Consider the following 72,089-nt stretch of genomic DNA (forward strand, 5'->3'; position numbering starts at 1 on the left):
TTAATCCTTTCGTGTCAGAAAGTAGAAACAATAGGTCTAAAATCAATATAACACATTAAAATAGAGTTTTGAGATTTACAGTACCCCAAAGAAATGACATGTGGCACGCAATTTAAAAACTCCTACATGGGGATTTTAGTCACATGATTACTTCATTTGCAATGGCTGAAATGGTACAATGGGAAGTTTGAAAACAAGTACCAGCAACAGTTGCATCTTTATTTTCTATCACCCTTATCGGTTTGAGTTATCGAGATCATTTTCAAGTGGTTATGACCGTATCGTCGTCGACGTTAGAGTCATAATTGAAGATGGCCTGGGTAACTGAAACCGTCAGTGGTATTAGAACATAAAATTGCAACTATTGTTGCTATTTGTTTCCTCGTAATTACTACAGATACCGACCCTGAACCATCATCGCTGGCCGGAGTGGCCGAGCGTTTCTAGGCGCTAAAGTCTGGAACCTCGCGACCGCTGCGGTCGCGGGTCCGAATCCTGCCTCGGGCGCCGGCAGCGGTGACCAAGCGGTTCTAGGCGCTTCAGTCCGCAACCGCGCGACTGCTACGGTCGCAGGTTCGAATCCTGTCTCGGGCATGGATGTGTGTTATGTCCGTAGGTTAGTTAGGTTTCAGTAGTTCTAAGTTCTAGGGGACTGATGACCACAGCAGTTAAGTCCCATAGTGCTCAGAGCCATTTGAATTATTTGAACCATCATCTTCAACAAGCTGCACAAAAAAACAATGAGATGTACCTACTGGGAAGCACTTCACAGAGGTTTGCAGACATGGATGTGGATGTACAGGTAGATGTCTGGTGGCTGGGCAGATGAGTTTGAAATTTTTATGTCGTTACTTATCGATTATCTGTCTACCACAAAAATGCAGCAAACTTCTACTTTTGTTTGGACCTATTGGAAGAGTTGTTGCTGAACTGAACGAAATAAGATTTTCACACTTCACGATTTCTCTTGTGTGAGACTAGGAGGAGAAAACAAGGCACATAAACGTAATGCTCAGTGGTTGACTGTAAGTAGTTTTAAACAGTAAATTGTAGTAGTTTACATAAACATAAAATCTGTTTTAAAAGCCTCCTCGTAAATGAGAATCACCGGTAAATCTGCTCACAAAGCAATCGCTCTCTTTCTGATAGCGGCGCGTAATTTCAGCGAGATTTTATTTGCTTCACCGTACCAAGAAATCCTGCTGACGGCAACGCTCTGTTGATACTGTGATAGTTGTTTGGTTTACAGCCGGACGAACTTTCTGCCGCTGCGCAGCGCAGATATTTTTTCAGAGTGAAAGCCTTTTTGCCCACGGTGTGTGCTCGGTTTGGGTCACGGTAATATTCCAGTGTTTGTCGCGGAATCCGGAGCGCGGTCCGCCAATGGCGGTCGGCGACGGCGGCCGAGGGCGTGGCCAGGTCACCGGTTGCGTCACTCCGCTGGGAAAACACGCGCCCTTCCCCCTCCCCCTACCCCTCCCGCCCCCACCACGTGCCCCGGTCACCGCGCGGGTCACGCCGCCGCCTCCTGCCGCCGGCGATGACGTCACCGCGGCTCTGCGAAATCCGCCCGCGAACGTAGCGGGCTGTCTGTCCGCCCAGAGGCCGGCTGCCGCTAAGTCGGCTCGGCAGAGCGACAGTCACGTAATTACGGTAGAGTGAGTGACAAATGCTCACAGTAAAACCTGGCTCATTACGGCAACTACGTGGAAATAAGCGGAAACTGCGCCTGTGACCTGCCAGCTAGTTTTTACAGATACATACCTCAGCTGGTAAAAAAGGAACCCTTACAGAATCACTTTGTTGTCCGCCTGTCTGTCTATATGACTATCCTACGGTCAAGACCAATTTTTTTTTCACGAAAGGGTAGAGGGTAGCATTTATGTCACATACTGAGGTCAATTGTCCCTTCGCTGTTAAACACATTTAAGCTCCTAAGTCAGTGCGCTCCAAAGATATGACAATTTTTTCACACTCGCAAACTCACTCATCAAAACCTATAGAGTTCTTCCCGTAGACGTAGAATGATGAAATTTGGCAAGAAACAACGTTTCACAGAACACTGAAGAAAAACATCCGAAAATTGGTAATTTGTAACTACATGACATAAGAAATACTTCTCACGATTACAAACACAAATGCACTCGTATTCCGTCAAAAATTGCAGGAACCAGTGTAGGGATTGTAATCTGGTTTTCAGTAATAGATAGAAGGATTCTCTAGAAAGGTTTGTGCATCTGATTTACAAATACTTCGTGCTAATTGGCTGAGCTACAGTAAAGTGAAGAACCCTGCCACTGTGAAAACGATTCCTTTGTCATCTAGCGGTGACAGGCCTAAGATAGCCCAACTACATTGCCACACCAGTGCTACCATCGCAAGTCCTTTACGAAATGTTCCTCCTACATACGAACACTACCTGGCAATCTAGCCCATAACACGTACAGAATTTGTATTGTTTCAGAGCACCATAATACAGATAACTGATATAGCTCTTCCATTGCTTGGGTAGAGGTTTCGATATCCCATTAAATACCCGTTGAAACATTCCACAGAAAAATTCGACATTTGCTTAACGACTCTAACGCTATGGCCAGCTGTACCTTTCTCTTCTCTAGAGATTTCAGTTAAACCTTACCTGTAATCGGAATATGGACGAGACTAGACGACGTCAATGCACCTGCAACTGCCAATTAGCGTAGCATGTTAATATAACTCCAAAATTAATAAATAATTACAATAGTGGATGCGAAACTACACAAAAAATTTAGATCTAAAACTTAAAGTTAAAACATTTTCAAAAGCCTTCGAATTCCCAGGACCGACTGTTGCCAGCATCGACATCGATATCAGACAAAAATCATCGAGACTCTATTCGCGTAATGTATGGACTATCTGTACACACAATTAAATTTGTACGAAACCCAGGGAGCGCGAGTCCTGTTCGCAGTGGTTCGTTTTTTTTCTGATTTATCAAGGATCGTTTAATGATTCTTCAGCAAAACAGTGACCTCTATGACTTCGCAGATAATAATTACATGATGCTGCTTTTGCACAATTTGTTCTGAGCTGCCAACATTTAAACTACAAGCAAACGGTTCTAAAGTTTAGAGTACACATCGTTGCAATCAGCAAAAATATATGTTATTAACAGAAGCACTGTGGATGTTTTTAATTAATTGGAACATTCGGACAGGGGTAGACCATGCTAGTCCCTGAATGATTGACGTGACGGCTCGTTGTCATAGACAGACTGGAGACTCCACGGTACCCATGCCATAAAGTTATTTCCTGCGGACTGAATACATCCGGTGGATAAAAGGTGGCTCTTACTTTTTTGAGAATATCCTGTCCCAGTAAACCAGTCATTCCCGATTCTTTAAAGATTCTAGCCATATATTGCGAAAGGGTGTAATTGTGCTGGTACATTCAGTGGTATATGTGGACAGTCTGCAAAATGTGTGTCGAATAGACTTAGTAGTAAAGAAGTAATAACTCAAAACGTTATACCAAATGCTGAAGTATTATGCTTGAACAGCGAAAAACTAGTAAAAGAGATACATTCTTCTTCATCTGCCATTTCCGGGTTAGGTCTGGGGCCGGTTTTGGTCTCATTAAGTCATCCTCGCTCCTGCCGTAGTTTTCTTGCCCCATGGTTTATAATCATTTGCAAGTTTAGCAAGTCTTAGTGGTGACATACAAACTACATGTTCTCTCCATTTTTCTTTGTAGTGGATTGTCCTATGGTTATTGGTTGCATCCCTAATTCATTTCTAGTTACTTCGCTTCTGATTTTGTCTTCCCTAGCGCAGCCTTTCACAGATCTTAGAAATTTCATTTTCCGATGTTTCTTGCTGCCGTAAATCTTTATTTCTCAGCCTCCAACTCTCCGTCCCACATGGTAATAAAGGGAGAACTGCCAGAACTTTACAAAATTTGACTTGTGTCCCTTTCCTTGTTTTATCCTTAAGTGTTCTACGTATTGTACCACATATACGATCGTGAGTATTGATATTCTTCTGTATATCTATATCTTGATTATATGATATGTCACATCCTGAATACTTGACGTGGGCTACCTATTCTATCCGTTTATTATTGAGAAATATGTTTGTCCGTACTGGGCGAATTTCTAACAAAGTCATAGTTTTAGTTTTATTTATAGATATAATCAGATTATAGGTGGCACTTACCTCATTTACTTTATGCAGTGCAATTGGTAATTGATCTTCGCCGTCTTGTATGATAACTTGATCATCCACGAATAACGTTGTGTTAATATGGTTATTCCTCCCAATACTTATGCCTGATGGTGTCCTGCCTGTTTTCCATTCTCTGATCATGCCATCTGTAAAGATTCTGAATATAGCTGGTAACAAGTTACGCCCTTGTTTTACTTCTTGATTTGTTTGTATTTCAGGTGTTATCTCTCTAGTTGTGTTAGTTGTAATTCTTGTGCTCATGTATAGGTCTTTTTGCGACCTGAATCATATGGTTAGGAATTCCTCTTTCTTCCATTATTGCCCAAGCTTATCTCTATGAATTCGGTCAGTTGCTTTTTAATAATTCACAAATGATAGGTGAGTTTCCGGATTAAATTCTCTTCTGAATTATCTGTTTCAATCCGATACATCGTCTGTGCAAGATCTTTCCTTTCAGAAACCTTCATGTTCCTCCATTAAAATTTCATCGATATACTTTTTTCCTTTAATTATGTTGTGTGAGGCGAGAAGGGGAAGGGGGAGGCAATGCGTTCAGCAGTTACGAAAAGGTTTGAAATCATAAGTAAAGTTTGTCTGAAGTCGCTAAATGTTCTCAGTCTCAAATACTGGAGAAATACAGGACGGGTAATTTCCACTCCAGGATTATGCTCCCTCGAAACGACAGGCGTGAATGGAGGGACGAATGGAGACGTGTCGTCTTCAGCGATGAGAGTCGCTTCTGCCTTGGTGCCAATGATGGTCGTATGCGTGTTTGGCGCCGTGCAGGTGAGCGCCACAATCAGGACTGCATACGACCGAGGCACACAGGGCCAACACCCGGCATCATGGTGTGGGGAGCGATCTCCTACACTGGCCGTACACCACTGGTGATCGTCGAGGGGACACTGAATAGTGCACGGTACATCCAAACCGTCATCGAACCCATCGTTCTACCATTCCTAGACCGGCAAGGGAACTTGCTGTTCCAACAGGACAATGCACGTCCGTATGTATCCCGTGCCACCCAACGTGCTCTAGAAGGTGTAAGTCAACTACCCTGGCCAGCAAGATCTCCGGATCTCTCCCCCATTGAGCATGTTTGGGACTGGATGAAGCGTCGTCTCACGCGGTCTTCACGTCCAGCACGAACGCTGGTCCAACTGAGGCGCCAGGTGGAAATGGCATGGCAAGCCGTTCCACAGGACTACATCCAGCATCTCTACGATCGTCTCCATGGGAGAATAGCAGCCTGCATTGCTGTGAAAGGTGGATATGCACTGTACTAGTGCCGACATTGTGCATGCTCTGTTGCCTGTGTCTATGTGCCTGTGGTTCTGTCAGTGTGATCATGTGATGTATCTGACCCCAGGAATGTGTCAATAAAGTTTCCCCTTCCTGGGACAATGAATTCACGGTGTTCTTATTTCAATTTCCAGGATTGTATAATCTAACATAATATTTGACTTATTTTTTAAAGTTTAAACGCAAAATTATATCTTTAATGAGCAAATTATGACAGCATTTAATTTTTTAATTTTAGCCAATAATTACAGGAAGTACTCAAAATCAAGGCTTTGCCTCCCCTCTAAGCCACGTGGTAGGCAATCTGCAACTGAAACGAGATGACCGTATTAGTCTTTTAGTAAAGTGGGTTATGACTAACACTTTGATGAAATGTAGTGTCAATCATAGTGCTGTAAAATGCCTCTTCATTTATAGGTTGCCAAGGGAAGTGGTCAAAATTCATAAATGCCCAGGCATTTATGCATTTTGAAGGTTAATTGATAAGCAATGCTGATAAAAAAATTGCAAGCTGATATTTTGTGTTGGGAAAGGTGTTTTGAAACATTGCTTCCTTAGTGGTTGAATTATCAAGTTGAAAAACCTACTTGAGAGACATTAAGGGAAATACATTGGACTGTAAATATAACTTTTTCATTTTTAATGAGGTCAATTTTATTTTCACAGCAGTGTAGTCATACAAAGTAGATAAATAAAAGAGCAGAATAAAAACCCATAGTCTGACTCAAATGCCGCTACATCTGACACTAAAAAAAAAAATAACTTATCTTCAAGACACACACGGCAGCTTTTCAATATATTCAGTAATAATTTTGCTATCAGTAATAATTTTTTAATGACAATCAGAGATTTGACACGGATTATAAAGTTTGTTACATTAAAAAGCGATGACCTCAGGATTTTTTTAATATACTGTTCAACACAACTCAATGAATATACAAATCGAGCTGCGGCCACGCCTTCCCAGACAACCCGTATTAATGAACTGCACGCACGAATTGACGTTTGCAGCGCCATGTATGGTGTCCACTCTGAGTACTGTAATGTGACTTAAAACTTGGCGACATGCTCTATCCACCGATATGTTTCTGTTTTCTGTAGGAGGACTATTTTTTTTCAATCTCCTTAGCGAAATTAAAACCGCAGAGAAAATCTGGTGAAGCTTTGCGCAGATCTGTTGCACAGTGTCTGTAGTATGCCCATTTATCGCATCACGTAGCACTTCTCAGTTTTGGGGGCACAGTGAGCACGTAAAGATATCTACAGTATAATATAGTGTCTCCCGCCAAGTGTGAAGTCCGGCTGAGGGGTTTTGTCTGATTTCATGCAGCCCACATAACGTAACTATGACTCATTTCCCTCTTCGTAACTTTTCTCGGCTGCGCACTGAATTGGCAACGAAAATGCTCCTGCAGCGTTTTCGAAGGGTTTGATCACCCACCATACAGCCTGCGCTTGGTTCCCACTGATTTTCTCTCTTCGCTGGCTATGAGGACAGCATTTTACAACAGATAACAAGCTGCAGGCGTTTATAGGGAATTGGCGGAAACCACAGACGGATGCCTCCTATGACGAAGGTATTTGAAAGTTGCTACCGTGCTTCGACAAATGTCTAAGTCGGTCCGGCGATGATGTAGGGAAGTTACTGGAAAATGTAGTTAAATATTGCAAACAAAACATTTTCGATTTTCACAGTTGTTTCCATTCCGTGTGGAGTTTGCTGGTCTCACATCGGGCGCCTCCCCAGGTGGTGGATAGAGCAAAGTTCATCAGATGTGACGGGCACCGAGGAAATGAAATACTTCTGCCTTATAATAGGTAGAGGAATCTACAAAGGCTAAGGGAGGAACACCCCTACAGAAAAAGACCTCGTCCTCCAGGTTGGGGGTTGTACGCAGGGCCAATAACGCTGCTACGGAAAACTCTAATATTACGAATATCTCACATGTGCTTCGGATGAAAATTGACCCCAAAATATGACGACCTTGCAATGGAAATCAAACATGAGAGTTGGAACATGGAATGTACGGAGTATGTTTAAAACATGATCCTTCCGAAGACTCAGCAAACAGCTAGATGTTAACAATTTAGCAGTACAGGAGACACGATTATGTGGTCGGAATATACAATATATGGATAAGTACACAATATTCAACAGTGGTAAAGAAAATGATTATCACGAATTTGGAACGGCCTTCTGTGTACTTCTTACAGTAAAAAAGTTTGAATCCATTGATGAAGATTATGCTATCTTAGAATCAGGTCCAATGGTTCAACTTTTCACTAACAAACTGTCATGCACCAACTAATGACAAAGACGATGTAATAAGGGATAACTTCTATAAAATCTTATCAGACCTGTGGAACAAACTAACAAAACATGATATCAAGATAGTAATACTCGATTTTACTGCAAAAAAGGAAAAGAGGATATTTTCGGACCAACTATTGAAAAAGAAAGTCTGCATGAGGAAAGTAACGACAGTGTTATTTGCCTGATAAATTTCGCTGAATCAACAAATATGATCATTGGCAGAACTACCTTCCCTCATAAAAGAATACTTAAATAAACATGGTACTCAGGTGATAACAAAACAGCAAAGCAGATTGATCATGTTCTCATAGATAGAAAACACAGGAAACAATTAGTGACGTACGATCCTTTCGAGGAGCTGAAATGGGGTCAGATCTTAATCTAATAATATGCGCAATGAAAATCAAGCCGAAGGCAGCACCAAAAGTGAAATCTAGACCGGAAAACATGAACAGATTTGATTTGCAAAAAGTAATAGGGACAGAAGGAATAATTAAGTACAAATTCGAAGTGTCAAACCGGCTTGACGCTTTAAGTAATATGGAAGAAAGCCTTGGAATTACCAGTGATGACTACTGGAACAACGTAAAAGAAGCCATATTCAAAGCTGCAAATAATAACCTGCAGAGAGCTAAAGAAAGGCAGGAAGAAATGTTTCGATTAAGAGTTTGAAGAAGCTGAAGACAAGGTTATGGAACTACATAAAAAATGTTTGCAAACTAATTTATTTATTTAATAGTGTCGGAGCTACGTCTGTAATTAATTAATAGGCTATATATATATATATATATATATATATATATATTAGGTTACAAATGCAACTCAATGATAGTTGTACATTCACATATACTTTCATGATCTTCACATATCGTTAGTCGTCATTATTGTCTAAAGCAAGGCTTATATCTCTCCAGTGTTCGGCACACTTCACTGCAGCGTCGTTGCCCAACCACACGTCTTGGAAAGTTCATGGCGATGGCCGAACGAAACACGAAGTGCAAAGATAGAAGACATTCTCTATACGCACGTCAGCCAGCGGTGGCAAGACTTATATCTAGGAAAGACATCATAAAAGTTGAACGTCCACTGAACGAAAGTCAATCTACAATTAGAGAATCAGTGTGGAAACAGAAATTGGATAAAGGCAGTCTGAAAAGTTGGAACATTAAAGAAAAACTTCCTGCTGGATCACAATTGGATTGGAGAGTCTGGAAGAGCCTAAATAGACTTAGGCGTCAAATGGGAAAATCAAAGGATAACCTGTTCAAGTGGGGATACGCTGAAGAAGAGCCCTGCCAATGTGGAGAATGTGAGTACATGGGATGTCCTCTATCATCACACTGCAAAAAAATAAGAATCCTGAAATAGAACTTGCTTATCGGTAGGCTCAAACGCAGGCAGACATAATTAACCAGAGGAAAAAGAAACAATTCCTAAAACAACAGATTTAATCTATTCATGAATATCATCAAAATAACAACATCCAGAAAATTTATGGTACAATCAACAAAATTAGAAAAAGTTTTAATTACAAAACCAAGGTGATGAAAGATTTAAATGACAATATGATGATTGAACCAAGAAAAATTTTAGCGACAAGCATGGAATATTTTGACAACCTTCTGAATTGTGCTGATCCAGAAGCGCCAGTTACTAGTTCCAGAAACAGTCACAACTGTGAGGAAATTCTAGAACTCACATATGAGAAAGTGGTAAAGTGTATCAAACGTCTAAAAAATGGTAAAGCAACTGGCAGTGACAGCATCCCAGCTGAGATACTAAAATATGGAGGAGAAGCATTGCACAGACGTTTATATCATCTTATACAGATAATCTGAAAAATAGAGAACATTCCAACAGAGTGGAGAGAATCATTAATAGTCCCTACACATAAAAAAGGAGTCAGGGAAGATCTCAGAAGCTGTAGAGGAATATCATTAGTTAATACAGGTTGTAAGATCTTATCTTGTTTATTGCTATACCGTTTAAAACCATATGGAGAAAACATAGCTTGAGGAATGTAATGACTGAATTTGGTTTCCCAATTAAATCGATAAATCTCTGCAAAGTATGCACGGATTAAAATTCAAACAGGTTTTTACTAAATAGATTAAAGTCTGACCATTTTAAAAATAAACCTGGGTTAAGACAAAGAGATGCCTTGTCCCTCCTTCTCTTCAATATAGCTTTAGAAACAGTTGTGAGGAAACTCAAATTGGTACCTGCTGGGATCCTTCAAGAAAGCAAAATTAACGTGTTAGCATACGCATATGACATAGTGGTCATTGGAAACAGTGGAATAGAGATTAGGCAATTATTTGTGGAGCTTACAACAGAAGCATCAGGACTTCGCCTGAAAGTAAATGACGAGAAAACGAAATACATGATAGTTCAAGGATGTACAGATCAGTGGGAAAACCAATAACATCTAATAGTTACAAATTCGAGCGTGTTGAAGAGTTCAAATATCTGGAATCAGTGACAGATGAACAAAATCAGAGACAGGTAGAAATAAAAGCGACACTACAAAATGCTAACCCACCCTATTATGCAATAAAAAATCTCTTAGGGTCCAAACTGATGATTAGGAAAACTAAAATTAAGTTACATAATACAATCATCAGACCAGTTCTAATCTATGGATCAAAACAAGGAGCCTAACGAAAACAGAACACCACCATTTACAAGTGTTTGAGAATAAAGTTTATAGAAAAACCTTTGGTCCACATTATGACAATGAATCACAATGCTGAAACAGAAGACACAACATAGAAATCCACGAGCTATCACAACAACCAACGACAGTAAACATAATAAATGCTAGAAGATTGCAATGGGCTGGACATCTGATGAGAATGAAAGAAGACCAAATTGTTTTAAGAACATTCAGGGAGAAACCATATGGCAAAAGACCAAGGGGGAGACACAGGAGTACTTGGCGCAATGAAATTGATTGCATATGCGAAAGATTGGGAATAAATAACTGGCAAAAGGCAGCACAAGACAGGAGCATCTGGAAGAATCATGTGAGATCGGCACGGGAGCTTCAAGTCCCTTAGAAACCTACTACTACTGTTGTTTCCATTTCCGACCGATCAGAGTTTGAAAAAATAATAGCCCTCTACTTCTGAATAAGCCTATATGACTCACCTCCCCCCATGTTCGAAAACAAAACAGTGGAATATATTTTTTCATACTGTATATTCTGATTGTGACATTAATTCAAATAATAATACAATAATGTCGTTCACTCCGATGAGTAAATTAGTAGTGAAAGGGTTCAAGTATAACACTTGTGTATAAGGAAATGTTGAGTCTAAATTGATGCATTCCTCACTCTGGACCATGTGACAACTAGAAGTATAAGTGTCTTGTCTATCAGGGTGATGCTACACGTCACGTGATACGACACATCACTTGTAATGTCTTCCACTGGAATGTAATGACCATCTCTGTAAACCTGCCGCATTTACTAAACGAATAAATGACGTAACGATCACCTCTTCGGCATTTACTCCCTATCCCCTATGAACCTTACCTGGGAAACATCTCAGATCGAACGGTAGTACTTAAGAAAAAGTCTGATGAGAGTTTTTTAAGTATTTTCTTTCCTTAATTGTTTACATTTCTTTACGGTGTATCTAATTTCGTTCAGTTGCAACTGTACAAAATACACCAACCACTAGCCCTTAATGTAGAAGAATACATATACACTGCAAATCGTAAAACGGTAGCGTTTGTTTCACCTAAAAGGCCAGTGTGTGATAACTGGAGTCATTCATGTCATAAGTACCTATGACTCATTATGTACAAAGTTATGACAGCAGAAAAATATCAGAAGTATACTTGTAAGTAAAGAGAATGGCCTGCTTGGATTTATTGTTAGGATACAGCGACCAGCAGCTTGTCTAAGAAACAAACTGGTTTCAAAACAATTTTGTGGTTCATAACAGAATGCTTGTCAAGTTTGCGGACCCCAAATCATGTCAGACATACAAAGAACGCTGGTGTGATGGTCACAGGCTTGATCGACTGGCGAGACTGTGTAACAAAAGTACTGAAAAATCACAAGTGACATGTTCTTGGAGAAAGACGCGTACCATCTTGCCAAAACATAAATCGATAATTCCAAGAATTACCTCCCAGGATAAAAGTCACGAATATTCTTCATCCCATTAGTCAGAAAGACAGACTTATATTAATAAAAAGGATTTTTTCATCTTAACGGACGTTTGTGGGTCCACGTCTGAAATAATTGAAGAAGTCTATGAGTAATTCCTCCACAACCACTGCTAGGACCTTTTCAACTCGCAGTTTAGAGATGTTCAGCCTCATCATAGAACGCTACATGGAACAGTTTGTCAGATGGTGGAAAAGCAGTGCAGCTTTTTCATTATCGGTACATCAAAACTGCAGGAAGAGCGCAAGTGAAACACAAACTGTTCTGAACTAAATCCAGCCTACTATGGCAAAAAGATTTTATGCACTTTCCCATACTCCCTAAATTTTGGGCATCGTTAATGGCTCAGTCAAAGAAGCTGGTCCTCTCAGGACGAACCACATGGGCTCGACAATTATCGATATGTCCTGCGCAGACGTATCATAGAAGGTTGGCATAGGGAATCAGAGGAAATAACAAGACACAAAGGCAAGAAGTGCGCAATAACGCACCCATCGGCCACCTATTCAACGGTATCTCACACAAATTCGATGCATAGACACCTCACCTCGTTAATAGCCAGACTGAAATTTAACCACTGATGATCCATTAAATTTCGAGCTTGCGGCCTCGTAAATTCCGCTTCCTCTAAAAATTCGACCGTATAACGTTCAGCCATCTTCAGACAGCTGAACCACTGACGCCACAGCACACGTTCCTTGCTTCTAACTGGGGGACCGCCCCACTGTGAATGCGGCCACAGATACCCAAGCAGAACAGATGTTGGTTGGCGGCAACGAAGTACAAGTATGAAACTTCCTGGCAGATTAAAACTGTGTGCACCGACCGAGACTCGAACTCGGGACCTTTGCCTTTCGCGGGCAAGTGCTCTATTATCTGAGCTACCGAAGCACGACTCACGCCTGGCCCTCACAGCTTTACTTCTGCCAGTATCTCGTCTCCTACCTTCCAAACTTTACAGAAGCTCTCCTGCAGAGTGAAAATCTCATTCTGTAAACATCCCTCAGGCTGTGGCTAAGCCATGTCTCCGCAGTATTCTTTCTTTCAGGAGTGCTAGTTCTGCAAGTTCGCACGAGAGCTTCTGTAAAGTTTGGAAGGTAGGAGACGAGATACTGGCAGAAGTAAAGCTGTGAGGGCCGGCCGTGAGTCGTGCTTCGGTAGCTCAGATGGTAGAGCACTTGCCCGCAAAAGGCAAAGGTCCCGAGTTCTAGTCTCGGTCGGTGCACACAGTTTTAATCTGCCAGGAAGTTTCATATCAGCGCACACTCCGCTGCAGAGTGAAAATCTCATTCCGGAAACATCCCCCAGGCTGTGGCTAAGCCATGTCTCCGCAGTATCCTTTCTTTCAGGAGTGCTAGTTCTGCAAGTTCGCACGAGAGCTTCTGTAAAGTTTGGAAGGTAGGAGACGAGATACTGGCAGAAGTAAAGCTGTGAGGGCCGGGCGTGAGTCTTGCTTCGGTAGCTCAGATGGTAGAGCACTTGCCCGCAAAAGGCAAGGATCCGAGTTCGAGTCTCGGTCGGTGCACACAGTTTTAGTCTGCCAGGAAGTTTCATATCACCGCACACTCCGCTGCAGACTGAAAATCTCATTCTGAAGTACAAGTATGCTTGAATTAGATCCGACGTTACGATGTCGATCCATGTGGGAAGTCGATATATCATTGTAATCACTGTGATCACCATTGTGGCGACGTCTTCGGAAGTTTATGAGCAAGGATGTTATAGAAAGCGCCGGATTTCATGGCTTGTCCATCCGATTGTGAAGTGCTGTCTGTTATTCGGTTCTTAAATGCAAAACAAATTCGTCCTGCTAAAATTCACCGACAGCTTGTTGAAGTTTATGGTAAAGGTGTAATGAATGATGGAAATGTGCGTAAATGGTTTAGGCTATTTAATGAAGTAAAGGCAAAAGTTTATGAAGAAAAACGATCTGGACGGCCTACTGTCATGACTGAAGACTTAACACAAAATTTGATGAGGCAATTCGCCAAAACAGGCGCTTAACTACTGACGAATCAGGAATTTCAATAAGTTAATGGCTCATTGTTTGTCATTTTTAGAGCGCTATGACAAGGATGGTGAAGAGTTCGTCAGTCACACTGTGACCGATGAAGAAACGTGGATTCCGCAATACGCTCCATAGAATAAACGTCAATTCAGTAAGTGGCACCATTCAAACTCCCTGAAGAAATCACGAAAAGTCAGACAAGAATCTTCATCGTGGAAAATCATGGTCACGACTTTTTGGGAGCGGAAAGGCAGTCTTCTGTTAGACTTTTTTCCAAGAGGAATGACAACAAATGCTGAGAGGTACCATGAAATATTATTAAAGCTTAGGCGCGATAATCAAAATCGCCGGTGGGGACTGCTCTCTGGTGGCGCCTTTCTGCCCCACGACAAAGCTGGACCTACGTTGGGGCAACAACAAAGACGCAACTGGCAAGTTTCATTGGGAATTACTGGATCATCCACAATACTGCCCCGACTTAGCACCATCAGGCTTTCATCTTTTCCCAAAACTGAAGGGATTTCTTAGGGGAAAGCTCCTGGATAATAATGACATATTGAAAGAAACTGTTACTAACTGGGTTAACAGTCAGTCGGCAGAGTTTTTTGATGCTGGGTGCTGGTGACACAACTTGACAACTGTTCGTGGAGACTATGTTGAAAAGTGAAAAAATTTGCATACTGTAGCCTGTGATACAATTTACGCCCATATATAAAGTTTCTCTTACTCCATTACAAATCGGTTCTTACTTTAAAAATTAACCCCGTAGATAGTCGTTTTTACCTTGCTCTGTTTGAGAGTAGAACAGGAAAGGAAATGACTAATACTGTTACAGGGTACCCTCCGCTTTGCATCGTACGGTGGCTTGTGGGGTATGTATGGAGATGCCAATGTAGATGAAGTTGTTGAATAATATGGCAATAAATAACGGCTTCACAAAACAAATGAGACACCCAGAAGATACTGTGGAATGGCAATCTAAATTCGCACACTTAGACACCATCGGTTAAAATATACACTGAAGATCCAAAGAAACTGGTACACCTGCCTAATATCGTGTAGGGTCTCCGCGAGCACGAAGAAGTGCCGCAACACCACGTGGCATGGACTCCACTAATGTCTGAAGTAGTGCTGGAGGGAACTGACACCATGAATCCTCCAGGGCTGTCCATAAACCCGTAAGAGTTCGAAGGGGTGGAGATCTCTTCTAAACAGCACGTTGCAAGGCATCCTAGATACTCTCAATAATGTTCATGTCTGGGGGAGTTTGGTGGCTATGGGAAGTATTTCAACCAGAAGAGTGTTTCTGAAGCCACTCTGTAACAATTCTGCCCGTGTAGGGTGTCGCATTGTCCTCCTGGAATTGCACAAGTTCTTCAGACTGCACACTGGACATGAATGGTTGCAAGTGATCTGGCAGGATGCTTACGTACATGTCACCTGTCAGAGTCGTATGTGGATGTATCAGGGGCCACATTATCACTCCAACGGCACACGTCCCACAACATTATAGAGCCTCCATCAGCTTGAACAGTCCCCTACTGACATGCAGGGTCCATGGATTCATGAGATTGTCTCATACCCGTACACGTCCATCCCCTCGATACAACAAGAAACGAGATTCGTCCGACCAGGGAACATGTTTCCAGTCATCAACAGTCCATTGTCGGTATTGACGGGCCCAGGCGAGGCCTTAAGCTTTCTGCCATGCAGTCAAGGGTAGACGAGTATGCCCTCGGCTCCGAAAACCCATATCGATGATGTTTCGTTGAATGGTTCGCATGCTAACAATTGCTGATGGCCCAGTGTTGAAATATGCAGAAATTTGCGGAAGGGTCACACTTCCGTCAAGTTGAACGATTCCCTTCAGTCGTCGATGGTCCCGTTCTTGCAGGATATTTTTCCGGCCACAGTGATGTCGGAGATTTGGTGTTTTACTGTATTCCTGATATTCACGGTACACCTCGGAGATGCTGTGTCCCATTGCTCGAGCGCCGACTATAACACCATGTTCAAACTCACTTAAATCTTGATATCCTATTATTGCAGCAGCTAACCGATCTAACAACCGCGCCAAAGACTTGTTTTCTGACAAAGACGTTGCCGACCGCCGCGCCGTAGTCTGCCTGTTTACATATCTCTGTATTTGAGTAGGCATGCCTACACCATTTTCTTTGGCGCTTCAGTGTAAATAGTTATATGCACTATTCTCTGTGACAGGAGGCTCTCCCAGTATATTGAACTTTATGCGAACATTACGGCAGTCACACGCGTCGTCACATTCTTGGTCGGCCACGTCTGCCCAACACGCGGACGGAACGCCGTACAGTTAATAAATTGCGGTAATATGTCTGCTACGTTTCACCTACTTTTCGGTATAGTCCGGAACACTTTTTATGCTATTCACATTATGTGATTTATTGGGTCAGTCAGGGTGTGATAAGAGTACCGTAATGTTTGTGAAATCTGGAACCTACGCATGCAGCAATTGTCATGCGTGCAGCCGTTGTCATATTGGAAAATATAAGTGTACATAGCTCACTCATAATGAATATGTAGAATAAAGGTCAACACTTGATTACAATTCATGATTTTGGTAATAGGCGAGTCTGAGTCAAGGTAAGGAAAACACCCTTTAAACGTACAAAAACCACTGTAGTCTGAATTACACACTGAACACACTAAAGGGTAAATGTCTCACGTGGCTGTCTGTGCACTCGGTGCCTTGTGTTGTGTGAAAAAAAAGACAAAATGCAGCTCTTGGGTAACCACACTACACGCCTCCCGTAAACTTCTGGCCCATAGAAGACGTCCAAAAATGTCTGCCTCTCTGATCAATGGCCTTTTACAAGATACCAGACACCTAAATTCGGTTGCATGCGCCTTTGCATAATTCACTTGACAGTGACAGTAACGATTAGTGTCGGGTTTGAAAACGATTCTCATAAACAAGGCATGGCATTAGTCTCAAGTCGCTGTTGGTTAGAATCTTGTTTACAGATTAGCTTTTCTTACCCAGTTGGTAGATGACAGTCGTGACGAATGGTAGGACACTCCCAAGCACTCTTACAGCAGTCCCAGCAGTTTGCAGAAAGCTGCGTGTTGTTTTGGATACATTACAGAGCTGCTCATAATTTTTGGACAGTGTCTGTTTATTATTGTTGTTAAATATATCACTCTTTTTAGTTTTCATTCGCTTTTTGCATTCTGTGATTTAAAACTTACATTTAGTGAATATCTATGGGATGTATCCGTTCTAGCGTTAACATCTACCCACAATCTAGTCGTTACATGTTGTCTGAACACACAACAGTGCTTTTCATAATTTCCTGTTAATTTCTATTTAAGGTTGTTGTTAAAATATCGTGAAACGTCCTGGCAGATTAAAACTGTGGCCGGCCGGTGTGGCCGAGCTGTTCTAGGCGCTTCAGTCTGGAACCGCGCGACCGCTACGGTCGCAGGTTCGAATCCTGCCTCGGGCATGGATGTGTGTGATGTCCTTCGGTTAGCTAGGTTTAAGTAGTTCTAAGTTCTAGGGGACTGATGAACTCAGATGTTAAGTCCCATAGTGCTCAGAGCCATTTTTTTTTTTTTAGCTGTGTGCCTGATCGAGACTCGAACTCGGGATCTTTGTTTTGGGCGGGCAAGTACTCTACCGACGGAGCCACCCAAATACGACGCACGATCACTCCTCATAGCTTTACTTCCACGAATATGTCGTGCCCTACCTTTCAAATTTCACAGAAGCTCTCCTGCGAAACTTACAAGACTAGCACTCCTGGAACCAAGGATATTGCAGAGACAAGGCTTAGTCACAGCCTGGGGGAGGTTTACAAAATGAAATTTTCACTGTACAACGGAGTGTGCGTAGGAATGCTTGTGTGAAGTTTAGAAGGTAGGAGACGAGGCGCTGGTGAAAGTAAGTCTGCGAGGTAGTGCTTGAGCGACTCGGTGGGTGGTGCACCTGCCCACAGAAAGCAATTGTACGCAATTCGAGCCTAGGTGTGGCACATAGTTTTGATGTGAAAGGAAGTTTCATATCAGCACACACTCCGCTGCAGAGTGAAAATTTCATTCTGGAAAACATAACGTGCTTTTTGCTTTTGATTCGTTTCCTGTCTTGTGCTACCTAATACTTAGGATTACCGAATATCTGTGTCATATTCATATCCTCGTATTTTACATTTGCCTTCCACCTATAAGTTAGCTGCACAAGTCATGGAAAGATAAGTTTTCGTTAATTCTTGCTTTATTGTGCTGTATGTCTGTACTGTTGCCTTTTAGTTTGCTGTAAAAGTAGCGTCATGTGTGACTGATATGGATAACGCCGTAGATTGAGTAGTATGGGAGAAACCTGTCAGGACTGTGAGCTGATGTTTACTTGGGTTGACTATAGTGGGGAAGCTGGCAAAGTGTCAGATGAGACTGTTCCATGGTACTGTAAATTATGTAGTCGAGACAAGAGAATCGTGGAATGGGAAGGAAGATCTGTGCCCTTCAGGGAGAATTAGAAATGGCGCATTTTGAACTAGATAGGTTGACTGGGGTAAGAGAAAACTGGAGCTGAGCAAATGTGACAGTTAATATACAAAGGGCCAAACCTCAGAAGTCACACATCAAATTCCAGTTCGCAATCAGTTTGACTTTTTACCTGAAATATGTGAAGAGCCTCAACCAGTTTTCGAACAAAGCAAAGTTCAATAGACTCACAGGTTAGGTCGCTAGAAAGGTCAAATAGCAAGAAACGAATACAGTTAGTAGATAGTAGTCACAGGAAGGATTTAGGTCAAATACTATAGGTAAGCCGTTGCAGAACACGAGGTGTAGAATACGATGCCACAAGCATGATCAAATCTAATGCCAATGTTAGCCGGATAATGCAGAATACAGAGATTTTGTACAGAGATTTTGGTGTACAGGATCAGATACTTATATCAAACAGAGTGGGGTACAGCATGGCTAGCAAATTAGAGTATAATACTAGGATGGTGTATAAATTTGTAGCGTTTCTCCACAAGCTTAATAAACACAAAAGGTAGACGTAATAGAGATGTAGTCAACAATAATATAAAACTTCCTGGCAGATTAAAACTGTGTGCCGGACCGTGACTCGAACTCGGGATCTTTTCCTTTCGCGGGCAAGTGCTCTACCAACTGAGTTACGCAAGCACGACTCACGCCCCGTCCTCGAGTCTCGGTCCGGCACACAGTTTTAATCTGCCAGGAAGTTTCGTATCAGCGCACACTCCGTTGCAGAGTGAAAATCTCATTCAACAATAATATATTTTCCTTCACTACTTACACAGTCTCCTAACACTGGGGTAACTTTTCTATTTCGTGACTGTACAAATCAGGTAGTTTTGAAGTGAAAAACACGTCGAGCCATGTTCGGAGAGTATTTTCACCCAGAAAGGAAGTTCCCTGTAGATTCTTCGACAGAGAGCGGGAAAGGTGATAATCTGAGGGCGCGACATCAGTTGAATAAGGTGACTGCGGGATGACTTGCCAACCCAGCTCCTGTATCGTGTTTTTTCTAACTGTTGCAGGATGCGGGCGGGCGTTATCGTGGTCTAGCATCACTTCACGCAGTATTCCTGGTCGTTGCTCTTGGACTGCGTCTGCAAGATGTCTGAGTTGTTGGCAATAAATAACAGTGATTATTACACCTCAGGGAAGCAATTCGCAGTACACCACTCCGTCGCTGTTCCACTAAATACATAATATATCTTTTGTGGGCGCGTGCAGGTTTTTCTAAGGGTATTGCTGCTTCGTTTGGGCTCAAACATTCCTTTATTTTCCTTATGTTAATATACATCTACATCTACATTTATACTCCGCAAGGCACCCAACGGTGTGTGGCGGAGGGCACTTTACGTGCCACTGTCATTACCTCCCTTTCCTGTTCCAGTCGCGTATGGTTCGCGGGAAGAACGACTGCCGGAAAGCCTCCGTGGGCCCTCGAATCTCTCTAATTTTACATTCGTGGTCTCCTCGGGGTGTATAAGTAGGGGGAAGCAATATATTCGATACCTAATCCAGAAACGCACCCTCTCGAAACCTGGACAGCAAGCTACACCGCAATGCAGACCGCCTCTCTTGCAGAGTCTGCCACTTGAGTTTGCTAAACATCTCCGTAACGCTATCACGCTTACCAAATGACCCTGTTACGAAACGTGCCGCTCTTCTCTGGATCTTCTCTATCTCCTCTGTCAATCCGACCTGGTACGGATCCCACACTGATGAGCAATACTCAAGTATAGGTCGAACGAGTGTTTGGAAGCCACCTCCTTTGTTGATGGACTACATTATCAAAGGACTCTCCCAATGAATCTCAACCTGGCACCCGCCTTATCAACAATTAATTTTATATGATCATTCCACTTTAAATCGTTCCGTACGCATACTCCCAAATATTTTACAGAAGTAACTGCTACCAGTGTTTGTTTCGCTATCATATAACCATACAATAAAGGATCCTTCTTTCTATATATTCGCAATTCATTACATTTGTCTATGTTAAGGGTCAGTTGCCACTCCATGCACCAAGTGCCTATCCGCTGCAGATCTTCCTGCATTTCACTGCAATTTTCTAATGCTGCAACTTCTCTGCATACTGCAGCATCATCCGCGAAAAGCCGCATGGAACTTCCGACACTATCTACTAGGTCATTTATATATATTATGAAAAGCAATGGTATCATAACACACCCCTATGGCACGCCAGAGGCTACTTTGTCTGTATTCTGTTTGCTAAAAACTCTTCAATCCAGCCGCACAGCTGGTCTGATATTCCGTATGCTCTTACTTTGTTTATCAGGCGACAGTGCGGAACTGTATCGAACCCCTTCCGGAAGTCGAGGGAAATGGCACCAACCTGGGAGCCTGTATCTAATATTTTCTGGGCCTCATGAATAAATGAAGCGAGTTGGGTCTCGCACGATCGCTGTTTCCGGAATCCAAGTTGATTCCTACGGAGTGATGCTGGGCTTCCAGAAATGACACGATACGCGAGCAAAAAACATGTTCTAAAATTCTGCAACAGATCGATGTCAGAGATATAGGCCTATAGCTTTGCGCATCTGCTCGACGACCCTTCTTGACAACTAGAACTACTCTTTTCCAATCATTTGGAACCTTCCGTTCCTCTAGAGACTCGAGGTACACGGCTCTTAGAAGGGGGGCAAGTTCTTTCGTGTACTCTGTATGTACCAGTAACGATACAGGATAGGAATAGTAGGTGTTGTTCACTAGCCGACTGATGACCAACAAGCAGAGGTGCAAGTATGGCCACCTACTGATTTTTGCGATTTTGGCTTATATCATGTGGTACCTACACACCCGATTTTTGGAGCTTCTCCACTGCATGAAAATGTTGCAAGATGGCGGGATGATCACAGTTCATCCGTATGCCAGTTCTCAAGCACACTGACGTGGATCATTGTGGGTTAATGACTTTAAACAATCCTCATCAAGTCCTGAAGGTCTTCTTGAACGTGGAGAGTCACTAGTGTCAAAAGTATTCTCCTTACTACAGAAAATCATTTTGTTACCGTGTTCTGGCAAATAGCCTTATCCCCAGAAACGCCGCAAATGCTACTCGCTGCCTCCGCTGCTGTCACCCCTCTATTTAAATCAAACAGAAGAATATGTCGAAAGCCGGCCGAAGTGGCCGTGCGGTTAAAGGCGCTGCAGTCTGAAACCGCAAGACCGCTACGGTCGCAGGTTCGAATCCTGCCTCGGGCATGGATGTTTGTGATGTCCTTAGGTTAGTTAGGTTTAACTAGTTCTAAGTTCTAGGGGACTAATGACCTCAGCAGTTGAGTCCCATAGTGCTCAGAGCCATTTGAACCATTTGAATATGTCGAAAACTTCCCGATTTCTCCACTTAGCACTCCATTTTCTAGCCTCCGCTGTTTCAATGACCATCTCCAAGTGACAAAATGACATTATACACTCCTGGAAATGGAAAAAAGAACACATTGACACCGGTGTGTCAGACCCACCATACTTGCTCCGGACACTGCGAGAGGGCTGTACAAGCAATGATCACACGCACGGCACAGCGGACACACCAGGAACCGCGGTGTTGGCCGTCGAATGGCGCTAGCTGCGCAGCATTTGTGCACCGCCGCCGTCAGTGTCAGCCAGTTTGCCGTGGCATACGGAGCTCCATCGCAGTCTTTAACACTGGTAGCATGCCGCGACAGCGTGGACGTGAACCGTATGTGCAGTTGACGGACTTTGAGCGAGGGCGTATAGTGGGCATGCGGGAGGCCGGGTGGACGTACCGCCGAATTGCTCAACACGTGGGGCGTGAGGTCTCCACAGTACATCGATGTTGTCGCCAGTGGTCGGCGGGAGGTGCACGTGCCCGTCGACCTGGGACCGGACCGCAGCGACGCACGGATGCACGCCAAGACCGTAGGATCCTACGCAGTGCCGTAGGGGACCGCACCGCCACTTCCCAGCAAATTAGGGACACTGTTGCTCCTGGGGTATCGGCGAGGACCATTCGCAACCGTCTCCATGAAGCTGGGCTACGGTCCCGCACACCGTTAGGCCGTCTTCCGCTCACGCCCCAACATCGTGCAGCCCGCCTCCAGTGGTGTCGCGACAGGCGTGAATGGAGGGACGAATAGAGACGTGTCGTCTTCAGCGATGAGAGTCGCTTCTGCCTTGGTGCCAATGATGGTCGTATGCGTGTTTGGCGCCGTGCAGGTGAGCGCCACAATCAGGACTGCATACAACCGAGGCACACAGGGCCAACACCCGGCATCATGGTGTGGGGAGCGATCTCCTACACTGGCCGTACACCACTGGTGATCGTCGAGGGGACACTGAATAGTGCACGGTACATCCAAACCGTCATCGAACCCATCGTTCTACCATTCCTAGACCGGCAACGGAACTTGCTGTTCCGACAGGACAATGCACGTCCGCATGTATCCCGTGCCACCCAACGTGCTCTAGAAGGTGTAAGTCAACTACCCTGGCCAGCAAGATCTCCGGATCTGTCTCCCATTGAGCATGTTTGGGACTGGATGAAGCGTCGTCTCACGCGGTCTGCACGTCCAGCACGAACGCTGGTCCAACTGAGGCGCCAGGTGGAAATGGCATGACAAGCCGTTCCACAGGACTACATCCAGCATCTCTACGATCGTCTCCATGGGAGAATAGCAGCCCGCATTGCTGCGAAAGGTGGATATACACTGTACTAGTGCCGACATTGTGCATGCTCTGTTGCCTGGGTCTATGTGCCTGTGGTTCTGTCAGTGTGATCATGTGATGTATCTGACCCCAGGAATGTGTCAATAAAGTTTCCCCTTCCTGGGACAATGAATTCACGGTGTTCTTATTTCAATTTCCAGGAGTGTATAAACTCAAATAGCAACATTGAACTACATACAGAAAATGACAATCGACAAATAAACCCACAGCAAGCGGATTAACAACATGCAAAATTTAAACACTTAAAACTTAAACTTATGCATCACTCTAATATCAAAGGTGATCTGGAGCAAATAGATGTAGCAACAGTGTACACCAGTGTGGGGTCTGTGGAGGTTTTCCAGTGTCATGCCCGGCTCCCTGTTGACACAGCTCTCAGCCATGAAACGAATAACTGAGTGGGTTGCTTTTGACGGAAGCAACGTTACCTGTACCTGTTGCTGCTACTGGAAGACGGGATACAGAATCCATGGCCTGCATCTGAGTATGAGCCGTAAGAACAGATTACGTGAGCATCTTGCAGAAAATGTAAGGGGGCAACAAACATGAAAGGTGAAACCCCTGTGGTTACTGGAATCAGAGAGAATCACTTTTTGTAGGTTAGAGTCATGTTGCAGATAGACGGCCTGGAAAAAGTTAGAACAAAACATGACCATAACATATGTCACAGTTTTCAGAAAAATAAAATTAGTTTGCTTCACCAGAACATTCGGTGACTGAGAAACGAGGTAGATGAACCTCTTTTACTTTCAGGAGATGTGAAAATTCCGAAGTTACAGATGTTCTGAGCGTCTCTGAACATCATATAACCATAGCGGTAGAATCGTTAAACGAAATGTGTTATAAACTAGCATCATTTTCTTGTATAGTGAACATGAAGAAAAGGAGAAGTTACAACGTATTTAAAAGTTGCAACGTATCTAAAAGTTGAACACAAGTTCAAAAATATTGATACAAGCAGTTATTGTGCGATCAGAATCTAGAGGCAAGTTCATGTGACTTGTTACTGCAGAACACTTTTCTTGTAATTGCAACAGTCTAAACATCCCCTCAAGGAGACTCTCACTTATTTATGAGAAATCTAGATGTATTATTTAGCTATATATAAGGCAAGAAGAAACAGTTCGTAGATAGTGGAAAGTTATATGTATATTTCTAAAAGATTTGGACCTGGAAATTATTTGGATGTTTGAATCTAATTTCACTGGTTCGTTTTTCAGATCACGTGCAGCAAGATAGTAGGGCCCTGATTGATACCATTTTTATAGATAGAGCTCAGATTAAAGCAATATCTACCCAGAAGCTAATGGACTATCTGATCATGATGCACAAGTAACGGGAAATAACAATACACGTTACACCCCTATGGCAGGTTCAGACAAATAAATATTAATATAAAGTTCAGTTCATTTCAAAGTAAATTTGTGTAAAAAATTTGAAAGTAGCTTTCCTAAAAAGTTACACAGAAAATTCTTTAAAAACCAATCAAGCCAAGGATAGCCATGGGAATTAAAATCTCGTGTAAGAGGAAGAGGGAGCTTTATATATAGACCATAGTACATCAAGATATGATATTACTTGCAAATTACAAAAACTGTTGTTATATTTTAAGACAATGTTGTGAATGATAATTCACAAATTTCAAATACTGAATTGGAAACATGCACCTCTTCCATTCTTCACATAATACGAATTAGTTTCCAGCAATTTCATAAGAAATTGAGTTACTGCGAAATAATCTCCCAATCGCGAGGTTGCTTTTCCTACTAATATCCACAAAAAATATGAGTCTTATATGTGCTCTCACACGTTGCTTATGGTGCGCAGGGTTTTTATGCTTTGAGTTCTCTGGTAATATATATTCCTCTCAGGAATGCTGTGGCGTCTCTTGAAGTACAATAGCAAAAAGTTAAAGCAAATATTGAAATACTAGGATCTATATACTTTTCATTTTCAGTTACTCTTCATTATATAAAGTTACATAAGATGTGTGATGATAAAACCTATTTTCAATAAGTTTTGAGATGCTCAATTCATTTGTCAATAATCCCTTTGTATTTCCCGACGTCAAAAAAAAAAAAAAAATTGATGTCACATACCTCCGCAGCAAGAAAACAAGAATAAAAAAGACATAGGATTGGATCTGACTACGGAGCGCAAAAGTTGGAAAGTGTGTTCTTACCAATTATGCTACCGATTCACTTGGTTTACGGCCACACACGCGAACTGATGAAGTAGCGTCAAAACTTCGTCATTTTCTCGGAATCTATTGAGTGTAGCCGCAAAAGATAAAATCGATGTCACTTTATTTCCATGTAGGCAATTCGACTGCTACAGAGATGAAGTTGTTATAGAGCTAATCACTTATTTATCCTCGCCTCGCGGATGGAGGCCAGACTGGAAACACTTATGTACAAGACTTCGTTGTTATCAAGGGAAGAGAAGCTGATCGCCTCCGATTACAAAAAAATGTTCAGATGTGTGTGAAATCGTACGGGACTTAACTGCTAAGGTCATCAGTCCCTTAGCTTACACACTGGTTAACCTAAATTATCCTAAGGACAAACACACACATCCATGCCCGAGGGAGGACTCGAACCTCCGCCGGGAGCAGCCGCACAGTCCATGACTGCAGCGCCCCAGACCGCACGGTGAACCCCGCGCGGCCCTCTGATTACAAATTTTTCCGATAATGTTATAGTTGTGTTATGTAGTGCGATCACACACTGCATCGCACCAAGACTGTAATGACGATAGTATTGGATGGCGGACTCTTTCCACTGCCACTTCGAGATATCAAAATAAGTTTCTAAAACGACTCGGAGAGATCTTCAGTGATACATATTTGGTGTTTGTTAGTGATGAAGGGGCGATTTCAAAACGGGAATACTTACGGAAACAATGATTTATGTCTGATGTCGAAACTGTTAATTTATTTCATCAACCTCATTTCATCTAAATTTGTTGCCCCACCAATGCTCAATTTTTTCAGGTTATTTCACGGCGATATAAAGGGTGATGTGTCTAGGCTCCTTGTATATTTGTCCCTCTGGTTTGACCTATTTAGGTGACCCTCAACTTTTTATGCAAGTGGGATCCAATGATCAATTGTATCAGGAGAAAAGTTGTTGTGCACAGTATCTATCTTCAGAGCGTTAAAAAGCCTTTCCAGTAACCTCCAAGATGAAATAAAATTACGTTATCAATGTCCACCGAGTCAGATTCGGCCGGAAGTTTCGTAATATTTGCCTTAGCAGTATGATTTAACCATTAGACTCCGATAACTCTCATGCGAATGTTCTGATAGCCTAATGGCTTTGTTAGTGTGAAGCAATCGGAAAATGAACTACAAGCAAAAGTGCCAAATCTGAGGTAACTTATAGAAATTCCATTTACACTCACCTCTTTTTCTTATTTTGACTCATCTCTGTGTTAAGTTATCTGAAAATTTAAAAGTTCATTCATCACCTTTCACTTGCATTGACGAAGCATCACCAGCCGTAATATTGTAGTTATTATGAGTAGACAATATTTTTATCCCATTAGTTTTTATAGAAAGAATGACAATTTTTTTTAAGAATGACACATTCGAGTCATTAGTATCGGTACATATTCCTTCTTGTTTTACATTATCATCACAAACATATCTTCTTTTACGCTATCAGAAGCTGGAGCCGAACTTGCCCTGCAACTATACACTTGTTTAATTTTATTCGTGGTTTTTGAGTCATATTTTTCTGTTACTGCGAAACATTTTCCTGCACAGTTTGCTTTTCAGATTTGATACCATGTGTTGCTTGCAGCTTATGAAATCTTTTTTCTGGATTTTCTTGTTTTGTAATTAGTATCGTGTTGTCTTTTCATTTATGTTATTATATGGTTGAGGTGGTCCAAATGAAAGCATTCATAATGAAAACTGTTTTAAAGTGTATAATATTGAAATGAATATTATTTATTCATCGTATTGACAGCATCTGAAGCTGCTAAAGAATTGAATGACTTCCAGTGAATGAGTTTTTCATTTCAGGTTTCCTTAAGGCAAAAAAAATCCTATTACAGATACTGATGAGGAGAGCTGCTCAAATGGTTTTTCTTGTTTTCTGTTTATGATGTTTGAGTTGTAGTTGGGATATCTGGATATTATTCGTTACTATGCTTTAGACCCAAACCATGGCTACAGAAATGCTAATAAAATCCATTGGCCTATACTAGGTGTTCATGTCCCCAGTAAATATGGTGGCAGCCGGCGCCACCGCGTCTTTGTAGCGTCAGCTTCCGCAGTGCTTGCTAGTTCAAGCAACGCACCAGGTGACCAGACATATTCTGCCTGATGTCAATCTAATGGAGAATTTGCAGTCTTGTACTCGTAGAAAACGTTCGGCAATCATGTGACCATCTGTTTACTTCCGGAAGTGGTTCAGATTTATTCTGGTGAATTCAGAGTTTATTTTCTTGTCGTTCGGATTAATTTAAGGCGAGGAATGTCATTCCAACGGAAACTGCATCTTACTTCACCATATATATTGCGAATTCTCCACTCGGATAACAAGGAAGTCCTGTCAGCTATAGTTGTGTTATAGCTTTTTAGTAAATCTCTTCCTTCAAGGGCAAAACGGCTTTACTTTTCAGATATAATCCCACTGGAAACAAGACTTTTACCTCCTCTGTGAAAGAGCCTCTTAGAAGGAGGATATACAAAACCAGTAAAGAAATCTTAAGACGATTTCTCCCCTATAAGTTTTGTCGCTACCTTGGCTCAGTACCCCATAAATCTAAAGGTGAAAATCTTGCAGAATTGCTGTCTTGTTAATACCCATCTTTTCTGCTTCCATCAATTGTATTGACTCAATCGTGGCATTAAATAACTTAACCTGATTTCGTGTTGCAGCCACCTGTACATCTATATCTGCATACTTTTCCTGTAAAAATACTGCAGTATGACTGTAGACAGACGGAGACACAAACTGTTTCGAAGCGTTTTATCCTCCGAATTCGTGACAATGTTCGATATTTTGTTTAATAAATAAAGATTTTTCGAAATGTTGTAATGTTGTAGTAGTACATTTATATTAATACACGACACAAATAGTGTTTTTTGTTTACTGAACACAACTGATAAACATTAGCATGAGTGTAATTTTCGACACAATCTAAAAAGGTCTCACAATGCGCAGATGGATTTTTGACTTCACACCTGTATACAATAAGTTAGTAGCAGTGTGTCTCCTTGCACGTTTAACTATGGGAGAGTCAGTAAGGCAGATCCGTTACTTTTCCAGTGAATTCTAATGTAATATACTCAGAAGTCAATAAAACAAAATTTTCTGCTTGATTACAAGCATATAGTACCTAAGATAATTCTAACAATATGTAAAGCAGTGATGAGAAAAAAATGAAGGCCAAAACACCAATATCTTCCAAATCACTTTTAAATACACGAAGAAAGAAGGGATTTCTGTCTCAACTGAAATTGGAGCTTTATATTTTGGACCTCTCTAGCCCATACCGATGACAGAGGTGAAAACGCTTTAACTAATAACTTCATTCAAGATGTCATTCCATATATTAAAGTTACTTTTAATGCACTATAAAGATATGGAAAGTTAAGGAGAGTAAAACTAAAGAAACAAATAATTTGGGGTACAAAGGGAAAGCACATATCCAGCATAACACACACCACCCACCGTACTGTGACAATGAGGGTAGATATACTTGCAGTATGAGAACTGCTAATCTTATTCTATTTCCTAGCATTCCAGTTATTCTGTTTCCCACCTATTGTATGTGACGTAGAAACCTGATGCTGCAACGGCCATTTAATTCGATCCTAAAAGCCCTTCACAATCGATTATTTGCTATTCCTTTGTTCTCTTGATCTTATTTGCTGTTCCCAATTACATTTTTTATGTGTACCTACGGTTTTAGAGGCATATACTTGCAGTATGAGAACTGCTTATCTTATTCTATTTCCTAGCATTCCAGTTATTTCCTAGCAGTCCAGTTATTATAATTTTTTTCATGAATCTTTGCTCACAATATCGTTAGGTACTATTGTTGGTTAGGAACGAAATTTAATTTCATTACATATGTATTAATGAGCAAATTATAGAAGTTTAATTCCTGTTACGAAACAAACAAATGGAATGCTATATCAGTGAAGGGAGACGTAGTTTCGCATATATGGAGTCTGGTGAAATATTGATGTAATTTAAAAAATATATCGGAATGAAACATAAACTCAATTCAAGTCCTGGAATTACCACACCAGTTGAATATTACATGCCAACCACCTCCGGCTTTTATTTCATTCTGTGGCGTAGGTATTTACACAAGAGCTGAAATAACGCTGCTGTGTTTTCAGTCATATGTAGAGGACATCTGGGGTCCTTTACAGGTGTTTCGCATGAACTCCAGTTGTGATTACTGTAATGGTAAAAAAATTACAGAGGCAGCTACGGCTAGTGAATTAACTTCGTTATTTATTCTTGTAACAGAAACGACATAACTCTAATGATGCTTAGGAAGCTGGAAACGTTGATGATCAGCAGAAACTTTTTTGTCGATTTGACTGAAAAAATAAACAATTTCAAAAAAGAAAGTTTCCGTTTAATTCTATTGCTAACATTGTTTTCTCTGCGAAGCAATAAACTTAACTCGCTGTGCCTGATTCTAGCACATACTTTACACTATTTCTTTCTGTGCACCACCTGCTTTCGTTTCTGAACATTCCCAGTATCTGTAGCATCTACTTCAAGAGCGCTTTTTATCACAGTTCCAGCAAGATTTCGTGCAATAAAGGTAATTCCTATACGTTAAAGAAAGTAAGTTTGAACTAGAATGTGTTTAGAATAGACTACAACATCCTGTTGTATACTAGTCTGTCGACTAAGTGATTGCTCATTTTATCACAACACTGTATCGGTATTTTTTTCTGTTGCCCTGGGTCTACGTTCGACAACGACCTACACGTTCACATTCCAGTGGCATTGCTTTCATATGTTTTAGGTGTTTATGACCTTTCTACAGTTCCGATTCCTATTTGAAATGTACAGTACCTACTGCATGTCTTCTCATACCATCTGCTCGGTAGCGGACACAGACTTCTCCAATGAAAACCACTACTTCGACTCATCACAAATTAGACTGTTCCAGACAAGCTCTCAACATCAACTAATCAAAAAGCCATTACTTTCAATATGAACAGCGCTGTCATCGTCCTGTAACATTACCGATATATTTGGATAACTGTGTATCCTGATTCCAGACAGCTCATTTTTTCCCTTTATTCTGAGAAGGACTCCATTTACCTCCGAACTTATGGTGAATATGATTTTATTTCATTTGGCTACAGAAGCTTTTTTACAGCACACTGCAGGTCATCTGCAGTACATCGAACAGTCGCCCTTCTGCCCACAGATTCCCAGTTACCAACAACTAGATTGCCGGACAAAGTAAAACAATTAAAAGACATGGACGCGTGTGACTGTAGCTGTGTAAAAGCACAAACCAATGTACATGATTAGAATTGCATTTCTCCGTGATGAGTAGAGTGGCCACCAGAGTCATTAGCGTTGTTCGGGTTTGAGGCCTGGTAGGGCATAAAATGGGCGTGAACAATGTCAGATGTTAAGTGATCAATGTGAAGGATACGGATATGCCTCTTACTCCTGTGAGACAGCGTTTTCATCACACGACAAAGCCCATTGTAGTCTCCATTTCGCCAGCTGGTCGAACCGCGCGATATTCACATTTGTAGTGCATTCAAAATGGTTCAAATGGCTCTGAGCACTATGGGACTCAACTGCTGGTCATTAGTCCCCTAGAACTTAGAACTAGTTAAACCTAACTAACCTAAGGACATCACAAACATCCATGCCCAAGGCAGGATTCGAACCTGCGACCGTAGCGGTCTTGCGGTTCCAGACTGCAGCGCCTTTAACCGCACGGCCACTTCGGCCGGCTGTAGTGCATTCACATGGCACAGTCCGCCCCCGGTAGCTGAGTGGTCAGCGCGACGGACTGTCAATCCTAAGGGCCCGGGTTCGATTCCCGGCTGCGTCGGAGATTTTCTCCGCTCAGGGACTGGGTGTTGTGTTGTCCTAATCATCATCATTTCATCCCCATCGATGCGCAAGTGGCCGAAGTGGCGTCAAATCGAAACACTTGCACCAGGCGAGCGGTCTACCCGACGGGAGGCCCTCGTCACACGACATTTCATTTCACATGGCACAGTGGCCCCATGTTGGACTGCGTGGGAACATGACGCAGGCATACTCTTAGTAATGGTTCCGGTCGACAACGTCTGACCATCACAAAGCAGCTCCCTCTCCTAACACGGAAGTTATTTATTGATACCTTAAAGCATTTTGACAATGTTGACTGTTATACTCTCTTTCAAATTCTAAAGGCGGCAGGGGTAAAATACAGTGAGCGAAAGGCAATTTACAATTTGTACAGAAACCAGATGGCAGTTTTAAGAGCCGAGGTGTATGAAAGGGAAGCAGTGGTTGGGAAGGGAGTGAGACAGGGTAGTAGCCTATCCCCGATGTTATTCGATCTGTGTATTGAGCAAGCAGTAAAGGAAACAAAAGAAAAAATCGGAGTAGGAATTAAAATCCATGTAGAAGAAATAAAAAGTTTGAGGTTCGCCGATGACATTGTAGTTCTGTCAGAGACAGCAAAGGACCTGGAAGAGCAGCTGAACGGAATGAACAGTGTCTTGAAAGGAGGATATAAGATGAAGATCAATAAAAGCAAAAGGAGGATACTGGAATGAGGTCGAATTAAATCAGGTGATGCTGAGGGTATTATATTAGGAAATGAGGCGCTTAAAGTAGTAAATGAGTTTTGCTATTTGGGGAGCAAAATAACTGATGATTGTCGAAGTAGAGAGGATATAAAATGTAGACTGGCAATGGCAAGGAAAGCGTTTCTGAAGAAGAGAAATTTGTTAACATCGAGTATAGATTTAAGTGTCAGGAAGTCGCTTCTGAAACTATTTGTATGGAGTGTGGCCATGTATGGAAGTGATACGTGGACGATAAATAGTTTGGTCAAGAAGATATAGAAGCTTTCGAGATATGGTGCTACAGAAGAATGCTGAATATTAGATGGGTAGCTCACATAACTAATGAGGAGATACTGAATGGAATTAGGGAGACGAGAAATTTGTGGCACACTTTGACTAGAAGAAGGGATCAGTTGATAGGACATGTCCTGAGGAATCAAGGGATCACCAATTTAGTACTGGAGGGCAGCGTGGAGGGTAAAAATCGTAGAGGGAGACCAAGAGATGAATACTTTAAGCAGATACAGAAGGATGTAGGTTGCAGTAGGTACTGGGAGATGAAGAAGCTTGCACAGGATAGAGTAGCATGGAGAGCTGCATTAAACCAGTATCTGGACTGAAGACCACAACAACAATATCATTCTATCCTTTTTTCTTGTCCCAGTTTTGCGTATGTTACTTGCTTCGCCGGTTCTGGTGAGAACCTTCGCATTCCTTCCTCTTTCCGCGGAATTTTCGACATCCTTCTGTAGCATTACGTCTCAAATGCTTTGATTCTCTTCCTCACCGGTTCTCCCGCAGACTGTGATGCGCTATCGAACAATGTTGGCCTCCAAACGTACATTCTCTCAAATTTCTTCCTCAGATTAAGGCCGACATTTGATACTAGCAGACTTCTCTACGAAAGTAGTGCCCTCATTGCCTTTCTTTATTTCCTTTTTATGTCCTCCTTGCTTCGTCCATCGTATGTTATTTTGGTTGCAGGGTATCTGAATTCCTTCACTTTATCTGCCCTAGTGTTCTGCATTGTGATAAGTTAATCGTTAATCCCATTTCTCCTACTCCTCGTCACTTGCGTCTTTCTACCATTTACCCTCAATCGATATTCTGCACTCATTAAACTGGTCACTCCATTCCAAAAGTCCTCTAATTCTTCTCCACTTTTGATGACAGCAGTGTCATCGCGAATCTTATTATTGACACCCTTTCATCCTGAATTCTAATCCCACTGTTGAACCTTGCTTTTGTTTTCGTAATTGCTCCATCCATGTGTACGTTGAACAGTAGGGGCGAAAGACTACAGCCCAGACTTACACCACTTCGTTCTTGATTCTACATTCTTATTCTTCCAGATTGGTTCTTGCAAAAATTGTACGTCACTCTACATTCCATTCAGCCTACTCCTCTTTTTCTTAGAATTTTGAACGTCTTGGATCTTGTTACACTGTTGAACTCTTTTCCAAGTCAGCAAATCCTATGAACGTGTCTTTGGTTTTGTTCAGTCTTCCTTCCTTTATCCACCGCAACGTCAAAACTGCCTCTCTGGCAGTCTAACACTTTCTTAACCCAAAGTATCCTTATCTATCAGATCTCAGTTTTCTTTTCGATTTTTTTGTGTATTATTCTTGTCAACAGCTCGGATGCACAACCCGTTAAACAGAATGTGCGAAAGTTGCGAAAGTGCTCGCACTTACCTGCCTTTATTATCTTCGCGATCTTGTGGGTGATATTTTTCCGAAAGTCCAACCCCATAGATTTTACCCACTAAACTTAAAAGTCACTTGGTTGCCATTACACCAATGAATTTAGAAATTCCACAGGAATGTTATCCATTCCTTTTGGCTTAATTGATTGCAAGCCTTCCAAAGCTCTTTTAAACTATTCCCTATGTCTTCAGTATCGGCTCTCATCCACAGTCACGTCTTCAGACAAGTTTTCCTCTTCGGAAAGCCCTCCAATATTGTCTCTCCACCCATCGCCCTCTCCTCTGCGTTTAATAGCGCTATTCCCAATGCACTCTTAATTTCACCGAAGGCTGTTTTGAACTTTCCTACATGCTGAGTCCACCCGTCCGACAGTGTTTTCTTTACATTTTTCGTTAAGCCGTTTCGCCTTAGCTTCCCATGCACTTGCTACATACATCATTCCTGAGTGGCTTATATTCCCGTTTTCGTGAACTTGCCGACACATTTTTGTATTTCCTTTTTCCGTCGATCAACTGGAACATTTCTTTTGTTTCCCAAGGCTTCTTCGCAGTAACCTTCCTTAACCTGTGCAGAATTTGGCTGGCTCAAATGGCTCTGAGCACTATGGGACTCAACTGCTGAGGTCATTAGTCCCCTAGAACTTAGAACTAGTTAAACCTAACTAACCTAAGGACATCACAAACATCCATGCCCGACGCAGGATTCGAACCTGCGACCGTAGCGGTCTTGCGGTTCCAGACTGCAGCGCCTTTAACCGCACGGCCACTTCGGCCGGCCAGAATTTGTTTGTGATGAAATACACACAGTTCGAACGCATCGTCGTGCCCTGTACCTTGTATACTCATGTTTGTCTTTCCTCTACGATTGTTTTCTTCCATCATCCCTTTAATTTTAATTTTCATGAAGACTAATGTAGTATGTGTTCAATGATTCTATTTCTTCTATTCATTATGTTCTTTGCTATGAGTTTTTCCCTCGTTTACTTTTTTTTGGAAATAATTCATTTCTTACTCACTCACTCTTCAACGGTCTCTTGTAACACAATTTTTCAAAGGCAGTCCATTCTTTGCACTCATATAAAGCACTGCTCCAGACATAATTTTACATAAATCTATTTTATGTCTAATGGCTTATATTTTGTATGTTAGTATTTTTCTTACTATAGAAAATACTTTCACCTTATGTGGTCTCTGATACTGTTCTCTATTCTATAGCTGAAAGGTATATACATGATAACGCTTGTTGAGCTATATGAAATAAAATCGTCATAACTTCCGAACGGTTTGCGTTAGGACGTTCAAACTGCACGGTTGGCCGCGGGACATGATGGGTATTAGTAGCCTTTGGTTTAGTGACGAAGCCAACTTTCATTTTGATGGGTTCTTCAATGAGCAAAATCGGCGCATTAGGGGGACTGCGAACCCGCATTTCGCGATCACGAAGTCTTTTCGCTCTCAACGGGTGATTGTGTGGTGAGCAAAGTCCGGTCACGGAATGATCGGTGCGATATTCCTTGATGACACAGTGACCTCCGAAGGGTACGTTAAGGTTTCGGTAGATGATTTCCTCCTCATTATCCAAAGTGACCCTGATTTCGACAAGATGTGGTTCATACAAGACGAATCTCGTCCCCATCGAAGCAGGAGATTGATGTCCTCGAGCAGCACTTAGGGGACCGAATTCTGGTTCTCTGGTACCCAGGGGCCACTGCCATGGTCCTCGATTGGCAGCCACATTCTCCGGATCTAAACACAAGCGACTCCTTCTTGTGGAGCTACATAAAAGACAAGGTGTACAGCAATAACCCCAAAACCACTGCTGAGCCGAAAACAGCCATTCAGGAGGTCATCGACAGCGTCGATATTCCGATGCTTCAGTGGGTCATGCAGAATTTCGCTATTCATCTGAGCCACCTCATTGCCAATGATGGCAGGGATATCGAACATGTCATAACCTAAATCCGAATATCTGTAGTGACATTTACAAGTTGAATAAATTGTGTGCACGCCATATTTTGTAACTAATTTCTTTTTTTCATACAGTTCAATAATTGTCACCCTGTACACAGAGATTGACTGCCCAAATTACCCAAAAATATTGCCATTTTATTATTTTTATTATTATTCGTTCGTACCTTCATAATCCTTATCGTCGAATTGATATTGTAAACAGAAATAGCTTCGATTTAATCTAAAAAAGATTTTAATCGTCGTGCTCACACGGGTCAAAGATAATTTCTCTCTAGTAGTGTGCCGGTGACATATTAAACAACACAATGTAGATTTAGAATGCTCCGGATCAAGGGCTGAGCAGAATGTCTCAGTGCTTAGGCAGGCAGCTTGAGCAATCTGATATGGAGCAATGGCTGATGCATTCGTCACAGATGTACCGAAGAGAAGTCGAAGTCTTCTCGCGGTGTGAATAATTGATTAAAGTTTACTTACTTTACACTAATGAATCTCCACTGAGATGAATATACCCAGTAATGTTTGCTATCAGATTTTTAAAATCAGTAGGTAGAGTCCGCTGGTCGTGCATCTTCTGACCCCAAGCAGCTTTTAGCTAATTCAGGAGCTTCACATTCTCCCGGTCATTCTTTACGTTAACTCTCTGTATTGTGGAATTATTTTAAGCGTATTTTCAGAAGATATGGTGCTCTATCAACTGATGTACCAAGTCTACCATTATGGTTTCTTTCTTTTTGTACCCTCCTGTCAGTTCAATCAGTTCATGTTGCGTTAATGAGACAGCATTACTAACAGGCATTGCTTGAAAGACTAAGAAGTTATTCAAGTGAAACATTATGTATACTTGTGCTGTATCAAGAAATAAATTATGTTTGTATTCCGGGTTCTTGAACATTACATAGACAGTGCCATTATCTCAGCAGCTAATGAGAAACGAGGCCTATATAAGTGTGATATCGACGGAATCAAGATGGCCTTTCAGAGTGTTTAGGGATTTGGGTTAAAATGGCTCTGAGCATTATGCGACTTAACTTCTGAGGTCATCAGTCGCCTAGAACTTAGAACTAATTAAACCTAACTAACCTAAGGACATCACACACATCCATACCCGAGGCAGGATTCGAACCTGCGACCGTAGCGGTCTCGCTGCTCCAGACTGTAGCGCCTAGAACCGCACGGTCACTACAGAATCTGAAAGAATGCCATCTCTCCTTCTAGAAATCCTAATCACAGTTAGGGTATAATCCTTTAGATGAGTTTCTACCCTGAGCTGTGGAAAACCTCTCCAGACCCCCTCTTCCTGAAAACCTAACAAACCTGCAATTGATGGCTCCTCCTATTGTCCCTCAGCCACAACTCCGGGTTTAGAAAGGTTCTTGAGCCCATCCATTCCCAGCATAAAAACCTAGAATAACTCGTACCCACTCCTGAACATCAATGTCACTTCCATCCCAGTTCCTCCCCTGATGATCCAATCCAGTGCCTTACTCATCTCCTGTCCCACCAGATCAACAACTGTAAATCCGCCATTTTTGTCTCCCAAGGTATTGTCCTCTCTCCTCATCTGTATGTCCTTCATACCGTTAACAGCCCCCTCCTCCTGATGAAATCGCCTTCCTCGCCCTCAACACAATCCTGCAGAAACTGCAACTAAGCCTCCAGCTCCATCTCAAACAGTTCACCACCTGTTACAAACAGTGGCTCCTCAAAATCAACCTTTTCAAAACCCAGGCAATAATTATAAGCCAAATACCTGCAGCTCCCATCCCCACGACTTATCTTACCACGACCTATCCAAGTCACACTAAAACACTTCATATCTGATTGCCAACTAACATGGAAACCGCATCTACTAACCATTCAACAGAAAACCCACAAGAGACTAAAATTACTAAAACTACTAACTAACTGAACATGGGGATTGCACCCTTCCACAGTCCTCCACACCCATATATCCCTGATCCGACCCATCTTCTGCTATGCAAATGTGGAATGGAAATCCGCTTCTCCTTCGTTTTCTCACGTCCTGCAGATCCTCATACGCCATGCACTCCACCTAACCTTTCGAATCCGCTTACCCTTCCCCACTCGCATCCTCCACCAAATTCCCCTCCCCCCTCTTCCATCCAGAAAATTCCTGAATATCTGATGCTAACATTAAACTCGTCGCCATCCAACTCCTATGCCCCTCCCCTCCCCATGCTCACTGCTCCTGGTAATCTGCTGCGCCTCTTCCATCACATTCTCCCGACACCATACTTCCTCACTCTCCACATCCTCTCCCAACGAAACTTTAATCGTCTTCCATTACCAGACCATAAAACGTATCACATCTAGGAGATCCCTACCTACACCGCCTTAACAAAGCTTCCTTCCTCTCCACTCCTCTCCACCCACATCACAAGTCTTGGTCTGAAACAGCATCCCTCTTCATTCTCCGCAAGCCCAACTGCTATTTTCTCATGATACGCCTCTTCGCAACATTCTAGGCCCACTCTTCACTTTGCTCAGCTATGTCTATCTTAACCATTCAGCACACCGGATTTTCACATTTTTAACGTATGCAGCTGACCATCTGTTCAATATATTTTGTGAAGCATTCGTTTGCCATTTTATAAGAACAAGAAGAAATACTTAACTTTGTAACAATCCATTACCAAAGAAACTTTGCTGCAGTTCTGTTGGACACAACTTTCACACGAATGTCTGCAGAGAGATGATGTTGTCATCTTTGGCGATGGTTCAAATGGCTCTGAGCACTATGGGACTTAACATCTATGGTCATCAGTCCCCTAGAACTTAGAACTACTTAAACCTAACTAACCTAAGGACATCACACAACACCCAGCCATCACGAGGCAGAGAAAATCCCCGACCCCGCCGGGAATCGAACCCGGGAACCCGGGCGTGGGAAGCGGGAACGCTACCGCACGACCACGAGATGCTATTTACAATTTGTACAGAAAGCAGATGGCAGTTATAAGAGTCGAGGGACATGAAAGGGAAGCAGTGGTTGGGAAGGGAGTGAGACAGGGTTGTAGCCTATCCCCGATGTTATTCAATCTGTATATTGAGCAAGCAATAAAGGAAACAAAAGAAAAGTTCGGAGTAGGTATTAAAATCCATGGAGAAGAAATAAAAACTTTGAGGTTCGCCGATGACATTGTAATTCTGTCAGAGACAGCAAAGGAATTGGAAGAGCAGTTGAATGGAATGGACAGTGTCTTGAAAGGAGGGTATAAGATCAACATCAACGAAATCTAAACTAGGATAATGGAATGTAGTCGAATTAAGTCGGGTGATGCTGAGGGAATTAGATTAGGAAATGAGACACTTAAAGTAGTAACGGAGTTTTGCTATTTGGGGAGCAAAATAACTGATGATGGTCGAAGTAGAGAGGATATAAAATGTAGACTGGCAATGGCAAGGAAAGCGTTTCTGAAGAAGAAAAAATTGTTAACATCGAGAATAGATTTAGGTGTCAGGAAGTCGTTTCTGAAAGTATTTGTATGGAGTGTAGCCATGTACGGAAGTGAAACGTGGACGATAAATAGTTTAGACAAGAAGAGAACAGAAGCTTTCGAAATGTGATGCTACAGAAGAATGCTGAAGATTATATGGGTAGATCACATAACTAATGAGGAGGTATTGAATAGAATTGGGAGAAGAGGAGCTTGTGTCACAACTTGACTAGAAGAAGGGATCGGTTGGTAGGACATGTTCTGAGACATCGAGGGATCACCCATTTAGTATTGGTGGGCAGCGTGGAGGGTAAAAATCGTAGAGGGAGACCAAGAGATGAATACACTAAGCAGATTCTGAAGAATGTAGGCTGCAGTAGGTACTGGGAGATGAAGAAGCTTGCACAGGATAGAGTAGCATGGAGAGCTGCATCAAACCAATCTCAGGACTGAAGACCACAACAACAACAATCCCTTAGAGGTAACTTCACATTCCGAAAAGAACCCGGAAAAAACTTGTTCAGTTCATAACTAAAAGTGCTATTGTGATTTCTCAGAATTTTTGCAAAAAATAACAATAGTAATAACAATAATAATTTTCGTTTGTTTCATGTTTATCTTACACTAACTAGCACTACTCCAGTACCCAAGTATCCCACTAGTTACGTAAGAAATTTTTTGAATTTTTGTGTCATTTCCTTACAGCGGACGACTCCAGAAGATAATTATTGCTGAAAGTTTTTCGGGCATTTCCCTTTAGAACGTTAGGAGCCTCTGTCTGACTTCTGTAGTAGTGTGGGGGTGGAAATTGCATCTTGCAGGAGCCACAGGATAAAGGGTACATCTCAGATTAATCCGTTGCGCAGAATGACAGAATAGCACCCACACGTCGCTCACAACAGTAATAGCCAGTTAGCGACTTCATGCAGATTGGCCTCATTGCTCTGTCTCTCCGCTGCTTGTTCATGAGTCTTATGAGCTCTGCGTTCTATGGAACTCGGATCTGGGTGGTTCTTCGGAAATTCTTAGGTGACGATATGTAACGACTCTTTCCGCGTTCATTAATAATAAGAATTCCCCCCATTTGCTGCCCTTGTCCCATCACTCATCAATAATTTGAAATTAACTTTTTCTCCACTTACGAAATTAATTCTTTACTGGGTGATAAAAAAATTATACAAGCGGACCTTGCAAAACGCTCATAAGGTGCTAGCGGCAGACGCTTCAGTAGGGCTGTTGCGCTTTACAGAGAGTATTAGTGTTAAAATTCCTAAAGACAAGGTTCCCAGGGTAGGCAGACAATAGATATCTCACGAAATGATGATGGGAAAAGTCACAGAAGTAAAAGTAATACTTTCTATATTTTTAAAGTGCTATTCACCAACATCGAGAAACTTCATAATCGAGCATGTGCAAAGCTCAATGCTTTCTCAAAATAATAGACGAATTATCATTTTACTTATCCACTGTACACAAGAACTGTGCCGACACAGCTAAGCACAAGGTGATGGTACATACTGTTATATTTATTTGTTAACGGACCACCTAAGAAGTAAAATTGTTGAACAATTATAGCAGCTTGAAAAGGAGCCAAGCAGTGGCGGATGGTTATCATATGCTAATGTCCTACAGCACACTGTATATATCGCACAAAAATTAGGCCATTTCGCTTCGAATGCGAGCCGGAAATCACACTAAAATTACGCCATATCCCTTCGAATGCCAGCTGGAAATTGCAATAAAATTACGCAGTTTCTCTGAAAATGCTCCTGCTATACAAATAAAACGGACAGAAACGTGTTTTATAGCGCTCTCTCTACTATAACTAGTAAAAAGTCTTGAGTGCTGAAATGACGGCCAGTCGCACTACGATCAACTCAGAGAAGAGACGCAGCTGCCTGTTTTTTACTACGCATGCTCTAATGGGACGTCATCCTTTCCGGTACTACGGGCACGACATTACTCACATCACCAGGTGAGTAATTTTCTTTGAAAATGCGTGTAGCCTGTTGTATAAAGGTAGAGTATGAGGTTCTTTTTAAAAATCCATTGTGATGGTGGCACTGTGGGAGAGTGGTCTATAGCACAAACAAGTAATCTAGTGGACCTCTGTTCGATTCCTGCTGATAACAACTTCTATATTCTTTTTATTTTTTTTTTTCCTAGCAGTGTTAAACTATTAATTATAAAATTTAAAATTAACAGTTCAGTTTATATATGTAAAATCAAAATATTTAAGCTAGATGGTGGTAAAACAAGAGAGCATACGACGAAATTTAGTGTGAAAGTATTTTCTGTAGATGATCTATATATATTATTTTAGAAGGAGAAAGGCATATTGAAAGAATTAGGTTTACTTCAAATCTAAAGCTAACAACAGAGGGGCGTATGATGAGGCTCACAGATTTGGCTTCCGTTACAGCGAAAATTTCTAAACAGTTGCAAAGTATGTTGATCAGCTTCTTAATTGTGCAGAACCAATAAACTCGAAAACAAAATACTCATAATATCTAAAGGAGGGTTTACTTCCAACTATCAAAGAAAACCTTAAAAAACTAGTCGAGAAGACGCTGTTGTAACGACCTTTTCAAATGGTTTCTACCAAAAATAAAGAATGAGCTGATACTAAACATTGATAAAACGGAAAACACAAAAACTCCCAGGAGAGTGGAAGGTAGCCTTTGCACATCCATTATATAAGCACTCCGTCTTCAGGCCTACTGGGACCATCCTCAGTGGAGGATGCGGATAGGAGGGGTGTGGGGTCAGCACACCGCTCTCCCGGTCGTTATGATGGTATTCTTGACCGAAGCCGCTACTATTCGGTCAAGTAGCTCCTCAATACGCTCCTCAATACGCCGGGAAAACTTCAAGATACACAGCTCCTCAATTGCCTTTGCGAGGCTGAGTGCACCCCGAAAAATGGGAACGGCGCATGGCGGCCTGGATGGTCACCCATCCAAGTGCCGAACACGCCCGACAGCGCTTAACTTCGGTGATCTCACGGGAACCGGTGTATCCACTGCGGCAAGGCCGTTGCCACATCTATTATATAAGAGAGACAATAAATAATATGTTAACAGCAACAGAGGAATTTCTTTGCTGTCAGTAGCATATAACACATTTTTCAGCGTTATACGAAGCAGAGTAGGAAAAACACAGGAGAGTAATTTAGCTGAATCCAAGGGTGGTTTTAGGAAAGGTAGATAATATTCTGAACAAGTAATTAATATGGAGTGAGTCATCTGCCACAGAGTACTGAATTCAAGAGGTGAGTAGTTTTTTTTGGAACTGAGTGTAGCGCGTTGTGTAAGCTTAGAGTATAAGTAATTTTTAAGGCTTTGTTGTCGTAACTCAACCGTGGGAGAACGTTCTGCAGCAAAGAGTGTTAATTTCTAGGCCAGGGTTAGATTCCTGCAGACACCAATTTCTTTTCATTTTAATTTATTCCTCGCCATGTTAAACTACTAACTGTAAAATTTAAATACGCTTGAACGTTTCAATTTATATCCATAAAATTAGTATTTTCAATTTAGTTGCGATTAATACTATTGTAAATCAAAAGGTTGTAGGCCACCGCATTGTAGCACATTGACATACTTTTGCCCGAGCGACATCTGCCTTTAACAGAAGTCTATTTTCTCTTAAATTCCAAAAAGATTAATCAGAAGTTATCACTTACATCAGATTAAAATAATCCCATATCACTTCGATAAACAGTGACGTTAATACTATGAGGAAAGGAAGACCACAAAGAGAATAGAGCACCAACATTTCCTTATCAGTGCATCTCACAAAATGCACATTCGAGTTAAATTAGCAATAACAGTTATTTAAGAGAAAAATAAGAGAAGCGAGTTGCTCACATTGCAGATTTTACTGCTGCGGGTAGTAAAAACTTACATCTCCTCAACATCGGCAATGCGTGCCAAGCAGTCCAAATGGCTGTCAGCTCCCATCTCCGACGCTCCATTAGTGAATCTCCCCAAGCTTGTCAGTCTTTCGTTCCCCAAATGCCCAAAAAGAGCCTTCTTCCTGTCCCACTTTTGTGTACAAGGCCTACATTTTACCATCATGAGGTTGGCACTGGGATGAAGCATTGCAACTTTGACCGGTGTCATCATGAAAGCTCATTGGACAAATGAAATTTTTGGAACGAAACGGAACCGATTCTTCCACGTTAGTCAACCGTCACTGCAGTGATAGCAGCTTTGAGACTGACGATGAAAAGCGTAAGTGTCATTCTCATATTATTTCCATGGGGTGGCAAGGTGGGCGCGGAGTTCATTGTCCAGCAATCGGACCGGTGCCATTCGTGTTCAGGTAAAGGCAGTGGGCCAGCCCACAGCCTGGCTCACTAGGGAGACGTGCTTTACCTAATGACATTCATAGGCTGTCCTCTGCCGACAAAGGAGTACCCGTGAACATATATGGGGCCCATCTGCATAGCTAGGAGGGTGCCAAGCTTCCTCTCTGAGTACATATTTCCAGTGCCACAAACATAACTACTAAATAATAACAGCAAAATGAAGTGAAATCTAAACTGCGATATGTGACAGTAACGTCACTTCACTCCTCTGTCCCTGTCAAAAATGAAGAAAAAACTCCCAAATAGTAATCCCCATTCATTACATGTCCTTGACATTACAGAAAATGGACTAACTCACACTGATTAAACCCGTAAAACGACTCTTCCTTAAGATACAGAGCATGGCAGAGCATAATTGGCTTATTGATTCTTGATTAATAAATAGAATCTGAGTATGAACAAGGAACATTAATCTCGTACATAGAACTTCCGAGTTAGAAAAAAAACCATTACGAATTCAAAGTAGGAAACTGCATCCCATAAAAACATTATAGAATTAATTTTTTAATTCAGCCTTGTAGCAGTTCTAGCTTGTTACAATGAACATGTTCTTGACTAAAATAATAAAATAAAATTCCATGTTTCGTCAAACACAGCTGTGTGTACAATTTGAGGGAACTTGATGCATTAGTTACTTTTATGGTTGCCTGACACTTTCAGTAGAAGAGCGATCTCTTACTATGAAAAACATAGTCTTCTTGTTAGAGAAGGTTTTTTTTGCACAGATCCTAGTAATTGTATATACTGACAACTAGTTTCGGCAAATTTTAATTGCCATCTTCAGGTCTTATACGTACATCAAATACTGTAGTAACTCCAAGAAGTGCATTGCCATCAACTCATGAACTTAGAGGAGCCCACCTCACTGAATCTTAACAGTAATGTAGCGTGATACGTCAAATAATAAAAACATAATTGTGATACCCACTCGCAAAAGTTACTGAATACGTTTGGTACGTAAGGTATAACTACCTCTTTTCGTGTTAAATGTCAACTAAAATTTGCCAAAATTAGTACTCAATAGATTTAATTACTGCGATCTGAGCAAATAAAACTTCTCTAACATGTAAATTATATTTTTAACTACTTTTGTTTAACCGAATCAAAAAATAGTATTTTCCCACATTGGTCTGTCACAACCACAGTGATAGCTTATTGTAAAGGACACAAAATTAATTGAAATAGAATCTAGAAACTAGTAAGTATTGATTATTAAGTTATTTAAACAAAATTATCAAAATTTGTGTGCATAGTATAAAAAATCACAAAAGTACTGACTTAGGAAGTACTTTTTTCCACATTGAGATAGCTTGATATAGTTTCTGAGATAAATTAGTATACTTCAATCAACAAAGTTTGTTTCTAAAACTAAAATAAAATACAAGCGAAATTGATCTAGTCATTATTTTTCGTTAACAAGATGATAAATAAAGTATTCCCACATTGGAATCTATTGACAATAACAATAAATGTTTCTTAAGCTAGCAAAGGTGTAACACCTTAATTTTGGCACAAAAAACTCCAAACTAAAAGAATTTTTCAAAAAATTAATATAGTGACTACATAGTATTGAGCATCATATTACACTGTTAATTAGTGACAACATTCATGAGTTAATTTTATCAAATTTACACACCTGCTTTACTCTGATTGTAAAGGACACAAAATTAATTCGAATGGAATCTAGAAACTAGTAAGTATTGATTATTAAGTTATTTAAACAAAATGAGCAAAACCTTTGTGCATAATATAAAAAATCACAAAATTACGCTGTTTTTGTCTTATGGGATACTGTAACTAACAACTACACGTATTGAATTTAAACTATTAAATTTACGATACTGTTTACTCATATACCCTAGCATTCACTTATCAATCAAATAGCTCCACATATTGTGTGTCTTATATCAAGTTGCGTCTTATGTTGTCGTATTGTTAACTGATAGCGATTTCTTGTGTATATGTTATCAAATTTACGCTTGTATTGTCTTTACAGGATTTTACTGTGCCCATTGACAACGAGAAGTTTGCTTCTCCCTGAAGGATGATTTCGTTCCATTAACTAGTCACACTTAGTGGAGGTTTCTCTGAGAAGCTGCCACTCGTGTGGTGTGGGTCTCGCTGACTGCTGTGCCCGTTGACAGCTCTGAGGTGGTAAGCTGTCCGCCGTGAAGAAATGGTGCAGGCGACTGTCTTTGATTCGGCCGTGAGCGCTAAAAAAAGGCTGCACAGACCAGAGAGAAGAGGAATTAGGTCGCACTGTTTATCTATCCAGCTGGCTGTTCTGTCATTTCTTCCTTAATCCATCTGCTTCTGTAACAGACTTAACACTCAGTATCTCAAATTTTGTGACCACCCATCCTGTTTATCACAGCACTAAGTGACCATAATGTGAAATTTGCTACGAATGAAAAAGTGAAATTTTGAGATATTTCCTTTAGGTTATTTTTTCTGAATAGATTCAAGCAAGTCACGGTTTAATAACAAAACAATTTCAGATCCTGACTTAGATGACCTGATTAGTCATACTTGAGGAGAAAAACGTCACTTCCAACATTAAACAGATGTGTTACATCAAACGGGATACCTGTCACTAACAACTACACGTACTGAATTTAAGCTATTAAATTTACGATACTGTTTACTCATACACCCTAGCATTCACTTCTCAATCAAGTAGCGCCTCAATCGGTGTCACAAGGACTGAGTGCATGCTAGCCAACAGCGCTCGGCAGACCGGACGCTCACCCATCCAAGTATTAGCCAAGTACGACAGCGCTTAACTTCGGTGATCTGACGGGAACCGGTATTACCACAGTGGCAAGGTCGGCGGCCTTACTACCTCACCAGTTAAGTTAAAATTACAAACGACGTGGACCACACGTGAGATGAGGCACCAAACAAAAGAAACAGTGTTAGAGCGACGACACAGTATGTCGTTGCCTGTATAGACACATAGAAAAAAAACTAAATATGCTTCATCAGGATCTGCCAATGATTCTTACTGATGGTGTCTGCATTTCATTCTGGAACGTTTGCAGAACTGGTATTATGCTTAAGGATATGGAATCTTACTGATGGTTTCTGCATTTCATTCTGGAACATTTGCAGGACTGGTATTATGCTTAAGGCTATGGAATTGTTGTGCTAAGCAGTTTCGCTACTGCACCAAAAGAAAATCGCGAGGTGTGTTTATATCAGACATCCTATGCATTTAGTCATTTTTTGTGGCTCGTCTAAAAATGCCACAAACATATGCACAAAAACAGTCACCACAAAGAAACCGATAAATACACAAAAGAAACAAAATGATACTTAATCCTATCACTAACAGCGCTTTATTGTACCTAAGATGGACTTGGTTCTTGCCGGAGCTCGCTTTCTCCTCGTTAGATACTTAAATAAGTTGACTAAGATATAGGGCAAGATTTCTTATCTCAATAATTTCTACTCCTTTGGCGTCACACATAGTGATCTTTTACTTCATTTCCCGGGCAGGGCCTCTTCTCATAGTGCCTTAGTCTCTGATTATTCCAGTTACTATCCTGATTTTGCGGCTGGATGCTGTTACTGCCTTCCTTGACAGTGCAGTTCGCCTCTTGCTTCTTCCGTGAGTTTCTGTACTGATTCCTAACCGAAGCGAAGATCATTCCCCTATGATCTCGGATGTTCCCATTGAGATTGGTTAAGAGCAGCTCAAGCGCAATGATATTTTGTGTTGGAACTGTACTGAAGAAAAGTTTGATCTGCTCTAAGCTCTCGTCTAGGTACTGTGACTCGGACTGAAAGCATGTTGCTTTCGGCGGTGGGAGACTAGACTGAGACCATAATGGACTGAAACCATACTGGAAGGACATTACAGAGCACATTGAAACAGCACAGGAAATGCAATATGGTATTTCATGCCTAAAAACAAGGCTGCAACTGTACATATCTCTCTACGCCAGAATCACAGTATCAGTCAGAATACAGAATACAGACAAAACTGTGACATATGGAAGTTTGGATCCGTCCGGGGAGCGTGCTGGGATAGCCCAATGGTTAAGGCGAACTTGTCGACTCTTGCTACCGACGCATACGTGCTGAACACCAGCGTGAATAGCCATTTTGTTGCCACATACCCCAGTGATTTTATATGCTGATGGAATGTTATCTATACCCTCTGCCTTATTTGATCTCGTCTTCCAATACTGTTTTGAATTCTGATGCTAGTACTGGATCCCCTGTCTCTTCCTTGTCAACTACTGTTTCGTCTTCGGTCACATCAGACAATTCTTTCCCCTCCTAGAAGCCTCCAATGTATTCTTTCCACCTACCCACTCTCTCCTCTGCATTTAACAGTGGGATTTCCACTGCACTCTTATTGTTACCACCCCTGCTTTTAATGTCATCGAAGGTTGTTTTGACTTTCCTATAAGCTGAGTAAGTCCTTCCGACAGTTATTTCTTTTTCAATTTCTTCACATTTTTCGTGCAGCCATTCCATCTTAGCTTCCCTGCGCTTCCTATTTATTTCATTCCTAAGCGACTGGTATTTCTGTATTCATGAATTTCCTTAATTTCCGAGAACATTTTTGTATTTCCTTCTTTCGTCGATCAAGTGAAGTATTTCTTCTGTAACTATTTAACCGGGCCATAGCTGCTACCTAGGCCATTAAATGACATGTGCTACTTCAATTTCCTCGCCACAGGATTGCCTGTGTTGCTGGATGACGCGCCACTCGCTGCAAGACATCGCACATGGTTCTAGTATGATGGGGCGCCTGCACGTTTGAATCACCCTGTATTCGATTCTATAACGTATAGTTTCCAGAAAAGTACATTGGCAGTCGTGGTTCTGTACCATGGCTTACTCGATCCCTTGATGTCATCGCTCTGGACTCTTTTGGTTGCCGACAGATGTACAACGTTGTTTAAAAAACCGATGCTGAATCAGACAAGGTTCTGGTTGCCCGAATAGTAGCAGCAGCAGAAGGAATTGCGAAACTCCTGTAGTCTTTGGCCGCGCTAGAGAGAATGTGACCCGCGGATATAACCTCTGTTTGCAATTCAATAGAAGCATTTCCGAATCTCTCCGGTAAATGAAGTAATTGTGTTGCGTTTATTTTATTGCCTCTAGGTAATGAAGAACTAAAACTTGTCCTCACAAGAAAACATATTAGAAAAAGTGTTTTCATTATCCTATGCAATCTCCCAGATTTTGTTAGTTTCATTTATTTTCAACCAGAGAAAACTCCCTCTAACAGTTTAAAAAAATCCTCAGAAGAAAATACGCAACTGGAGAAAAACATTTGCTTACGTGTCCCGTGCAACCTCCCAAAGTTTGTCGGTTTAAATATTGTCACCCAGTGTACAGCTTAATTTTTTGGACAGATCCAGAACTGCTACTACAATGCGTACCAGGAGATTAGAGACTGTATGCAGAATGACTTCCTAATATGGACTAACCGACAGAATGAACTGAGTTCCTATCCATGGTGGCAGCACCGTCGTGTTTGCACCAGAAGAACAGGAGGAGAGGCAGTATCTGCGTACATTTCAGAACTGTTACAAATGGTTCTCTGTCACACGCTACGAGTCGAATACGCACCACTGAGTGCTTTTCCAATTTACAACAATAACAGAAAGAGGACGTACAGTATATCCCACCTTAGCATTAATACAGCGCCAAACGGGGCTGGCCCCGCCACACGAGGCAGTTGAAGGACCGTGAAAAGATAGTGATTGTCAATCATCGAGAAGTTACGGTGCATTGTGGTAGAGTTCTTCATTACAGCACAGCCTGGAGACAACATTTGGATTACTTCACTAGGGGAAGAATCGTCGGGAAAAAGAAACAAAGGACGAAATGTGGCATGTGAAGCCCAAGAGTTTGGTATTGATGTGTTCAAAATGTTCAAATGTGTGAAATCTTATGGGACTTAACTGCTAAGGTCATCACACTACTTAACTTAAATTATCCTAAGAACAAACACACACACCCATGGGCCGGCCGGTGTGGCAGAGCGGTTGTAGGCGCTTCAGTCTGGAACCGCGCGACCGTTACGGTCGCAGGTTCGAATCCTGCCTCGGGCATGGATGTGTGTGATGCCCTTAGTTTAGTTAGGTTTAAGTAGTTCTAAGTTCTATGGGACTGATGACCTTAGAAGTTAAGTCCCATAGTGCTCAGAGCCATTTGAACACACCCACGCCCGAGGGAGGACTCGAACCTCCGCTGGGACCAGCCGCACAGTCCATGACTGCAGCGCCTTAGACCGCTCGGCTAATCCCACGCGGTAGTTTGGTATTGATGGCAGTATTGTTTCACGTGCTTGGGGACCGGAACCACAGGTACTTCTGCCCGAAGTAGAGGAGGTGACGACCGCGGTCAGCGGAAGATGTAGATGACCACTACATTGTGCACCTCGCGTCAAGGGACTCACACCAAACGTCGGGTGCAATTGAAAACACGTTTAACAGGACTGCAAGGCACGGAACCTGACGTTCAACAACGATACGGCAACAGTATAGGGATGGTCACCTTACCCGAAGACCAGCACGCTACGTTCCACTGACACATGAGGCACCGTTTGCGATGGTGGCTTCAGTGTAGGAGCGGGACCAACGAGGAGTGGTTTCGCGTGTTTTTCGGATGAGATTAGACTCAGACTCCGTAGTGAGTCTAAAGTACCCTTATACGGCGATACGTGGTAACACGTAATGCATCCATGATCATTATTGATCTTCATCGATTTCGTTCAAATGGTTCAAATGGCTCTGTGCACTATGGGACTCAGCGTGTAAGGTCATCAGTCCCCTAAAACTTAGAACTACTTAAACCTAACTAACCTAAGGACATCACACACATCCATGCCCGAGGCAGGATTCGAAACTGCGACCGTAGCGGTCGCGAGGTTCCAGACTGTAGCACCTAGAACTGCTCGGCCACCCCTGCCGGCCCATCGTTTTCGTAGTCCAGGTGTTTTGGTATGGGAAGGAGCAATGTTGCAGGGGGTACTGACCTCCAAACCTTTAATCACAATACACTCACTGGTCAACGTTATTATGACTCTGCACTCCTTCGCCTTGTGCGGCTTTTCAGGGGTGAGTTCGGCTCTGATATCATTTTTATAGACGACAAGTGCGACCGAATCGAAGAGCGCAGATGGACGAGCTATTAGAACGAGAGGGTGTTTGGCGATAGGATGAGTCTGCTCGTTCGCCTGACTTAAAATCTCATCGAGCACGTGTGGGTGCTTGCAGCTCGTCCACATGCACCAACGACCATGCAACAGTTGTCATCGGGGCTAGTTGTGGAACGCACCGTCCTACCGCAAGAACTCCTTATCTACCAACTTTGTGGCTAGTGTGGGAGCACATTCCAAGCCATGGATTTCCACACCACACACCACACAAAGGACCATGTGCCGACTTTAGAAATGTCCGGGGAACATCATAAATCATGGTGTAATTCTTATTTTTGAACAGAGCTGTCATTTCTGTTCCTCTCATATCGTATTTCTTTCACTTACCTTCTTCACGATACTGGAGCAGTTCAGCCTACGTATATTCCAAGTTTTATCGAGCGCCTTTACCTAGAAGTGACTCATCATTCGAAAGTCACTCTCGTCCTGATGTTCTGCACATCATTCACCGGGGATGTCGCAGTTTTCCACAGCTGAGTCTGTTGATCCGTGCCGGCCGGGGTGGCCTAGCGGTTCTAGGTGCTACAGTATGGAACCGCGCGGCCGTTACGGTCGCAGATTCCAATCCTGCCTCGGGCATGGATGTGTGTGATGTCCTTAGGTTAGTTAAGTTTAAGTAGTTCTAAGTTCTAGGGGACTGATGACCTCAGAAGTTAGGTACCATAGTGCTCAGAGCCATTTGAACAATTTTGTTGATCCGTCGCCTTCTGTTTCAGCAGCGTATGTCATTGCAAACTCTTTGTCCGAATCTATGCCGACTCACTTTATTATGTTTTAAGTTCCTTCTCCGTCAAAATATCTCTCCTGCAGTAGACATCATAAGTATGCCTGCTCGAGCTGAACGTAACCTAATGCTCGTACCAGTTCTGGACGTACTGCCGCGATACAGGGGTTCCACGAACTTTGGCACTACTTAAGCCTGTGTGCATTACGGAAACGCTACTAAGAGGTTAATTGCAGTTTAATCTGAAACTAATAGTGGCGATAACGATAAGTTGTTGAGCCGTGGCGGGACCGGCACCATTAGTATCTCTGACATGAGTACGATCGATTTCCTAGCACAGAGGTTTGTGTTGGGGCTTGGGCCACCTCGGGATATAAGCCAGTGCCGACCGCGAGTGATGAAACAACGCTTTGAGAACGGAAGGCGGCGGTGCGCGAGTCGGCGATTGGCTGGCGGGCAGAAGCGAAGACGGCGTACCCGAAGCCGGGCGGCGGTTATCCCGTGGTTATACTGGAGGCGGCGGGAGTTGGCCGGTGCTGTGGATTCTGCGGCAAACTCGTGAGCTGTGGATGTACCCGCTTCCTTGGAGGGACACGCTGTTGAGGTCCTACGAAGTGATGGTCTGAGCACAGCACTCCGTCTTCAGGCCACAAGTGGCCCATCGGGACCATCCGACCGCTGTGTAATCCTCAGCTGAGGATGCGGATAGGAGTGGCGTGTGGTCAGCACACCGCTCTCCCGGTCGTTATGATGGTTTTCTTTGACCGGAGTCTCTACTATTCGGTCGAGTAGCTCCTCAATAGGTATCACGAGGCTGAGTGCACCCCGAAAAATGGCAACAGCACACGGCGGCCCGGATGGTCACCCATCCAAGTGCCGGCCACGCCCGGCAGCGCTTAACATCGGTGATCTGACGGGAACTGGTGTATCCACTGCGGTAAGGCCGTTGCCAAGTGATGGTCTGACATCTTCGCAAAATCCCCCCCCCCCCCCAGCATCAAGCCACCCAGTTAAGTACACTAATTACTAAGAGCGCTCAGTTAACTGTGATTGTGATCGCTCTTGGTATATTAAGACGTTGCCGGACGCGTGATGTTATGTGTGTTCGATTTAATTTGATGCCTCTTACTAAGCGTGTGCTCTGCTTCCACATAATATTGATGTATATGCAGAATGTTAGTTCATTAGCTATTATTAGGAAGTGTTTAATTTGCTTACGATATCAGTTAATCCATGTCAATATGTCCTCTGAGGGCTATCTGAGTTTTTATTTCTAAAGGTTACCGTGTTGAACTTTGCAGGCCCACTTAAGGTGGCCAATATATGTGTCATTAAGTTCTAGTGAGTGTCGGTTCTAGTGAACCAGTTCATTTCTCACTCTTAGCGTTTGTTTATCAGGAACTGTTTCAATTTAAGAAAGGACTTGCGAGTGAAATTAGTGTTGTTGAGCCTTGATTTTATACTGTTAATTTACTGGTCAATCTCGAATGTTAAAATTAAGAAAGTTTTTTGACCTCCTGTTGTCCGGTGTGGTCTGTGTTTCAGTGAGCTGAGGCAGCGGGCAACCGAAGCGCAGAGCTTCCCTTTATATTACAAGTTGGGCTTACGGGTGGTGGACTTCAACTGAGCTCGTGTGTTCCTCTTTGGTAGCGTTTGCTGGGTTCACATTTCGGTGGCCTACCCGACGTGGGGTTGCAATCGGAGCTACGTCTTGGTTCGAAGTTAAGTATTACGTCCCTCAGTCGGTAACACCGTTCGTGGCTAAACTTCGGCCTTACAAGCTTCTGTTATTACACGTTTATGATTGTACAAATTTGTAACTTTCTACGTCCTAAAAGCCCATCTTACAAGCCAATGGGCATTTGAATACTTTCGTGGTTCGCCCTGCAAGGTTCTCTAGTCTAGTAATTTGCAAGATTGCCCAAGTTACATTTTAATAAATATGTTCTAAGTATTCGTGTTAAAATTGAGAGTGTGTGTCCATTATTATTTTACATGTAATGTTAAAGTATTGGAATTGAAAGTGTCTTAAATAACATGTCTTGTTGTTAAAGTTATGCTCAAATTCATCCTTAGTGGCTTCTGTCAATATTTATATGAGATCGTTGCTAATGGTTTATTAGTTTATTAGTGATTTTATGCAATGAGTGAGTTTCTTAAATATTGTGCATGGCGTCCGTCAATTTTTACGTGAGATTATTTTTGGTAGTTAATAAACACACAGAAAATGAAATGTTCTCTTTATTGGGTCATCCCTTCCACTCCCTTTATATTTGACGGTTAAACAAAGCAGGTGTTAAGTAAAAACGCACCAGTTGTGGTTGTAGGAACATAATAATGTCAATTTTTATAATGACTCGGATAGGTGTTAAATGGAGGAGGTGCCCCAGTAAAAATGTTTTATTAATTAAGAAGAAACATAAAATTCTGGAACCAAATACGTTTTGATTATTAATTTACGATAGGCGTTTAGTAAGTAAGGCAACACATTTTTTTTATCTGCCAATGTCGGCTGAAAAATGCGGATCTATCGAGGAACAAAGTGGAACATTGAATTTAAAATCTTCTGGGTTAATAGGCCGCCTCATATGTCCTCTAAAATACAGAGAAAAATTACCCGGCCTAATAACCCAGAAGATTTTAATTTCAGTGACAATGTTCACGAAAGCCTGCAGACTTACATAAAGTGGAATATTCTCGATTCAACACCTATAGTTTCATGAAATGGCAGTATATGAAGCCTTCAAAATGGCGCCAGTACCGGAGATGAGCTCCAAGCAGAGAGTTATTACTGAGTTTCTTTTAGCGGAAAGCCAGAGCATCGCAGATATTCACATGCGCTTGCAGGATGTCTACGGAGACCTGGCAGTGAACGAAAGCATGGTGACTCGTTGTGTGGGGCGCTTGTCACTACCGCAATAACGTCGCTCAGGCGTGTCCGGTCTCCCGCACGCAGGCCGGCCGCACACAGCTGTGCCTCATGCAGTGTTGGAAAGTGAGGACACTCTCATTCGAGGTAATCGAAGAATTACAATTAAACACTACGCTGCTTAACTGGATGTCTCTGTTGGTAATGCTGACAGACCCGTTCACCAATGGAGTCTCACCGCTGGGTTCATCGTCGCCTAACACAAGACAATAAAAAACAGCGAAGGACCATCTGTGTGGAGCTGCTTGCGCGTTACGAGGCTAATTGTAAGAATACAGGGTGATTCAAAAAGAATACCACAACTTTAGGAATTTAAAGCTCTGCAACGACAAAAGGCAGAGCTAAGCACTATTTGTCGGCGAATTAAGAGACCTATAAAGTTTCATTTAGTTGTACATTTGTTCGCTTGAGGCGCTGCTGACTAGGCATCAGCGTCAGTTGATGCTAAGATGGCGACCGCTCAACAGAAAGCTTTTTGTGTTATTGAGTACGGCAGAAGTGAATCGACGACAGTTGTTCAGCGTGCATTTCGAACGAAGTATGGTGTTAAACCTCCTGATAGGTGGTGTATTAAACGTTGGTATAAACAGTTTACAGAGAATGTGTGTTTCTGCAAAGGGAAAAGTTCTGGACGGCCGAGAACGAGTGATGAAAATGTAGCACGCATCCAGCAAGCATTTGTTCGCAGCCCAGGAAATTGACTCGCAGAGCTAGCAGAGAGCTGAAAATTCCACAATCAACTGTATGGAGAGTCCTACGAAAAAGGTTGGCACTTATCTGTCCGTAACTACCTGAACGTCAACTACCCGAGGCGATGGATCGGCCGCCAGGCAGCCCGTGACAGAGCACTTCATCACTGACCTCCAAGAAGCCCTGATCTTACCCCCTGCGATTTTATCTTATGGGGGTATGTTAAGGATGTGGTGTTTCGGCCACCTCTCCCAGCCACCATTGATGATTTGAAACGAGAAATAACAGCAGCTATCCAAACTGTTACGCCTGATATGCTACAGAGAGTGTGGAACTAGTTGGAGTATCGGGTTGATATTGCTCGAGTGTCTGGAGGGGGCCATATTGAACACCTCTGAACTTGTTTTTGAGTGAAAAAAAACCTTTTTAAATACTCTTTGTAATGATGTATAACAGAAGGTTATATTATGTTTCTTTCATTAAATACACATTTTTAAAGTTGTGGTATTCTTTTTGAATCACCCTGTATTTTGTCGTACATCGTCACAGGCGATGAAACAAATGTTCATCACTTCGAACTGGAAACAAAACGACAATTCACAGAGTGACGCCAAACCATCTCTCATCCGAAGTAATTGTTCGAATCCGCACCTTCAGCAGGTAAAATGGCGACGGTCTTCTGGGACCTTGGAGGAGCTGTTCTGTTTGATGTCCTCCCTCATGGTGCAACGATCAACTCAACGGTCCAACCCCCAGGAAATTCAAGAAACGACTTCAGCGTGTCAGTAGGCACAAAACTATAAAATAACTTCTCCTTCTCCATGACAACACAACGGCTCTACCCGGAAGGAGCTCACAATATTTCATCCACCCTGTAGCTGTGTTCTCCGACCTTCCGGCTTCCATCTCTTTGGCATGAAGGATGCACTGCGGGAAGCAGTACGTGGATAATGCAGAGGTTTCCATCTTCATATTTTCAAGGCGCAATGTTTGTTCCATAAAACTCCTGGCGTGCCGCCACATACGTTTCGCTTTTTCTTCTGATATTTCGGCTCTATACCGTCCAGCCATGTTCAGAGCGAGCCGAGGAGACTAACGCTCCAGCACTTGCTCCGTCCTTTTAATCCGGGGGACCGCGCCACGCGGCCACAGATACAGAAGGCGCGAGAGACGTTCATCAGCAGCAAAGAGGTAGAAAATATGCATGAAATCGTAACTATGGCTGCACGGTTGATCCACACGGTGATACTGATGTATCATTGCAAGCTGCAACGTTGCGACGTCTCTGTGAGTTTATTACAGAAAGTGCCGGATTCCATGAGTTGTCCAAGCTGAAGCCACTGTCTCTATTGAGTAAATTCGTCTCCAATCGCATCGCCTTTGCTTCAATCACTACTGAGTCCATAAAGATGGAAACGAGGGTAGAAAATCGGATGCACATAATTACTGGCCGATTTCACTGACATCGATCTGTTGTAGAATCATGGAACATATTTTGTGTTCAGACATAATGACCTTTCTAGACTCTGAGAAGCTCATCTGCAGAAACCAGCACGGTTTTAGGAAACAGCAGTCATGCGAAACGCATCTGGCCTTCTTTGTGCATGATATACAACAGGCTCTAGATACCAGGTCCCAAGTTGATGCCATATTTCTCGATTTTTCGAAAGGCGTTCGACTCAGTTCCGCACTGTCGCTTACTCCAAAGAGTGCGCGCTTACGGCCTATCCGATGACATATGCGGTTGGATAGAAAGTTTTCTAACAGACAGGGAGCATTACGTCGTCCTGAACGGGGTGACTTTAACGGAAACAAGCGTAACTTCAGGTGTGCCCCACGGCAGTGTATTAGGTCCGCTGCTTTTTACATAAACGATCTGGTTGATGGTACTGACAGCGGCATTAGTCTGTTTGCCGATGATGCTGTAGTCTACAGGAAAATAGTATCACACGAAAGTTGTGAACAAATCAATGAGCATTTGCAGAAAGTAAACGCGTGGTGTAATGACTAGCAGTTATCTCTCAATATTAGTAAGTGTAACCTACTGCGTATAACAAGGCGAAAATCCCCATTAATGTACGAGTACAAAATAAATGCCGAGTCTTTGGAAGCGGTAACGTCCGTCAAGTATATGGGTGCGACTATTCGAAATGATCTCAAATTGAATGATCAGATTACACAAGTAACGGGCAAGGTGAACTCTAGATTGCGGTTTATTGGTAGAATCCCGAAGCGATGAAGTCCTTCAACAAAGGAAATAGCTTATAATACGTTAGTTCGTCCAGTCTTAGAGTATTGTTCGTCTGTATGGGACCCTTACCAGTTGGGTCTGATTCAAGAGATTGAGAAGGTCCAAGGAAGAGCGTCAAGATTGGTGACTGGTACATTTACCCATCGCGAGAGCCTTACAAATCTCATAGGATGTTTGAAGTGGGACACACTTGCAGACAGATGACAAGGGAAGAGGCTGATCACTAAATTCCGTAATCCGATCTTCGCCGAGGATATCGAGCATATATTATTACCACCAACTTTAAAATCGCACAATGACCACCATTCAAAGATAAGGGAAATCAGAGCTCGTACTGAGGCGTTCAAACAGTCCTTTTCCTTCACGCTATCCGCAAATAGTTCAAATGGTTCAAATGGCTCTGAGCAGTATGAGACTTAACTTCTGAGGTCATCAGTCCCCTAGAACTTTTTTTTAAAATTCTTTATTTCCAAAAACTTATTAATTATACAATTTAACCCACTACCTTATACGATTAGTGGGCCGAAAAAGTAGTACAATAGTTTCAATTGCAGCTGTCTAACAAGGGGAGGCCGCCAATTGTGAAATTCAGATTCGATTCATACTGCGCATAATAAAAGCTCATGGCCAGAAGTGTAATGTGGCAAAGCACCAAGATGCACTTCTCAGCCGTTGTCGAGAAAATCGACAGTTAAAAAGAAACCGTTACGGTGAAATACTCTCGACGATTAAAAAATCTCTACAGCGTCGTGGCGCAGCGGTAAGCGCTCGGGTTCGTAATCCGAAGGTCGCCGGATCGAATCTCGCGCCATGCAATTTTTTTTATTATTAGTTTTTTGTAATTTTATATATATATATATATATATATATATATATATATATATATTAATGAATTGCTTATGCATGTTGGTGAAGGCGGATCGCTCTCCAATTGTACCGCCTCCATTTTTCCGTTTTTTTTAACAGGGTGTACCAAAGCTCTCCCGTCCGCACTGATTTTCGACAATGTTATAAGTTGCGCTAGGGACCGCATCTACCTTCTTTCGAAGTTAGCAGGCAACTACGCTGTTATGCGGCGGCTCGTTTCGGCCCATTCAACATCCGTCATTCAAGTGTAACGAGCGAGTAACGGAGTTTATATTTCATACCACCACTGCAAATTTGTGTTCGTGGGGTCTATATTCTAATTCGAACGTTTGACTTACGCTATACGTATTCGTTTCGGAATATCGTTTCTACGTCTTCCGTTAACTACAAGTGGTTAACATTATGAAGACAATCAATAACGTTTGTGAAATACAACTTTGTTTGCGGAAAACATAATGATGTTCGAAGTCGCCAGTTTTTCCACGACAAACGACTTTCAACAACTTATTATATGCATAATTGTTGCAACTGATTGCCGGGAATTTATATATATATATATATATATATATATATATATATATATATATATATATATTGAATTATAAAAAACAAATACTAAAAAAAAAAAATTTGCATGGCGTGAGATTCGATCCGGCGACCTTCGGATTACGAACCCGAGCGCTTACCGCTGCGCCACGACGCTGTAGAGAACTAGTAGTAGTCGAGAATATTTTACTGTAACGGTTTCTTTTAACTGTCGATTTTCTCCACAACGGCTGAGAAGTGCATCTTGGTGCTTTGCCACATTACACCTCTGGCCATGAGCTTTTATTATGCGCAGTATGAATCGAATCTGAATTTCACAATTGGCGGCCTCCCCTTGTAAGTTATATTTAAGTAACTAGTTAGTATGTTAGCTATGGGATAAGTGCAATGGGCAAATTAGTTTTGTTAATTACCTAGAAAGCAAGTAACCTAACTATTGACTAGTTACTAAAGCCTACAGTGTTACATATGTGTCAGTTGAAAGTATAAACCTACTTATAGAGCCTTACTCATTGAACTAACCCCAATGAGCGTGCCCCTGACACTGGGCACACCAAGATATATATATATATATATATATATATATATATATATATATATATATATATATATATCAGTTCATGATATCCAGTATTACAAATTTACTATTTCTGATGTACACACGTCCAGATCATCCGCTCTCAAAATTCCGCCATCTCTCTCCCCACATCCACCACTGCTGGCGGCTCACCTCCAACTGCGCAACGCTACGCGCTGTTCACATCCAACTGCCCAACACTACCATAGCAAATATTCCAACAATGCAAACCAGCCACAGACTGCACACAGCACAGTCAGTGATTTTCATACAGAGCGCTACGTGGCGTTACCAACATAAAAACCTAAACCGCCTACTTACAAAGTGCCGAAGAGTCACATCCGCTCACTCTGGAGATTGCTGAACGATACACGACCGAAATATCTGATGTTAAATTTATACGGCTTCATATCTGAAGTTTTATGGAACAATGCGGAGGTTATTTATGCAGACGTTGGCTGCGACGTCGACCAATAGACGGTAGTATGTGGATGCGTAGACGCTCCCAGTAAGATGGTCTAAGGCCGTCACATTGGACGGAGACTTTGGTCAAAAATAGGATTTTGTAACTAGAAGAGTTGGGAATGATATGGTTTATTGAAATCGCGAATAAAACGAACCTACCAGGAAAAAAATCCGTTACATTACTTTTTGAACGACCCTCTTACGACGCCAACCCCATATCACGGGTTCCACAGGACGCTTGCATGTATATTGTGCGCTTACAGTATAAAACGGTATGGGTTGTCTTACCGTATACGCAACGCCATAAAAAATCCTCCCTACTTTTGACTTGCTTTGAAGACGGTTGAACGGTTGGATTGAAGAGTTTTTAGCGAACAGACCACAGCATGTTGTTCTCAATGGAGAGACGTCTACAGACGTTAAAGTAACCTCTGGCGTGCCACAGGGGAGTGTTATGGGACCATTGCTTTTGGTTCAAATGGCTCTGAGCACTATGGGACTTAACATCTGAGGTCATCAGTCCCCTAGAACTTAGAACTACTTAAAACTAACTAAGCTAAAGACATCACACACATCCATGCCCGAAGCAGGATTCGAACCTGCGATCGTAGCGGTCGCGCGGTTCCCGACTGAAGCGCCTAGAACCGCTCGCCCACTCCGGCCGGCTGGACCATTGCTTTTCACAATATATATAACTGACCTAGTAGATAGCGTCGGAATTTGCATGCGGCTTTTCGCGGATGATGCTGTAGTATACAGAGAAGTTGGAGCATTAGAAAACTGCAGCGAAATGCAGGAACATCTGCAGCGGATAGGCACTTGGTGCATGGAGTGGCAACTGACCCTTACCATAGACAAATGTAATGTATTGCGAAGACATAGAAAGAAGGATCCTTTATTGTATGATTATATGATAGCGGAACAAACATTGGTAGCAGTTACTTCTGTAAAATATCTGGGAGTATGCGTACGGAACGATTTGAAGTGGAATGATCGTATAAAATTAATTGTTGGTAAGGCGGGTGCCAGGTTGAGATTCATTGGGAGAGTGCTTAGAAACTGTAGTCCATCAACAAAGGAAGTGGCTTACAAAACACTCTTTCGACCTGTACTTGAGTATTGCTCATCAGTGTGGGATCCATACCAGGTCGGGTTGACAGAGGAGATAGAGAAGATCCAAAAAACAGCGGCGCGTTTCGTAACAGGGTTATTTGGTAAGCGTGATAGCGTTACGGATAGGTTTAGCAGACTCAAGTGGCAGACTCTGCAACAGAGGCGTTCTGCACCGCAGTGTAGCTTGCTGTCCAGGTTTCGAGAAAGTGCGTTTCTGGTTGAGAAATATGTTGCTTCCCCCTACTTATACCTCCCGAGGAGATCACGAATGTAAAATCAGAGAGATTCGAACGCGCACGGAGGCTTTCCCGCAGTCGTTCTTCCCGCGAACCATACGCGACTGGAACAGGAAAAAGTGGTAATGACAGTGGCACGTAAAGTGCCCTCCGCCACGCACCGTTGGGTGGCTCGCGGAGTATAAATGTAGATGTAGATGTAGATGTACTGAGAGGCACCCACATGCCTAGCTCATACTGTGGCATCAAGCAGTCAGGCCTGCAAGATGAGTGGTCTGCCAAGGGAGTGGATTTATTCTTATTTATCGCAAAATATCAATGACTGATTATGAGCTCTAGTACTCACAATTAAGCTACAAATTATTCTCATGTTTGAACATTACCCAACGGAAACGGATAACGCACATCTGACTGTTAGTAATCTACACAACTCTGATTGTTCACTACGCTCTGGCAATACCACATTTTCTTTCTTACCCAACGGCTTTGACAAACACGTGGCCATCGCACTCAATATGAATGGCGCACACATTATAAATTCTGGGTATCATGACTACACACTACTCGGAGAACAAGGCCAACAATCGTATTCTTTTCACTATCCTTTTTATTCCGATAAATTATATTCTTCTATTATTACAATTTTATACAATAATTACACATGAGAAACTCCACCCAGTGGGCATGGCTTTACATTGGTGATTCTCTATTTTATGGTCTCGTAATTACATAACGCTACAGTGCACTTTCTCGATAGGATGGTGGATCGTTTGCTGTATCTCACATTTCGACTCTCACACCCATCATCACGAAAATTTCCTCCAGACCGAGCGGAACAAAAAGGAACATGCATAACCCACTGCCTCTGAACCTATCTTGCTACTCTCCAATGCAAACCACACATACTTATATTACATGAAATACATCACACTGGCAACGTACAATACAACACAAAGAATAGTTACAACGTTAGAATCACATCACTTTCAGCTTTCCCACTTCAATCAGTATTCATCCCAGTTTCACAAGACACTGCCTCACTTCGTAACTTTTCTTTCCTACTACGAACTCTAGGGGATATATGCACGTCTTCCTGTGCAGTGCAAGCCAAGTGGCGTTGCTGGATAGACGGCTCTCACCTTGCTTCACTCTCAGAGTATTATAGTTTGAATCTAGCGTCACACGGAAACATAACACACAAAGGTATTATTACTATCATATTCATCACACATGCGAGTCCTCAACTGATACCATGGACGAGTACTTTTCTTTATTCTTTGTCTCATACACAGACTGAGACTCACACAGTACTCACCACGTGGAAGTACTCGTCTCTAATTTCAAGTCCTGCACACGCCATTTCTTAAATATTTCCAACTTGTAGTACACACGCCAGTAATTCAGCTTAACTTAAGCACTCGGAAGTACTTCAACTTATTGCTACACGTGGTTTCATTGTGACCATTGGCCATTTCCGAAGATTACTACGATCCCCTTAATATTACCTGCCTGACATTTAATTCTTCCCTCAAAAGTTCCTGATATAGAGTAATTATTATTCCAAACTACTCTTAAGTATTCGACATGCATACCATTCTATCCACTCTTTTGTCTTTACGGAGCACACCTAAGACAGATCTAACCAACACAAGATCCAGCGGCAGAGTGCCGAAAACATGGCCGTTCTTCAGGTCAGTTCGCACCTTGCCACCGTATTGGTCAGCCACATTTCATGCTCTCAAAGCTCAGGTAAATTTCATCTCTTTGGTTCCACCAAAGGTGACCAAAGGACCGTCTCAAAGATGATCATATATTGCACATTCACTATCTGCGGTCAGCAGACGACCACACATTCATTCATATCACAGATCTCACCAAATTGTATGCAGGGATTTATTTTGTGGGAGTGCACATGTGATCAACTAAATAAATAAATCATCCTTCTTTCCTCCACTGGTATCCGGCTTCGGTGTATTAAGTGAAATTGAGTTATTATTACAAAAAATATGTTGTTCTGACAAGAATAACGAAGAATGTTGTACCTATTTTCAATGTCGGGTGATACTGTACCCTTTCAGTACAGCGGTTACTAGCAGAAATATGAAAGGAAGAAATACTTCTGTCCCTGACACACATCAGAAAGGTGACAGAATACGTAAAAAACTGAGCACATTTCGAAATTTTCGTGGCCCAATAATGAACCGAAAATGTCGCTGCCAGGATTCGAACCGGCGACATCTGACTCGCATTGTGCCGAACTGCAGTACATTGGCGAGTTCCGTTAGAGAATCCGGGAGGAAGCTACCGGCGGATTACGGGGGAGGCGAATGGACGTGCAGCCGAAGCGGCGGCGCGACGAGGCGGTAGGCGTTCGGCAGAGCGCGGCCGGCGCCGGCTGTTTCACACGGTTCGGCAGTAACAGTAACGCGGCAGAATGCCAATTGGGGTCGGTGCGCGCTGCGCTGCGGCTGCGGCCACGGAATGCGATGCGGACGGCCGAGACTTGCAGGAGGGCAGAGGGCAGTCCATTACCGAGATGGATGACCGGCCAGCGTTTAATTATGCACCGGCGGCCGGCCCGCCTAGCGCTGCTCGTGTGGCTTCGGCCGCGGTGACGACCCCACACTGCGGCCTGGCCCCCAGCGGCTCTTCGTTTTCATTTATGTGACGCGTCGCGCGTGCCTGCTCGTATACACTCTTTCCTTTTTCCTGTTGATTATTCAGTACAGTCTAACTCTGGCTAGTCAACAGGAAGTCCACACAGACTAAAAGTACTAAAACTGCTAACCTGCCGTACATGGAGACTGCGTCCTTCCATAATCCTCCTTCCTCCTTTTATCACGCCCTACAGATCCTCCCGTGAGATCACTGAAGTTAAGCGCTGTTGGCCGTGGCCGGCACTTATCTAACATTCTGCGTAGTGTCTGTTTGTTCTGTCGTGTCTCCCTACCACTTTCGCACAACGACGCTCGGAGCGTGTTTTTTAGGGAATTTACTAGTTTGAACCTGGGACCTGTTGCTGGTAAGGAACACACATGACATGTAGAGTTCAGAAGAGTTCAGTGAGACTAGCGATGATATAATCAAATACTTCATGATTTCAGCGTCAGCTCCACTGCACTCCCTGTAAAAGAATCTTAATACTAACTAAATTTAGTGGAAGGGGTTCAAGGCTTTCCTATTTTTAGTTAACTGGTAAAATAACGTCGAAAAAGCAGTTAAGTTTACCATTGGAAAATTTATTCTACTCACAAAACATTGTTTATAAATTGCACTATTGATAAAAGGAAATATTTTAATACAGGATGATAAAAACCAACTGCGTTCAACAAAAATGTGAACGAATATTCCCTGAATGGGTTTCCAAGTTCTACAATGGATTGAAGGATGACCTATGCCATGGTCTACAGTGACCCTCAATTATCTTTACTTACTTATTTAACTTGTAAATTACAGTGGCTGATGTGGCTTCTCAATAATTATATAACAGAAAAATCATTGCATTTCAGATTTTAACTTCTAGTAGCAAATGTGAATACCACGAAGTTTAATTGACGATCGACACTAGTATTACGTACAAAGGGGATGTAACAGATGAGACTTCTGCAGTTCTGAGCGAAGCCTTATGGCGGCACCGTGTGCGTTCATTACCTTGTCGGTGTTTAGGCAAGGTCAGGGGGCGGCGGGCGGTGCAGCTCCACGCACCTCGCTGTCTCGGAAGCAACTCCCTCCTCACTTCTCCTTACTATAATTTACCGAAGTTGGTTTTAAAGAAAGGTATCTGGCTGCGTTTTCAACTGCCCAATCAGTGTCTCAATGTTAAACTTAAGCTCTGCCTACAAAAATTCTGTCTATTCAATGAGAAACATTATACTTTTCGTGGTGGGGCAATATTTTTAACGTTTGCAACGTAACAGAGACGCATATAGTCTCACGCTAGAACTTCCAGCTGGTGTGGTCCTTTTAGTGTTATCGTAAGATCTATACTGTTCTTCTGGAAGGCCCTATCTTTTAACATGGGCTGGGGGTGGTCCTGGCGGTCGGCTGGCCACGTGGGAGTCCGTCCCTCATCGTAGGGCCTCCTAGCCTACGCGACTCTGCTCTCGGCTTCTGTTCTCGTTTCTTCCCTCGGAACTGCGTCTGTTTCACGGTGGGAAGTTATGACATGCATTTAGGCATTCCTGTGTTAGTCTGTGGTATTCCATTTGCCACTCGTTGATCGTATTACTTTGGTTAGTTTAATGTCAGGATTTATTCGGAGCTATGTGACATACTGCCGGATTTGCTATCACGTCAGGGTTTTCATGGAAGGTGTTGGATTTGCCTGACACCTTACGCTTGGATGGGTGGCTGTCCAGCCGCTATGCGCTGTTGCCATTTTTCGGGGTGCACTCAGCCTCGTGATGCCAATTGAGGAGCTACTCGACCGAATAGTAGCGGCTTCGGTCAAGAATACCATCATAACGACCGGGAGAGCGGTGTGCTGACCACAAGCTCCTCCTATCCGCATCCTCATCTGAGGATGACACTGCGGTCGGATGGTCCCGGTAGGCCACTCGTGGCCTAAAGACGGAGTGCTTACAGATCCTCGAATGCCATGCACTCCGTGTAGCCTTTCGAATCCACATACTCTGCCCCACCCGCATCCTCTACCAACATACCGAGCGTGGTGGGGCAGTGGTTAGCATTCGGGAGGTCAACGGTTAAAACCCGTGTCTGGCCATCTAAATTTAGATTTTTCCGTGATTTCCATAAATCGCACCAGGGACGGCCAGGATGGTTCCCTTGACTCCATCCAAGCCTGTGTTCCGCCTCTAATTCCTTCTACCAACATAAAGTTCCCCTCTCTCCTTTCCCACCTTCAACACCTCCGAATACCTTACTTTACCTGTAAACTCGACACAACCCACCTCCTAGTTTCCCCTCTGATCTTCACTCCTGGTACTCTGCCTGGCCTCTACCACCACAGGCCCCCAATGCTACACCTTCACGCTCTCCACACTCTCTCTCAACGAAACCTTAACCGACTTCCCTTATCCGACCATGAAATCCGCCCTGACATGCAGGGTGAGCATTACTAAAATCGACAAACTTCCTGGACGGATTCCTGACTGGAATGGGCGGTCCTATAAACACGCGTCCAGAAATGGACGGTGTACGCGCAAAAGCAACGAATCGTGCTGGAACACATTACAGAGCTACGCATCCACGTCACAACATATGTTCAAAGTGGCCTCCTTGGGATTTCAAGTGACAGGGATAGTAGCAGGATACAAATGACCATATTTTGGCTTACGTCATGTTGGCGGGCCACTTGCCTAGAGCTTATACAAGGGTTCGTCTCAATATCTTGTAGAACCAATCTGGTGTACGTGTGTGATGTGGTTGGTGTCTGTGAGGGTGCATGTTTTGGTACAGCCGTGCAGCCTCTCGACCGTTACCATCTGATTGGCATGTTCTCGACATAAATGCTGGGCCGTTCTGCTGCTTACAGTACCTGCGTCAATCCCACAGCCTGCAACGCTCAAGGAACACAGCCCACGGACAGAAGAACTGTCATTCGTCAGCGCCATCTACCGTGGCAACGATGCATTTCCTGACAGATGTTCATAGGACCTTTTTTCTTCCATCTGCGGTCACGAATCCCTCCCTGCAGTTATGTCTCTGTTATTAGTGTTCACGCTATATACCCGACCTACAAGACCTAAAGAACTCACCCCACCTTCCCTGTCAGGCCTTCCTTGCTCTTTACTCTTTTCCTCCCACATCCTGAGGTTTGTTCCGGTACAGTATAGCTCTTCACCCTCCAGAATACCTGCTCCATACGTCCACCCACATAAACAGCTTCTCGCGGACTGCCCCAACTGCTACGTTTCCATGATACTCCCCTCCTTGACAGTCTAATCCATTCATCACTTCGCTCGTCTACATCTCTATCTTAATCAGTCAACACACCGGCTTTTACCTTTTAATTTACGCAACTCTCTATCCGTCTTTTAAATTCATTTGCCATTTAATCTCTGTCAATATTTTAATAAATCAACAAAACAGCTTTTCGTATATTAACTTATGCAACTGGCTATGTGTCTTTCGAGTGTCAAACATTCATTTTGTCAACCTCCATGTCCAGTTGCATACTATGTCAAAGATTTTACTCTCATACGGCTGAAGTGCCCAATAGTGCTTCATTCTTTCCGTTTTTGTTTCCTTTTGTTGTGGCGTAACAAGACAGCTACGCCACACTGAAGTAGCCGAAAGGCACGCGTAATCTCACGTAGGCTAGATAGAGGTCTGAAACAGGACACGTAATAAGTGGTAACAAGAAAAGTACGTAGCTGTTTTAATACTTAACTTTTAATCCGTCATTGGTTTACAACGTTCTTGATGAGACATTTCATACGATAACTATCAAACTATGTAAGGCTAATGGCGCCTTGCTATGTCGTAGCCATGGACTTAGCTGAAGGCTATTCTAACTGTCTCTCGGCAAATGAGAGAAAGGCTTCGTCAGTGTAGTCGCTAGCAAAGTCGTCGTACAACTGGGGCGAGTGCTAGTCCGTATCTCGAGACCTGCCTTGTGGTGGCGCTCGGTCTGCGATCACACAGTGGCGACACGCGGGTCCGACATGTACTAAATGGACCGCGGCCTATTTAAGCTACCACCTAGCAAGTGTGGTGTCTGGCGGTGACACCACACCTTTCTTCTCCATGATGACCAAAAAAGTAAAAAATAAATGTCCACTTAACATGTGCTCTAAATGCATACCTTAGAAGTTATGAGCACTTGTTCATTAGAAGATTTGTGTTTCGAAGTAGGGAAGATGAACAACTGCTCAGAGCTGTTAAGGTATGCATTTTTGAGCACATGTTTACTGAACATTTTTTCTTGTTTTGGTCCATGCTACCACTTCCCAATATATGGAAAGCAAAGAGCTTGCTGTAAAAGAGATTTGTTTCACAGTATCGAAGATCAAGAGTTGCTCATAGCTCTTTAGGTATGCGTTCTACAGCACATCTCTACTTCTTTGCTTCGAATGATCATTCCTGGTATATCCCTGAATACCGACCATCACTTCTGAAGCAACATGTATTTCCAAAAAAATTATTAGTGCTCTACGAGTTCAGTGTACTACATCTTACGATCAGAGCATAGGTGAAACGAACTATGTGTGAAGGACAGTTCTAGCAAGTGATCTCAACCATATAGTACCCTCATTTAAAGGATCATCTGCAACTTATAAGATTGTGTGTGAATAATTTAGTAGTAATTCACTAACAACACTTCAAGAAAATATTTTTTCATAAATTTTGCATCATATTCTTTCTAAAGTAGACACCACGATATGCTGGAATACCAAGAAAAATATGTCTGCAATTGCAGTATCATATTAGTTACCGTGCGAAGTGGCGCACACTGGACTCGTATTCGGGAGGTCGACAGTTCAAACTAGTTTCCAGCCATCCAGATTTATGTTTTCCGTGATTTCCCTAAATCGTTCTTGGTAAGCGGTGAGATGGCTCCTTTGAAAGAGCACAACCGATTTCCTTCCCCCATCCTTGACACAATCCGAGCCTCTGTTCCCTCTCTAATGATCTCAATGTCGACAGGACGTTATCCCAGTCTTCCTTTTTCTTCATATGTGTTCATTTCGTTTTGCCAAAGGCGTATCCAGTGAGGCTGGGAGCTTTCTCCCCTTCTCTCCTGCCCTCCCCACACCACCCTCACATTTTCCCCCTTCATTTCGCCCCCCCCCCCACTCCTTTTTACCGCTCCAACGCTCTCTAGGAGAAATATGAGTATCATGATCTCACAAGCTAAACTCATATCGTGATCCACCACATAAGCAGACAAAACAGATCATCACCAGCTTGAAGAAATTCGGAACGTGTAGAAGACGTTGACTAGCAGCCTTCCTTGTGAAATCTCACTGTTCTCCCTACAGCTGATAGTGCAAGATGGCTAAGGTCTAAAAGCTTTCAATAGCGTGGTATTTTCAGATCTTTTTCTCTTGTTACCATTTACCAGATAGTGTCAAAATTCAATCAAAGCACGTGCAAAGAAAACATTGCCATATACCTGAACTTTACTCATCTGGAAGTAGAATATTAAGAACAGACCTCTCTTACCAACTATAGTCTCTCAGTCAAGTACGTTATAGCTGTAAGACGGTAAGACTGTGCGCCATACATTTAATATTCTTGTAGATTTGTATATTTCTATAAGATCACTACGTACTAACGGTTTCGCTAGTACTTAATGTCTGGGACTTAATTAGGGCTGAGCACTGACATAAAAGGCAAAACTGGCTATGCATTCCTCAGACGCCGCTATCAGCTAAATAGAAACTGGGAGGATAATTGTTGTGTTCTGCAGAGACAGAGATTTATTGCCTTGAGAGAGCAGAACATGGCGGCGGTCTATGATGCTAGGGGCGGCAGAATCCCTTTGCATGGAAAATACAGGTGGGATGTTGCTCTCTTGTGAGACAGAAAAAATTTCACAATAGCGTGTCTCAAGACATCCTTTTAGTGTGAAGGTATGTTTGGGGTCAGAGGAATCTGCTCATGGGAAGTGCCAAGTCACACTTCTACTGAAAAGCATAGATACGGTCTTGATTGGCTGAGTGTTCAGGATGTAGAACGGGAAATGGAACTTCCCAGAAAATTTTCTGAAAGGAGAATGAGCTTCAGGCGATTGGCTGGCAGATTTGAAATCCATGTAGCGGGAGGTACTGTTTTTGTAACGGCCGCTGGGATTCATCGCCTGAACGCAAACATAGATGCTGCATGTCCAGAAGTAATCAGAGTATGATGTGAGCAAGAACTTCCCTTCAGATGATCGATCGAGATCACATCCATGCCACGGTCAATTGAAAACAGTTCCTTCTGGGAATCGAGCTAGAAACATCGCTGGCAAGAGCCACAGTGGAGAGTCTGATGATTATGAGGTGTTGGTTTCGATCAAGGAGCACGTCAAGTCATTTCCCCATGACAGAGTTGTTATGCTGTTTGCTTGAGTGCCGATTCTTTAGTTCTCTGTGCGGTCTGAACACATTGAAGTGCTTCTTTACGAAGGAATACTTGTGTCGAATTTCTGTTGCTGGTAGTGAGTGGTAGTGAGCTGGTAGTGAGCTGGTAGTGAGCCGTAGGAATGTGTAGGCGGCATATAGCGTCCACCATGTTGGCAGAGAATTGGAAGCATGCCACGTACAGCATCTGCACAGTTGTCAACATGCCAGCAAGCACACCATCAGTGCAATAACAATTACTGTCCATACTTGAATAGGTGATGTGGGCAGCTCGGTTCATTAGATAGAGAAACACTCGCAGTAGATGTGTTCCGTCCCATTTGCTTGTCAACTGAGCGTTTTCTGAATTTGCCAGTCAGAATAAAGGTCTTCTGTTTTTCACTGCTAAAGAGTATCAGCCAACTTTCTTCCCGTATAGTGGGCATCACAGCCTAAAGAAAGTCAGGAGTATATTCTACTAACCTCGCAATAACATGTAAGTTAGAATCAGATAAAATTGTGTGCATCACATTTACGCAATTTTTGCCCTCTGTATATTTTTGAGAATAAATAATTTATAGTATCCCCGCTGTCATTAATTCTATTACCATACCGACAGGAATCATTAGTTTGATGTGTTAAACTGAAGTGAAGTAAAACGACAGCATGATACTTCGTTTAATGGAAATCCCTAAGTGTAGTTACCTTTGGCAAGATCATATTAATTATTTGTAGGCTTGAGAATTCCACTGCAGAGACAACGTTAAGGAACCACGTACACACATGCCATACGTCACATAGACCACTAGGGTTTCCGTGGTGAGTACTGTTACAAAGAAGTACCATAAATATTGGTGAAATTTTCTCGGGCTTCCAGCCTCGACCAGTGGTTTAAAATCAACCACATTTCGGGCGAGCTCTCCTCGGTCATTGTCAAATGGTGATTGTTAGATGATTGCTGCTGCCGTCCTTATACAGGATGAATCATAATTATTGCCACCAAGAATAACTCCGAAAGTATGATAAGAGCTGAAAAGTTTGAGGGACAAAAGTTGCATGGGACCAAGGGCGACGTAATATGATGTTGGTTTTTTGTTGCTATGTGGGATCACTTCACAGATATGAAGGTCAACTTTGTTTTTTAAATGAGATGCTATAGTTTGGTACTTATTTTCTGATAGCGACTATCGAGACGAATCAAATGACGTGTAACAGTAAGGTATTTGAAGGTCAACGAAGGTCACAAAGGTGGCATGAACGTCCATTTACAGAAGGTGACCTTACTGTTACACAACATTTGATTCGTTTCGATAGCCGCTATCAGAAAATATATATCCCATTAAAAAAGAAAAAAACCGAAATTGACGTTCATATCTCTGACGCGACCCACTGGATGCGGTTGGAAGCGTGAGAAAATTTTATCAATATATATCGCCGCGAAGTTATGCATTCGTATATAGCATCAATAAGTTTGGTGAATAACAGACGCAGTTTATCAATGCTTTTGAAATTAATTTTGTAATAAATTATGCTTCCTTTTCTCTGTCTCCATCCTTTTCACGAGGCTAATATGAGTTGCCAATCATCCCTTTTTGGTAATTCATATCCCAGGTACGCTCTTGCCTCATACGCATATGTAATCAGACTAATAGTACAGCTTATGTTACGGAACAAAGTAGCGTTTTGTTGTGCTGAAATTGATCAACAGGGCACTGCAACAGTCGCTTTTTTAATCTAGGGGAGAATGTTATTTGACAGTTAAGTGAACAAACGTAAATGGCTTCCAACTGAGGCATTTACAATATCCTGACAACAACATCCCACTCTAATTGATTCAAAGAAAAATATCCTCGATCGAAATGGAACATCATCTGGGGAAACCTGCACAACACTTGAACAACAGGCGTTGCAGACTGCCAGTAACAGACCAGCCAGATGGTATAGCTATGACGATGACACGTTCGTAGCATGGACA

The 72,089-nt window shown here is 42.5% G+C and overlaps 2 pseudogenes; both read right to left on the reverse strand.

Moving 5' to 3' along the window:
• Positions 1-42,079: 42,079 nt before the first annotated feature.
• LOC124614591 lies at positions 42,080-42,197 on the reverse strand (annotated as a pseudogene).
• Positions 42,198-52,265: 10,068 nt separating this feature from the next.
• Positions 52,266-52,383, reverse strand: LOC124614217 (annotated as a pseudogene).
• Between the last annotated feature and the right edge of the window lie 19,706 nt (positions 52,384-72,089).

This window comes from Schistocerca americana, chromosome 4 (genome assembly GCF_021461395.2).
Source record: "Schistocerca americana isolate TAMUIC-IGC-003095 chromosome 4, iqSchAmer2.1, whole genome shotgun sequence".
Taxonomy (NCBI): Eukaryota; Metazoa; Arthropoda; class Insecta; order Orthoptera; family Acrididae; genus Schistocerca; species Schistocerca americana.